We start from the raw sequence: 72089 nt of genomic DNA on the forward strand, positions 1-72089 counted from the left end.
CACCTTATGCATTTATTTTCACGACGTTGTGCCTTCCGATCAACGAAGATATAGGAAAACAGAATTGTAATGCATTGACCAAAAGAAAAAAAAATATAACTAAAAATTAATTTAAAAAAAAATACAAAAACAAGACAATTTTTACTACAATATTCTCGCAGAAAGCATCCGACGACTTGCCTTCCGATCAGTGATGATTAACGATGGAAAAATATTATGAATTTACAAACAAAATATAAAAACAAAGTTGACAATTTGTTTTTTTATTCAGGACTAGAGGTGGGGTACGAACTTTTAATAAATAAAAAAAACAGGTAAAAAAGGTAAAGTATTTTTTTGAAAAAAAAATAGAAATAGAAACAATCCTTATTTTGTACACACATAGAACATAATTTATTGTCACATTAACAGAAATACTTTTCATACATAAAAAAAACTTACAACACGTCAAACTAAACATGAAATGTGCGATCGCTGAAAAAAAAAATCTACGATGAGGGCTCTTCTGCGTTTAAAAACACTTCCTGTCTCAGACAGTAGTCGGAATAGTTAGTTGATGGTGGTTTTGATTTCCGGTAACTTAACTACACTAAAAATACTCTTCCGTCAGCTTAGTTGACACGCAGAGCATCGACCGCACGCTCCTTAACCCAGAAAACGCCACCGTTCAGGGCGATGGTGCAGGTCATGACGACGTTTTCGCTCAGTCCCTTCGGGGCAACCCAGTTGAAGGAGATGCTGTTGGGGGCGGTGGTGATCTTCTTGTGGGTGACGGCCGACTGTGGAGGAAAGATTAGATTCCGGTTAGCCTTGAACGCAAATGATTGCGCGCAGAAAAGAACAACTTTTCATTAATAAGGACAAACGTTCGTGACATAAAATGACCGTTTAAATCACTTGGTTAGATCTAAGTGGCGATTTTTGCCACTCATTAGCTCGTTAACAGTCACTGAGTGATTTGAATAAAACTAGTTTTTCGTTCTCGCGCCAAGTCACGACACATGATTTAAAGCTCTTCCTCTCACTTACCGACTTGGAGTTGCCACAGGCCAGCGTCTGGACGTAGTTGTTGTTCGGTGGAACGTCGAACGATCCGACCGGGGTCTCGCCGACGCGGGCCTGGCACAGCAGTCCCTTGATCGTGTCCTTGGGGCTGTTTCCCTTCACGGTCACCGTGACGCCCTCGCCCGAGCGAATCTGCTTCTTGGACAGGCCGATCGAGTACGGGGCGGCGGATTTTTGCGGGTCGGTGTGATGCTGGGGGATCATGTCTCCGCAGGCGCCATCCGGAGCACCGGCCGAGAAGGACAACGCCGGGGCAACGCACAGGGCCACGGTCAGCAGGACGCACGCGAATCGGTAGGCCATCTTGTCTTGTGTTGTTGTCTGTCTGCGGAACGAATGAAAGTGGGTATTAATGCAACTGCGGGTCTTATACGACCAAGAATCGCAAAGATCCGGTGGGTCGGCGTTTTGTGGTTAACCTTGATGAAATGGAGACAAATTTTTATCTTGAGCTGGGGCTGGTAGAACAGAGAGGCTTGTGCCACACCAGATAGCCTTGGCCGTTGGTTGGTTGGTTGGCATAGATCTTAATACCGGTGAGCCCACACGAGCCTCATAATCTCTCTAAACCACGCGCGGTTGGCAAAAAGTTAGATCTTGTAAGAACACCTGTCCTTACGTGATCTTTAACACCTTCGTGATGATTATGCAAATAATTAAACGCCATTTTAAGCTAGGTTGAACTCACACCAACATCATTCACCTGAACCAATAGATTTTAAAAGGTGAATAGATAATATGTGTTATGCACTGTTCCCAATACTTGATAATTCAATTTCTCAATTTTATGATCAATATTTTTTCAGCAACCAGACGTCCAAGTTCAGTGTCTCTTAGACAATTTCATAGCAAATTTTCTGAATTTAAAAAAAAACTATTTTTAAAAATCGAAAAACTGCAAATATTTCGTTAAAATCAAACTTTCGGTGGCTCTGTCTTAAAAACGGAGCCCTTTATCAAAAAATCTGTGAAGAGCAATTCCATGTCAAATAGGGAATCGGTTGTACCCGACCTTCTCCGATTTGAATGAAACTTTGTAGACATGTTATCCTACGCTTATATAAGCCATTTTTGTGTATATGAAGCCAGTTACACTCGATGATGACAATTGAGAAGGGCGTAAGTGTTTCAAATATTTTTGTATTTCGTAATTTAAATATTGATGTATCTTGAAGCCGTTGTATCGTATCAAAAAGTGGTCCAAGACAAACTTGTAGGAAATTTGACGGGCTTTCCGAAAAAAAACACTGAAAGAAAAAAAAACGTCACTTTCATGAGATTTTTAGATTTTCATTTTTAATAGTAACCACGATTATTTTTTCATTCAAAATTTTTGTGCAAATAGCCTAAGATGTTACAAAAAGACTCACGAAAAATGCAGGATGGAGCAACTCTCCTAAAATAATACAAAAATCATTTACTTAAACTATTTTTTCCAAAGTGCTCTAAACATCGAAATTTTTAAAAACCGAACACGACAATTTTTCATAAAAGTCTCCATATTGACCATTGTCCTAAGTCCAATTCATGTGAAATTACAGCGGCTTTAAAATAAAAATGTTGATCAAATCGGATTTTTTAATGGTTTGTGGCAATTTTTATATGACAGACATGATTTTTCATTCTCGAAAATATTTTTACCGGAAAGCTCGTCCAATTTCCCATAAGTTTGTCTTTGACCACATTTCAATTGGATGTATGGGCTTACAGATAAAAGCTAATTTACTATCCAGGTTACTATACTACACTGAAAAAAGAAAATATATATAAGCAATGAGCAATGTAATCAGCTTTTCAGAAATATTATTTTCAAAAGTGGGCAAACATGGGCAATAATTTTAAAGAATGAATAACTGAGACTATTTTCAAAAACTTACCTAAAAATTGCTATAACTTGAAAACGGTGCACTTTATGAAAATTTCACTAAAATACTTTTTGATTGCAAATTAGATTGTACATCGAAAAATGAAGTTGAACAATTTTTGCGACCAGTACTTGATATTAAACCAGTATTGATTTTAAAATTCATAACTCGGTCGAAGATTTTTTGCAGATTCTATAGGTTTCTGAAAAGTTGACATTTTATGTCCCCTAAAACATATCAGAAAACGAAAAAAATTAAAACTAGTGTTTTTTTGCAAATCAAGTTTTAGTGACAAAAAGTTAAATAAAAAATCAACAATTTTTTTACCGTGTATCATTATTTTTCAGTATAGTCCAGATCCATACACTCAAAAAATCTTTCACCACATAGTTGCATGAAATTTCCGGTAGCAGCCAATTTTTGGTCCCAAACATCATTTCACATGAGTCATGCAACTATCACAATACATTCACGTTAATCCTACTTGCTTCCAACGCAGCATACACTAACACAACAAAATTTTACGTGAAATTCTTGCCTGAAAAATTTGAGGCGTGGCTTGCATGTCAGCTGATTTTGATTTGCATGAAATTCATGCCACATTCGCAAGGAAAGTGGTATGTAAAATATCCACTTACTATTTCATGCAACATTGTGGTGAAAAATGACGACGATGACCAGAGATGGAAGGTTGCATGATTTTCCTGCCTGAAAATTTTGAGCCAGCCTGCAAGTCTGAGGCAATCAGTCTGCTGGTGATTCTCAACAGCTGAACATGATTTCGGCCGGGCACGAAATCAAGGTTTTAGTTTTTTTTTTCTGTCTCGGTTGATTCAAGAACCGGAGCAATTCAAGATTCATTTGTAAGTATATTCTGCACCATTTTTGCTAATTTTTGCATTAATTTTCTGTGTTGTTATTTTCCAGGCATCGAAACCAGAAAATTTAGCGCGATCGTCGGTGTCCCTCCGTGACCAATTGTAGTTTGAGGCCGGATGTGCGAATGTTTCAGCGGGACCGGAATGCACGGTAGTCAAGGCAATCAAAGCAGGCCGTGGAGATGGTGACGAAGGCGCTGGCCGCGAATGGTGAAGTGAATGAAACTGTTCACTAGACTTCTCTGCAGGCCGCAAGCGTGCCGGATTCGTGGACTATTCGCCTGTGCTTCAGAACGGGTTGATGTCGGAGAAATTAATATAAGAAATATTGTGAAAAGTGATTGTGTTGTGATGTGAAGTGATTCTGTGTTGTGATGTGTGTTCATGAAAATTGGCATATTTAAAAAATAAAAAAATAAAACCTCGGTTAAAACACAACTCCATGTTTTCTTTGTTCAGAAATCACCAAAAACTGAAAAAAATGAATAAAAATCCCCCACCCCCAAACAACCATAATCACCTCCAAAATCATGTGATGGCCACATCCTGAGAAGGTAGGTGCTGCGTGAAATGGCTGCAACTTTTACGTGAATTCTTGTGATGTTACATATGAATGTATTGGTTCGTTTGAAAATGGATAACGCCAAGACTCCTGAGATTCACGTAGATTACGCATGAACATCCATATGGAAAAAAATCACCTGTATTTTCATGTAACATTGTGGTGAATACTATTTTGAGTGTACCTACAACTTTGCCGAAGACACCAAATCGATCAAAAAATCCTTCACAAGATACAGATTTTTTTACGTCGTTTTTGTATGGACAGCTGCCAAATTTGTATGGAAAATTTTATGGACAAACTAATGATGCAAAATGGCTTCTTTGGGCATACCGAAGGCACCAAAAAAGTTTCGGTCGGATAAAAAAAATACAAAAATTAAAATTCTAAAAAAAGACCGATTTCGTAGAGAATTGCTCAGTTTCAACCAATAAGGCTCATATTTAGGGGAAAGGTGTGTCTATAGGATACACGTCTGCCATAATAGTGGCTATGGTTATGGACGCTACCAAGCAAAGTTATTCATAAATGTTTGGTTCTGGGGTGTAAAAGTAAATTATGGACAAAAATTACTTTTTTCGCTCGTAGGTTGCAAACAACACCAAAACTTATATTTCTTTAGATTTCTTTTATAGGGAATGAGTTGGGCGACAGTTCTTTCATTTGGTTTGACCAAAATTACTACCAAAAATCCAGGGCTGTCTCAATGTTCCCCACTCTTTTCAGTTCATGGGTAACAATGAGACACTTTGATTTTTCTTCATTAAACTTTTCAAAATCTATGGAAATCTTTCGAAGCATGAATGTGATTTTTGGCATATTAATTGATTTTTAACTTCATTTGATCATAAATAAAAACGTTATTTGGTATACATAAATTTTTAATTCTTTTAAGTATAACTTTTGTTAATTAAAGTTTCAAGTTGGCAAAATTGCTTTTGAATGTTCAAGGCAAGTCACCTGCAATGGAACAATACAAAAACATGATGTTTTACAAGAAAAGTATTGATTTTTGTAGAGTTTCTCATTTTTCCCCACCTGTCTCACGTTCTTGCCAAGTGCTTCTACAATGAGACAGTTGAATGACTCTGGCTGTAAACGTCAAATCGATCTCATATTTTGGTCAATGTTAGGTCACATTAAAAGAAAGAAAATGCAACAAAAAGCTCATTAAAACATGCTGATGAAAAAAAAAAAAAACAAAAATCATTGAAAGTAAAAAACCAAAAGTGTCTCATTGATTACATCAAGTAACTATCTTTGCTTTGAGTCTGTTATCAATAATTTTGTTATGCAACAAACTGTAATCCAATTTAATCACCCCTTGAGTCAATAGCAGCAAACCAAATCGAAGCAGCCCTGATAGACTGAAGTCCCGCGGTCGTGCGATTTGAAGCGTTATCTGCTCGAAGTCGATTGAGTCCTGCCATTTTCGAGCGTTTGTCGTGCGTTTTGATCGAATGTCAGAAAGGCGACATTTAGTGCGTGAAAAAATCTTGGCAGGCGTTGATAAAATAATAATGACGTTTTCCTTAGTTTCCAAGTTTTTCTTCCTCCATTCAGTAAGAAAATGTGTTAATTGTACTTTTTCACAATTAAAAAACTATTCAGTGTATATTATGTACCAGATTCAGGAGCATGACGGGACCAGTAGACGGATAAAAGAAAGAGGTAGGGGAGAGTGGGGAGACTTGATCCCCGGGGACACTTGATCCCAAGCCTGTATCTCGTCAGCATGTGGGTAAAACAATTAGCTTTGTTCTAGAAAGTTGAGCGAAATTGACTAAAACTCATTGTAGAAAACAAAGAAAAAAATTAAAAAATGTTTGGATTGAGTTACACACATTTTTCTAAGAAGTGCTGCTAAAAACTTCCAACAGATCTTTTTTCTTTGTTTTGATATGTATAGAAAACACTCAAAAAATATTCAAAAAAATATTTTTTATACATGAATTGTTTGATAAACATATCAACTCCAAAACTCTTACGCATTTGACGTTAAATTTATCGTCATACTATTTTTACAATCAATTGTTTAAAAAAGTGCGTTAAGGGAGACTTGATCCCTGCATTTTTACAGTCACTGGAATCAGCCTCAAGATTAAATAATTTGGCTGGGTTTTCGTACATAGTTTCCTTTAGTATAGTTGTACATAACTAACTGCAGTTTGAACCATTTTTCAAAAGTTTTGTAAACAAAAATTACCAGCTTTTGTAAACATGCTCAATTTTGGTCTAAAAAAGAAAATTTTAAGTTTTTAAATATTTTACATGCTAAACTTGTTATATTTTGAACACAAACGTACAGGTTTAATGTGAAATTGCTGTATCTTATAGAAAATTAAAAGTTTGGATGAATTAGAAACATTTTGCTTAAGATTTTTTCAAAATGTTGAAAGGGGGATCAAATTACCCCCAACATTTTGAAAATGCCGGTTTAAAATATTTTTTTAAAAGGCTTGGCATTATTCGAAGAGTTTATCTGATGAAATACCCTTATCAGCTAAACATAGTTGAATGTTTAAGCTTTCAATTCATGCAAAAAGATCATAGTTTTGTGAGAAATTGACAGAGTTATGTGTGATACAAAAAAAGGGGATCAAGTCTCCCCACTCTCCCCTACATTTAGATTATGCTTCCCATGACACTTAAGTAAAATAATCCTTTATTTCAGATAAAAATGCTGGCTCTGCCACATGAAACTAACAACGGGCACAAATAACAAACTAAGGACGTGGAACCTGAGATCCAAGAAACATAAATGACACTACTGCAGAATTTTTTTGGGATTGTCCAAAACTAAGTGTGAACATCATTTTGACAATTATTTGACAAAATTAATAAAAGTACATGTTTTCTAACGAAATCTCTTTTATTTGCATCAAATTTACCCAAAAATCCGAAACGAGAGCACCCGACAATGGCAGGACAATCTAAATAACAAAGTCGCCCGAAAACGGCCCGACGACGGCCCGTCAACGTCGACTTCCTCAAACGTCGATTTCGACGATCGTCGGACAAAGTGTTGCATATACGCACGAAAAGGGCCCGAATTCCGTCGGACAAACCGACGGAATTCGGGCCGTTTTGTCGAGCCGTCCGGCGGTTTTCGGGCCGTTGTCGGCCCGGTCCGTCAGTCAGGGAGGCGCTACCGGTCCTAGAACAAAGTGTTAGAAATACCTACAGAGCAATTAAATTGGCACGTCGGTTTTATTTCGCACCAACCCTTTTAAAGCGCGTGATTCAACAACAAACCAGTCCAGAGAGTGATCTGCTAAATAGCTCGCGATTTCCAGCCTCACTCAGCATCAGACGAAGAAAAAAAACGACGACTGATCTCTTTGTACCGGGTGAGGAGATACCACCTCCAGGGGCTTTAAGCACAGGTTGTTCGGCTACATAAGCCAAACATGCTGCTTGTCACTGTGACTTTTTATACATGCTCGTTACACGCGCCGGTGCTGCCGAGTTAACGATCTTCCGCGTTTGTTTAACGATTCCGAACACTCTAGGAAGGCAATCAACCACATGATTTATCAATGGGAATAATGAGTTGGGTATTATTGTTCTTATACGGAATCGAAGTATGTGGTACTGGTAAAGATCATGAAAGTCAGCTTGTGGTAAATGGAGTTATTAAATTCAATTAGTGACACCAAGTTTTTAAACCATTAATGCCACCAAATGAACCTTTGAAGAAAACTGGACTGTTTCCTTAGACAACAATTCCCCACGAAAACAGCATGAAAAAAAAACCAAAGTGCTCGGATCGGACTCAAAATTTTCTGGGGGTTCCCCGGCCGAAATAATTAGACTCATATTTTTTCGTTTGGCCATTAGTGTGACCTACGCCGTGTTAAGGTGGTCTGAAAAATGGCCATTTTCGTCGATTTTCGCAAAACCACTTTTTTCGAAAAATCATAACTTCTCGCCATTTTAACCGTTTCAAAAGTCTAGCCTAACATAGGAAAAGGGTGTATGAAACTTTAAAACGCCGTTTTGACGGTGTCTGGACCAAAGAGCCTATGTATGGAAATATTTTTATCGGATTTCCCGGACATTTTTACATTACATACCAAAAAATGGGAGGAGTTCATTAACAGGATTCCGAGATATGATTTTTTGAAAATATTATCCGTGTTTTTCGACGCGCCGCGCGCTAAAACCGGAGAATGACAAAATTGGCAAAAAATCAACTTATTTCACTAAAACTGCGATAACTTCAAAATTTCAGCGATGACCTATACATGTCTGGGTACTAAAAGTTGCGTCTTTTAATTACGAAAATTTTGGTTCCCAGACATGTATAGATCATCGCTGAAATTTGGAAGTTATCGCAGTTTTAGTGAAAAAAGTTGATTTTTTCCAATTTTGTCATTCTCCATCACCATCATATCTCGGAATCCTGTTAATGAACTCCTCCCAATGCTTTTTACAACGATTCCAAGTCAAATCAGCAGGATCCAGCTCAAAAGTGTTCTGGTTTGACTAAAGTTTGACATGGGAGTTCCTTGAAAAAAAAAAAAAAAAAAATAGACTCGTATTTTTATGTTCGGCGATAAGGGTGGTCCTATCCGAAATAGGGTGGGCGCATATACGAGATTCTTAGATATGATTTTTTAATAAATTAAAAACTATCGAAATTCGGCACATTCGAACATAAAGTTCCGTAATCTGGGGTGAATCGGGACTACAGTTTGAATAGGGACAGCAGTTTCTAGAGCACTTAAAGCTTTTAAATTTGGAAATGGATGTACACATTTTGTTAGCCTGAGTCTGTTCTAACCGAAATCAACCAGAAAAATCAAATTATTGTGCTCCAACATGGTTAAAACTGCTGTCCCAATTCGCCCCATATGTCCCGATTGACCCCAGTTTACGGTACCATGCGTCCTCAGTAAAATATATTGGGAATGGATCGATGGAGAAGCATGGTACTTTGAGTACGATTGATTTACCAAAATCCGATATTTTTTTCAAAAGGTCATGTCTCAGAATCCTGGTCATGTTTATCCACCATTTTTATAGATGTTACGTAATTAATCCTGCAAAATTTTAGGCCTTCAAATCAGCAAACATAGTTTTCATTTGATCTGTAAGTGTCAGCTATGCTTTTAAAATGGTTTTAGTATATCATCCGTGGCGGAGATATGACTTTTTTCAAGACTGTTTTTTTTTTTTGAAAATCCTCAAAAACGCTTAAAAAAATGCGCTGTAATAAAGAGTGTTTTAACCACATTTTTGCTATGTCAAAAACACCCTTTCTATATAATTTTAGTTTCACAACATTACTATTTCATGCATTCAATTGACGTCCATGACTTACGTCAGTTCAACAAATTTTTCGGTCAGAAGTCTGTGGTAATTGGAATGTATGCTTGTTCATTTGAAAAATTCAAAATAAAAACATAAAAACAAAATGTATCCAGAATTTTAAGTGAAGATGGTGCATGCCCGAAATGTCAAAAATCACGCAGTGGTACCAACATTATAAAAAAAGTGTGACCTAAAATCTGGATACAGAAGCTTGCAAAAATATTGTATGGTGAAATGGATTAGACCGATTCTTCGGCTCCTTTTCAAAAAAATCCCAAGATTTTTTTAGCGTTTTGGCTGTAGTGGCACAATTAAACAAGAAACCCCCCAATGTTATTACATATTTGAAAAGATAATTGATTTTCCAACATAGAAATGACATGCATAATGAACAATATCATACCTGTGCTTCTCCTGAAATGAAAATGTAGCGTGACGGGACAACATCGTAAAACTGGAATATTAAAAGGCACACCAAAAAAAAATCGACACAGTTTTGCCAGATTGATTTTTTAAAACTTTTGCTCTTCTACACATTATCACAAATTGAAAAACGAATCTTTTGCTCCTTGAACTGAAAGATTTGGTTGAGATTTGAGTTTTTGCCAGCCATTTCTTTTCGTGACGGGACAACGAAAGGAGCAGATTTATGAAAAAACTCCTCTCCCATTCAATGACTTACAGACCTTATTTGGTCAATATTTTTGGCATTTCAGATAAGAAAACGCATTTAAAGCACATTGAAATTATTAGATCATAATTAAAATGATATTTTTCATATAAAAAATCACACTGAAAATTGAAAAAAGTGACATGTGTAGCTTCGTTTAAGAATCGGTCATAATATGGAGAAATCTACTGTACATATAAATCCGAGGTTAGGTAAATAAAAAGTTCAAAATTTGATCAAAATTCATTAAAAATTGATTATCAATAACGAGCAATATTTGTTGCCACCAATCCATATTTTGTGGCATGCATATTTTTTCCCCATAATTAATAAGAAACTTATTCTACTGGAAATGTCTACAAATGTGAACATATCGAGCCAAACATTTCATTAGGGCACAAAACCAAAAACCGCGATTCGAGAAAATCGCTGGCAAAAAGTGGACAACTTGTTTCAATTCCTATTTAGAAAGAAAGCAAGACTGGTGGTATTTTTACTGATGATACGATAAAACACATCATTATCCTTAAACTCTACTTTAATGCTTCTTAATTTATGTTGATTTTCGCAATAAAACTCATAATTTAAAAAAATCTCGTTATTGGGCCCTTTTAACTTTCCAACTGTTGTTCATAATGGGCCCTTTCTAAATGCAATTTCGAAGAGAACTGAAAGGGCACTAAAGCGCTGTCACCTGTTTGTTGTTTTTAATGATGTTTATGGGCCTTTTTGTTTAGTTAGAAATAATGAGGAATTCAGCGGAAATTGTGATAATTGGTGAAGTTTTCTGATCGTGGTGTAGATAAGGTACGTGAAACATAAAAATTCTTCCAAAGTGTACTGAACAGCAGCCGCGGGCCGTATTAAATATTGTATTTCGACTAAGTTCTTTTCTGCAGAAATCCTTGGTGAAACGTAAACTAAACTTTGTTTTGAAGTGAATTAGTGTTAAGAATGTATGAAAAGTTCACTTTATAACATAGAAAGTTCCTTAACCACGAAAAACTAACAAAAAAGAAAAGGGCACAATTGAACTTTTTTTCTGGTTTGGAGTGAACATTGTTATGTGCCCTTTTGTTTTTTTGATTTTTTTAATAGGAAATTGTTTGCTATCAACCTGATTCTTGGAGGGCATGTGGGGAGTGTACTAATGAATGGAATAGTGGAATAAGCCCAAATGTTTACGTTTTGGTTTTGTGCCCTAATGAAATGTTTGGCTCGATATTTTCTTAACTCTGCTTCAATAACATTTAAAACTTGTAGCGAAAAAACTACTGAACTGTTTTAGGATAAAATTGTCCAAAGAATCCGACAGTAGAGTCCGTTTTCCGATTTGAGCTAATTTTCCATGAGAGAATCAACCAGTTTGAGAGTATTCAAATAATACAATTTATCAATGTTTCCATAATTGGATGAAGCTTAGATTGCTGATATTATTGTTTACAGCGATAAAGCTTATGTTTCTGAGTACAATGACCCTTTGTACGACCACAAAGAGTTTAAAATGTATTTTTTAATCAATTTTGAAAATCAACCTCGCGGTCCTTATTGACAGGAAGCTCCTACTTGACAGCTTGTTTCAAGGGGACCATAGTTTTTTGCATTAAAATGAAAAAAAAAGTTATCAGAAATGGTTTTAATCGTGTGTTTCTTACCGTTGTAAATAAAAATTGACATAGGGCTTTAGTACCCAATTAAAGTTAACTAACTTTTAAAACTTTTCAAAATTTGTTGAAAACTACTCCGTGAGGTACTTTGAACACTTCTCTACCAAGCCACTTTTTGAAACAGTTTTAAAATCTATGTTTTCATTATATTTGTTATTTTTTTAATGCTTACAATAATAGAATTCGCTTAATAATATTATTTGGTGATAATCTACATTTCAATCTAAACTAGAACGACAGTTTTTAAATAGCTTAAAATAATTTAAAAATTGATCTTTTTGTTATGAACTACAATTTTGTATCCAATGAGATTAAAATTTAATAAGTATTTTATAAATATATTTATTAAATATATTTTTAAATGACTAGAAAAGCTTGAACATTTTCTTTAAAAATGTAAAATAAATTTTAAATAATTTTTGAATTTGATTTATCATATAAAACATATTTTAAAAATTATCTATAACATAATATTGTCAACTGGGAAAATCGGGACTACAGTCTGAATAGGTACAGGAGATTTTAAAGCAATAAATTTGGAAATTGGTGTACTAATTGTTTTGTTCTGTTCCTGTTTTAACCGAAGTCGTTCAAAACATTGTGCTAAAAATGGCTTAAATAGCTGGCTTAATTCATTATATTTGTCTTGATTTGTCCAAGGTTCTAGTGATTGATGAAAAATAATTTTATATGACATATTTTTTTACAATTTAAAAATCACAAAAATACGTAAATATAAGGCTACCAACACTTGCTGAGCAAAAATCGGTACACTTTGCCGACATGACACCATGGTGTAACAGTTTTTGTCAATGAATTCTTAGATAAATTAAATTTAATAAATTTGAGAATTAAAAATATAAAACTGTGTCGTTTTACAGCTAACAAATTTCACAAAATGCTATCAGAGTGCTTATGACTTGCACGTTTAAAAGTATTCATAAAATAAACCGTGATTTGAATCAAAGCATAATGTTCTTCATTTTTTTTTGCTAAACGTTTAAAAGTTTACGAAATGTTTTGCTTTTACGAATAATATCGTTCTTAGTGTTTTCACGAACACTTTTCCAGAGTGTTTTATTATTGAAAATGTCCTTTAACATGTGAAACACAACAGTTTATAGGACCTTTAAAAAACTCTAAATTTGTTTATTCAAATGTTCAAATGTTTTCACAAGTTTTAAAAGCCTTTGGAAATGGATAAATATATTTAGTAAGGAATGCCTAAAAGAACAATTCTAGAGTTTTTTTTAAAGGTCCTATCAACATATGATCGACAAAAGTTCAAAAACTCTAGAATTATTGATAATCAAGTTTGAATTGAGGAAATCTAAAAATTTCTAGTTTACAAAAGCTTCGACCAAATCAAAAAAGCAATTCAATGATTAAAAAGTTGTTGAAATTCCGTACAAATCCGTATTATGTTTAAAATTCCCTACAAAAATTCCGGCCTGTTAAAAATGCGCGAAGAGGATCGAAAATCCGTATGGTAAGGAAAAAATCCGTACAGTTGGTAGCCTTACGGTAAATATAATACGCAGTCTTTAAAAATATAAAATAAATTCATAAAATTTAAAGCAATACGCATTTTGTGAATCTGTAAAATAAAATTTTAACTATATTTCCTGGTAAGCCAAATTAATTGATTAGCCTAATTTATTAATTGATATCTAGAGTTTTTTTTAACCCCTTCCCGCCCAGAGCAAAATCTAGATTTTTTACGTTTTTCCACATTACTCGTAACTGGATCGACCAAATTGGACGAAATTTTAATGGTTATTGGTTAACAATCTATAATAACTAATGCAGGTTGAAAAAATGAATGGTTGCAGAGAAATTTAATTTTGAATCCAAAAATTAGTGGTGCTCTGGAGTAACCATGGGCGCTAGAGGGTTAAGGTCCTATTAACAAAGTTTTTTTTGTTTGCTTTTTGGGTGTTTTTAAAACCGCCTTGAGTCAAAGATATATTGTGTTGGAGGACCACCCTGACGATGCCACGAATCGTCTGCGATGGCTCACTGCGTGACAGCTGTCATGCTCGTCGATGCTTTTATATCACAACATATTGAAAAAAAAACACCCAAAAACAAAAGTTTTAAATTTTGTTCTAGGACCTTTTAAAAAAACAAGATAAATACCGAATACAAATTTTAACAATTTAAAATTGTTCTTTACTAAATATTCAACTTGTCGTTTATTTTTACAACCAAATCTAAATTTACAAAATAAAAATTGTTTTTTTTTTCAATTTCGGGAATTCGGGACAAATTATTAAAAATCTTGGGATTCGGTAATTCCCGGTTTTGGATAATATGATATTATCTCGATATGATCATTTCTAAAAATCACAACTGATTATTCAACTTTAAACTTAGGTATCAGCAATCTCACTTCGAATCGCTTCATTGATCCTTCCTTTTAAGGTCATACGCAGGCTTGAAACAAGCCATCTTGAATTAATCCTCGTCTGCGTTAAAAATTAGCAATGCAAAGTGTCGTCCTTCCCCTTAACAAAAAAATAAATAAAATAAAATACAAACTGGTTCCCCCACAAAACCAGAACCGGCAAATCTCCGAAAAAGTCAAGTCCATGGTCAACTTCGAGTCTCCAATATCATGTTCAAGTTTGATGGCTGTTTACCCCGTATGAATTCAAATCCGCAGACCCCAATCAGCCGTAAAATCGTGTAGACTCACCTATGATCGATCACCGAGTTTTGGCACACAACAGAACATAGGTAATGCGATTAAGTCTGGTTAATGACCCTATCTCGAGAACTAGGGTGTTATATAAAACCGTTTTTTTGTTCTTCGTTTCGCGCGCAAATCGCCTGTTATTAAGCTTCCAAGGCTTTGCGAAGTTTCGGGCTTTTCCTCGCTGCTGCTAAGCCGCTTGCTTGAACCTGTTTATGAGGGAGGTCTGACTCATTCTAAGTTTCCGCCGCCGCCGCCGCCGCCACCGGTTTTAACGATGTTGACGAGGAAACGAATAAAGTTATAAGCTAAATTCAATTGTTGCTGACTGCCGGCGGAGATTTTAATTCAGCGATTAGCGGAGCAACAAAATGGTGTTCACCCCCTGCAAATTAACCCTTTGAGGCTTCATCAGGTGTGAGGTGGCACCGCACATTTAGCAACAACCACTTGGTGGGCACCTTAAAAAGGTATCACACTGTGCGCTCTATCTGCACTTAATCACTCTCGGCGAGGTGCGATGGCGTCGCGACGCTCCATTGATTATGCATGCGATCACCTGCCTACTACAAGTCAAGTCAACTGGTCAGTCAGCCTGGCAGCATTGACCCAAAACTGATTTTCATATAAATGGTGGCGCGGCATCGAAACGAGACTCTGCAGCTGGTGATCAGCCAGTTTTTTTTTTTTTGCAATCAGTCGAACCGAGATGCAACTGCAACCTTTGCGCCGGACGACGCATAATCATATGCACGGCGTTCTTTGCAACCGGTATTTTTGTCACGAAAGGTTGACATGATATGGTGGCGGTTGATGGATAAAAACAATCATGGTGACCCACGACTGAACAGTCGCAACTGACATCGATGATTGTACTACGTAAACATGACAGGTTTTTTCCGTACATGTGGGAACACAACTTTTAAGCATCAAAAAGTTTTTGAAAATGTTTAAAAATTTTGACCGATTTTTCCGTAAGAACTATGTGGATGTCACCCAAAATTTGTCATACTGTTCATTATAGATCAATACTTATTTTAAAAGGTTTTTAAGGTGCTGCGACCAGGATAGGACCATGATTCTCGGCCCCGGTAAGTTAATTATACAAATAGATCTTAAGATTATATGTAGTTTTATTTGCAATCAATTCTATTGATCAGAAATCATTTACCGTAAACCGAGGTAACATTGATAGCCAAATAATACGTAAGGAATGTTATAGAAACATACTGACCTTGGTTGAGAAGTGTTCATAGTGTCTCAAGAAGTAGTTTTCAACATATTCAGAAAAGTTTAAAAAGTTAGTTAACTATTAGTTAGTTAAAAAATATCATTATTTCAATACTCTAATAGTGTTATGTTTTTCTCAATGAAAATTTGTTCAAACTGGGAAACGGACTGCATTATCGGATTTTTAGGACCATTTCACACTGAGAACAGTTTTATTAGATCTTAAATTACAAGTTTTAAGTCTTTTTGAAACAGAAGCACAGCAAAAAATCCAATGGTAAAATCGCATGCAAAAGCATGCACATTACCTTCGAGCAAAAGCATGTAATATTGTATGAGAGAAAAAATCAATCTGGAGAGAGTCATATTCAGATTACCAAGTCCGCGCCCTAACCATCACCGTATTGTAAAAAAAACACCGATGTAGCTATATGTGCTATCTTGTGACATACACCATTTTGGTCGAAAATGAGTTAATGATGACGTTTTGCTATACTTAACAAACACTACAAGATGCTTTAACCCGATTTTGGAAACTCGCTTCCGTTTCCCGGATATCGCAATACACACTTGTGACATAGACCAATTTATCATCAAAATGATCGTGCACACTTGTGACACGTCATACGTGGTGTTGGAAAATGTAGAAATTTTTTCTTGTTTTTCAAAAATTTATGTACACATATACTTTCTAAAGGCAATGCAACCTTTTGTTTTTGAAAATATACTGAAAAAATTTACGGTTAAACTATTGATTTAAGCCTATTTTAGTTTGTATGGGAATTCTGTGCACACTAGGGTTGGAGAAAAAAATGTTTTTCATACATCTGTTGGTCTGTTCTACAAAGTTGTAGAGCATTAAATTTTCAATAAGAATCTCACTTTTGGGAATATTTGGATGAAAGTAGCGCACCGTGCAGATCAAACCGTAAGAATGTTGAGTTTTCTATACATTTTTTAAATTTTTCCCATACAAACTTCACCTTCGAGTATCAATGGGTAACATGTTGACCAATTTTGCTCAAATTTGGCCCAGAGTCCTAAAATAGCTCAAGGAACAATAATCAGCTTGTGGAGCGAGGTTTTGAGAAAAAGTCATATATTCTGGGCACCCTAGTGCACACTTGTGACACGTAGTACAATTTTACTTTCGAAACACACTTGTGACACGTGCTTTTCAGATTTTTGTTTACATTATTCACTGTATCTTTTAACTGGTGTAACCAAATTAGTATAAACTTGGAGCGTTTGTTAAGTGATAGTAGTAGATAGTACCGATTACTTCAAAAATGTTGGCACTATCATTCATAGTTTTGAAAATATTTATCATCAAACTTTAAAAATCGTTTTTCTCGAAAAGTACTAAATGGTCGTTGTCACAAGATAGCGTTGAACCATGCTTTGAGATAGCCGAGATGGTTGCGGCTCGGACCTGGTAATCTGAATATGACTCTCACCAGATTGATGTTATTTTTGGGATGTGCAATTTTTTTTATTCCGTACATGCTTTTTGTGTATACGTTTTCTCATACAATATTACATGCTTTTGCTCACAAAGGTGATGTGCATGCTTTTGCATGCGATTTTACACTGATTTTTTTAATGTGAGTCATAAATATCTTCTTATTTTTCCTGGGGTAATTTCATTGGATCAACTTATGCAGTAAACTAGTAAAATGATTGATTCATGCATCAAAATTGGTTTTGTTGGCAACAAATCATTATATTTTAATACAAAAATCAATTTCCAATGAATTTGGTAAAATGTTGATCTTTTTACTTACTTAGCTTGAAGTTTCCATGCATTTTAATAAAAGATGATAAACTTTGTTAAACATACATTTAATTACGATTTTTTCAAATGAAACATTGAAAGTAACCTTACTAATGGTCAATTTGAACTTATCATTAATTCAATTTGCACATTTTATAAGAAATACATTGACTATCAAAGTCGCCCGGGTTCTTAAAACAATGCTTTTTAACGAAACTATGTTAAAGGCATCATTAAAAAACTTTTTTGAAATAAAAAATACATGCACACTGTGGAGCCTGCCCCAGTACATGTTTTAAAAATATAAATGTTGCGAAAAGTCTTAAAATAGGTTGAATAATACAGTCCAGACTCGATTATCCAAAGGTTTGTATGGTATTGTTTTTTGTTTTCTTATTTTAACATCAAATTCATGTTCTGCGACCAATAGGTTCAGTCAAATTTGAATGTTAATTTTAGTAAGTGAATTAAATTTAAAAAATCTACTTTGTTTTTTTATAATATTAAAAAAATGGTTTAATAGTAGTTTATGCAACAAGTTGCGAAAACAAGATTTTTTCAGCACGAGTCATGCATTACAACGAGGTTTACCGAGTTGGATAAATACGACGAGTGCTGAAAAAATCAAGTTTTGCAACGAGTTGCTTACAATTTTTTTTTGCAATTTCGAAAAACGTTTTTTGAATGAAAGTTTATGTCAAACATTCATGTGTTTAGTAAATTCACCGTTCAAAACAAAACAATATTGAAAAATGTTACTTAACGATACACGTGTTGAAAAGTTCAACTTTTTAGCATCCATTTCAGTGTTGAAAAGTAGGACTTTTTTGCACTGGTATTAAAAGGTAAACCGTTTCGTTTCTCCAGAAGAACAGGAAAAGTTGATAATTTCACAGCGGAATAGCAAAAAGGAGATTTCAGCACGAGTCGTACATTTTAGTACATTTTTTTCTGGAATTCCGAAAAACACCGTTTGAATGATTTTTTTGGTCAAATTACCATGTGTTTAGTCAATTCACCCTTAAAATCAAAATAATATCAACACTTTTCGGTACAAGTGCCGAAAATTTCAACTTTTTAGCACGCAATTCAGTGCTGAAAAAAAAACTTTTCAGCCCTTTTATTGCAAAGTATTGCTTTTCGATTCTTAAAAAAAAATATATATATTTTTGTAACTCAGTTACTACTTCTCCTGTCAATTTTGAATGACGAAACAGCCTGCTGTTCTTCATAAAAAAAAAAACAGATTCGAAAAGTATCAATCACATGTGTCTTGTAAAGTTGAACTTTTCAGCACTTGTTTGACATTTGAATGGGGAATGGTAATTTAAATAAACACATTGCGTTTCCTTTAATTTAAAATTTAAAAAAATGTTTTTCAGAATTGCAAAAAAGGCCCGATACAAAATTCGTTATAGGTATCACTTAAATGAGTGTTGTAAAGTTCAAACAAGAATGAAGTAATGTCCAAGATTATGTTTTGATACACTTTGTTGGGATTTCAAAACTAAATGACTTAAGGGTGTTCATATAAAAATTATCCTTGGCTTCATCCATAAAGTACGTCACGCTAAAATCGGCCAAAATTTACCCCCCCCCCCACCTCCCCCCCCCCTTTTGTCACGCTTTTCCTATACTTATAACATGCAATGTCACACTTGCTCAGACCCCCCCCTCCCCCCCTAGAGTGTGACATACTTTATGGATGACGCCCTTTTTCTTTGGAAGATGTAGAACAGCAAAAAAAAACTAGATAGGATAAATGCATATAAAAATATGTAGTTAAAATGAATGAAGAAACACATAAAACTAGTGAAGTAATGTTTTTCGAGGCAAAAGATGCTCAAAATGACCTCCTGAACACAACAAATACAAAAATCATGAAAAAAACATTGGAAAGTAGAGGGATTAATAGAAAAACAGCAAAAAAGTTAGCTTTTCAAGGTTGAATTGAAATTGTGAAAACTTTTTACCTTCATTTGCAAATGGTTACTTCGCTTGATAAAATTCGCTATCTTTCAGCAATAGGAATACTTTGGCTATAATACTAGATTCCATTTAAAAATGTTTTAAAATTAAACGGAATTAGTTGTTATTCATTCAAGAAATAGTTGAATTTAATAAAATTAAATCAATATATAAGTGATTTAATAAAAATCGCGGAAAAAGAATGTGTCAGACATTGAACAACAAGTTCTTTTTATAAATTCTAAATTAAACTGTCTAAATTGGTAGCTAGTTTATAACAATCGAAAACTTTTTACTGACGATCGAGAGCCACTTAGCAGAACAAACTTGTTAACACCTTCTATTCAATAGCCCCCTTTCGGAAGCTCCAAACAATAGCTATTGTCATGCCCAAATTTCCATCCGATTGTGCCACCATTTTTCACCCTTGCACCCATCGTCATCCGCGTTCTAACTGGTCGCAAATTTTTGCGTCACACTTTCGCTCCATTTCATCCGGCCAACCCAGCAGCACCAGATCACAACCAGATCTCATTAGCAGTCACACTTCCCACCCCGAAAAATTAGCATGCGTTTCGCACGGCACTTCAATCAAGAACAAACAACTAAAACTAAAAACTCACCTGATTAAAATCGGCAAAAATATCACAATTCGTACACACACTGGCTTTGCTGCCTCTGAATTGATCCTCTCGAACCGAACTCGCAACGAACTCTGAGCTGACGGAGGCCGCGTGCGGCGACTTTTTGTTCCAGCGCGCGCCGCACGATCTTTGCGCGCTCTCTCACCGACAAGGGCGCAAGAGAGAGTGTGCTTTTCGCGCGGAGTGTTCGAAAGAGTTTGAGCTGGAAAATTCTGAGCGCGCGCTCGCCTAACGGTAGGCAACTTTCGGATGATCGAGAGCAACAAGTTTGTGAAGGTATTTTTATCAGTTTTTTTTTATATTTTTCGTTACACACTAGGCAGGTTTTATTACTTTTACATAGTTATTAAATTATCATATCGGTGTCAATCGAACCACGCACAATTTGTATCGGTGAATTGTTTAGCGGATTGTTCCGCTTATGTTTTTGTTTGCCGATTAATGTTCCAATTTAGCACACGCAACTGGGAATCGATCAATCGTGATCAATGGTGAGAACTCAGGGGAGGGGCAAATTCGGGACTTGAACGCGGGTAACGTATCGCGACATTCGGTACGTTGTGTTTGTGTTTGTGTCAGCAGCAGGGTGAATCAATTCTGGGTGTGCACACACAGGTAAAGTTTCCTCCTTTCCCGCATTGTGTTATTGTGTGAGTTGAGTTTGGTGTGGCCGTGCACTTTCGTTGGTAATGTTTAGGAATTTTTCAAGGGTTTTTGTGATTTGTTTTTCTGTCTTCTGGGCATTTAAAACCGCACTTAGCAGAACTTCCAGCGATTGCCGCACTCGTTGCACAGCACAAACGTCGTCATCGGTTCATCGGAGCTTCTCGTCTGCAGCTGGTTGTACGTACAGTTGCGCTTCTTGCACTTGCCGCACTTGAGCAGGTCCGTCTTCGTGCCCTGGTTCGTCGCCAGCTGGGCGTCGTTGATCGCCTCCTTCACAAACCGATCGCGCAGGTTTTTCATCTCGTCGCTGGCCATCTCCTCCGGCGTCATTTTCGCCAACCGTTGCGCCGTAATCGCTCCGTTGATGTAGTTAGACCTCAAGCTGGGATTTTTGAGATCCTTCAAATTAGCCACGCGCGAACGAACGCGATTCTTGTACTTCATGTCCGTGTTTCTAAACTCGCTGAAAATCGCCTCCTCCAGCTCATCCCCCAACTCCTCCGGCGTCTGGCAACCCTCGGGCGGTTCACCGTCCACCCGAATCGCACTGGCCAGCATCTCGCGGCACTTGAGACGCACCGCGTCGGTCGTGTTGCTCGACGGCGGAAAGCTGGTCTGCGTTGGCTTCTTCTCCTTCTCCTTTTCCTTCTCCAAATCCTTCTTGCGATCGTCCCCCTTTCCCCCGCTGCTGCTCTTGCTCGACGACTTGCTCGATGATTTCGACGATTCCTTCGAGGACTCCTTGGAGGGCGGGGTCGCGGCCAGGAAACGCTTCCAGCTTTTGATCAGCGACTTGGCTAAACTGATCACCTCGTCGTCCTTGCTGCACTTGCGCAGCTCGTTCACCGTCATGCCGATGCGCGTCTTCGTCAGGATGTCCAGATCGATGTTAAGGCGTTGCAGCTCGCGCAGCAAGTCGAGCGCCTGCTCCTGGCCCTGTGGAGTGGAAACGAAATGGCATTGGTTAGAATTTTGGCCTCACTTTTCAAACTAACGATTCATTTATATTTATTTACACGTTATTTTTTTATGATATTTTCAAGCCTTTTCCGACAAATTCGAAACATTATGTTTGCATTTCTCAAACCACGTAGACACTTTTTTGGAAATCTTAAACCCGCTCCCCTTCTGGAAATTTTATTGAGATTTTATAAAATATGCACGTTCATCAAACAGGAAATCATTAAAAGAAATGCTTTCTTTAATTTCAGCAACAGGGAAATTTTAGTATTTTATTAAAATTCAGGCAAAACTTCATTAAAAGCAGTTTTTACATTTATTGATAATTCAAGAAAAAATATAATGCATTGCAAAATGGTTAACAAACATGATATCAATATGTATTATTTTACTAATCAATTGGATTAAAACACATAATTTATATTTAAATTATATATAAATGGAATTTTGTCCATCGTCGTTTAAAATCGTTGATTAACTAAAATAAATTTATGTTCTTTTAAAATCTTTTTGGAATTTTGTGAAATAAAGAAACTATCTGCATTTTGTTGAATATTCTAATTTACAATATTTTCAACAAATAACTATGAATAACAAATCTTCAGAATATAATTGTAGATCTGATATGAAATACTTATTTATTTGCAAACTGCTTTTAAAATGCTTCAAATCTTTTAAAATGTTTCAATTAAAATATTTCAATTATTTCAAATTTCGTGGCATTTCACGGTATTTCCCAAATTTGACGGCTAGGGGCGGTTTTCACGGATTACCCGGCTTCCGTGAAATCGCGAAAAATCACTAGCCCTAGTGAAAAGGATTCCATTTTTTTAAATTTAGATAAGGCTTTAAAGTGCCACTCGAATTATTTGTAAACTATTCAAAATAAATTTTGAAATTTTGAATTTTGGGATTTTTTAAATAAATGCAATGGTATTTTGCTCCTGAGCAGTTCTCTAGGATTTCGGTCATTCGATTTTTTTTGTATTTTTTAATCCGACTGAAACTTTTTTGGTGCCTTCGGTATGCCCAAAGAAGCCATTTTTAATTTTCCATACAAATTTGGCAGCTGTCCATACAAAAATGATGTATGAAAATTCAAAAATCTGTATCTTTTGAAGGAATTTTTTTATCGATTTGGTGTCTTGGGCAAAGTTGTAAATATGGATACAGAGTAGTAGACTGTAGAGTAGTAGACTGAAAAAAATGATACACAGTAAAAAAAAAATTTTTTATCACTAAAACTTGATTTGCAAAAAAACACTATTTTTATTTTTTGGTATGTTTTAGAGGACATAAAATGCCAACTTTTCAGAAATTTCCAGGTTGTGCAAAAAATCTTGGACCGAGTTATGAACTTCAACTTCATTTTTCGATGTAAAATCAAATTTGCAATCAAAAAGTACTTAAGTGAAATTTTGATGAAGTGCACCGTTTTCAAGTTATAGCCATTTTTAGGTAACTTTTTTGAAAATAGTCGCAGTTTTTCATTTTTTTTAAATAGTGCACATGTTTGCACACTTTTGGAAAAAATATTTTTGAAAAGCTGAGAAAATTCTCTTTATTTTGCTTTTACGGACTTTGTTGATACGACCTTTAGTTGCTGAGATATTGCAATGCAAAGGTTTAAAAACAGGAAAATTGATGTTTTCTAAGTCTCACCTAAACAACCCACCATTTTTTATTGTTGATATCTCAGCAAGTAATGGTCCGATTTTCAATGTTAATATATGAAACATTTGTGAAATTTTCCGATCTTTTCGAAAACATTTTTTTTAAGGGGCGTAATATTGAATGTTTGGCCTTTTTGAAATGTTAGTCTTGATTTGAAAATTTTGAAAATAATGTTTCCGAAAAGATCGGAAAATTTCACAAATGTTTCATATATTAACATAGAAAATCGGACCATTACTTGCTGAGGTATCGACAATAAAAAATGGTGGGTTGTTTAGGTGAGATGAGACTTAGAAATCAGTATTGATTAAAAAATTCATAACTCGGTCAAAGATTTTTTGCACAACCTGGAAATCTCTGAAAAGTTGGCATTTTATGTCCTCTAAAACATATCAAAAAATAAAAAAAATTAAACATAGTGTTTTTTTGCAAATCAAGTTTTAGTGATAAAATGTTAAATAAAAAAATCACCAAATTTTTTTACAGTGTATCATTTTTTTTCAGTGTAGTCTGTATCCATACCTACAACTTTGCCGAAGACACCAAATCGATAAAAAAATTCCTTCAAAATATACAGATTTTTGAATTTTCATACATCATTTTTGTATGGACAGCTGCCAAATTTGTATGGAAAATTTTATGGACAAACTAATGATGCAAAATGGCTTCTTTAGGCATACCGAAGGCACCAAAAAAGTTTCAGTCGGATTAAAAAATACAAAAACTAAAATTGAAGAAAAAAGACCGATTTCGTAGAGAACTGCTCTCCTTTGGTTCATCGACCTCGACCAGGGCCAGCATTATTGAATTTTAAACCTCTACTGCCCAAATTTTTTTTTCGAATATTTTTTTTCCCGTGTTCAGGAGGTCATTTTGAACAAGTTTTGTTCTACGAAAACTTTACTTCTCTTGTTTTATGCTTTTGTTGTTTCATTTTTAGTATTTCAATCTGCATTTATCTTGTTTAGTTTATGTTTGTTTTTGGTAGTATTTGGTCTACTCTACCACCTCCTATCATTACATTTTGCCTAGCTAATTTTTTCATGTTTTTACAGTAACCTTTTCAAATTTTTTGCATGTTTTTCACATTTTCTGCTATAAAATGGCACCATTATCATTTAACATGTAAATAAATGCGTAGAGGCATGGTCTGGGGCACTAGAAAAATTACTGCATACTTCTTTTTACTTAAAATATAAGAAATGTTAGTAAAAAAACACTGCTAAAGTTGACCTCTAAAAAATTACATTTTTAAAAACATTGGCAAAGTTACATAAAACAGGTAAAACTTCCAACCCATAAATTTTCCAAAATTTCTTCTATCTAATGCTTTTTAAAGATCAAAAATTGGTTGAAAAATGGATTTTGGCTATTTTTTAAATCGAAGCCCGTCTAAAGGCGGAGTTGGGTTGTAGAGGGTTGAAATTTAATTTTAGTTTTGATCTTAATTGTTGTTACATTTTATTTTTTCATAATATTTTGGGTTTGTAAATTTATGAAATTCACTATCTTGAGCAGGGATTTTCTGATCGATTTGTCTTGTCTTGGGCAAAGTCTTTTCGGAGAAAAAAGCAATGTCCAAAATGCGTAATTTTTTATTGTATTGTTTAAAAATGCTTTAGGGCTCTGAAAAAACATCTTTTGAACAATAGTGCGCGATGTTGCAAAGTCTGGTTTAGGAGAAATTCTTTTTTGACAAAATCTTTTTTTTAATATTAAAAAACTTAAGAAAATAGGTGAATGTACCGTTTTCAACCTATACAGAAAAAATGTATCAAAATCTGTCAAAATTGTGGTAATTGTGGATTTGCTATAAAAAATGTAATCTCTTACAACAGATTTTGCAGCAAGCTCTTATATCATTTAAGCTCGTCGGTAAATATGTCAACATATTTGAAAGAAAACCTTCTATAAAAAAAATATTTTTGATAATCTTTAGATTTTTTTTTTCAATTTTCTCATTGGAACTTTGAAAATCGGGCAATTCGTTTTCGAGACACAGCCTTACAAAGAATTCGAATCGATAAAAAATAATTTCTCTAAATATCGTCTAAGTAGTCTGTAATTTTCATCTGAAGATATCTCGAAAACTATTGGTCTTTTTTTCAATGTTAAAAAATTTAAACTTTTGTGAAATTTTCTGATTATTTCTATTAAAACTTCAATTTTCGTGTTTCTTTTTCTTTAAGCCGCTGTATCTCAGCAACCAAAGGTCCAATCTTCAATGTCTCTTAGACAATTTTATAGCAAATTTTCTGAACTTTTCAAAAAATATATTTTTAGAAATGGTCACTCATGGTCACTATTTTTAAAAATTGAAAAACTGCAAATATTTCGCTAAAATCAAACTTTCGGTGGCTATATCTTGAAAACGGAGCTTTTTATCAAAAAATATGTAAAGTACTTTTCGATTGTAAATTCAATTTTGCATTAAAAAATAATGTCAAACTTGTTTTTGCATGAAACTTCGATTTTTTCCAAAAATCACTATTTTTTCAAAAATTCTTAACTCGGTGGCAGATTTTTTGACCATGTTTCTCTATGGCTCAAAAGTTGCGGATTTTTGTCCCCTAAAACAAAAAATCTCGAAAATCAAAAAATACGTATTTTGGGAAATTGAGTTTTAGTAAAAAAAAAAGTTGATAAAAAAATCTGCAAATTTTTTTTTCCGTGTACCTATTTTTTTCTCAAAAGTCCTCAACAATACCTACAACTTTGCCGAAGACACCAAATTGATCAAAAAATTCACTCAAAAGTTACAGCTGTTTGAATATTTACATACCATTTTTGTATGGACAGCTGCCAAAATTGTATGGAGACTTGTATGGGTGAACCAATGACACAAAATAGCATATTTGGTCATAGGGAAGGCCCCCACAAAGTTTGAGCCAAATCAAAAAATACAAATAAAATCTATTTCCGGTTTTGGTAGAGAATTGCTCATTTTCTTAAAATTAAAATTTAAAGTTCGCAATAGTTTCATTTTCTAACAGTGAAAATCGGACCAATAGTTTCCGAGAAATTGTCAATTGAAAATTATAGGCTAATTAGGTGAAACTTCGAGAAATTAATTTTCATTGATTCGAATTATTTGTTAGACTGTATATTTGAAAACAAATTGCCCGATTTTCAAAATTCCAGAGAAAAAACTATAAGAAATTTTCTTAGTAACAAATATTATTTTCAGAGGGTCTTTTCTTTCAAGAATCGGATTCGATAACTCGAATTCAGGAATTAGCACTCTGAAGAAAAGTGGTAATAAAAAAAATAATGGTACTTTACAATTGCAAATTCAATTTTGCTTCAAAATTTATTTTTAATAATTATTTTTTGTCCAGATTTTTGACATTTTCAAAAAAATTGTATTTTATCATTCCGGTACAAGACTCGAACTCACGACCTCTGGATTGGAAATCCAGCACGCCGCAAGAAGAAACCCATCGACTACTGGTCGGTGTTCCCAGTGAGTAGATTTACTACACCCAACCCCCGGTGGTTGGTCACTTTTTCGTTTGACACTTTTTTAGTTTGTACCCCGTTGGTTGGTCAGAGGCAAACTAAAAAATGACGAACTGTCACTTTTTACACGGCGCTCACGCACACTACCAAAACAAGCGTTTGATAGTGTGTGTGAACTCCGTGTAAAAGGGGTGTCAAACTAAAAAGTGACCCCGTTCGTTTGGCAACAGTTGGTGTCAAACCATCGGGGTTTGAGTGTATTTGAAGGGATCTGACTTTGCCGAGCCAGACAGGAATCGAACTCATCACCTTCCGCTTACAAGACGAAACCCGCAACCTCACGGCCACGGTAACTTTGCAATTTCATATTTTCTAAACCAGATTTTGGATTATCATGCACTATGGTTCAAAAAAAGTTTTTTTAGTCCTTTTAAACATATAAAACAAATTCGAAAAAAATACGTGTTTGGGGATTTCAACATTTGATGATAAAAAGTAAAATCGTATAACATTTTTTTTCATTGTACTTATTTTTTCGAAAAGTTATGTACAGAGTAGGGTGCCCAGAATATGGGACTTTTCCTCAAAACCTCGCTCCACAAGCTGAATATTGTTCCTTGGGCTATTTTAGGACTCTGGGCCAAATATGAGCAAAATCGGTCAACATTTACCCATTGATACTCGAAGGTGAAGTTTGTATGGGAAAAATCGAAAAAATGTATGGAAAACCCAATTTTCTTACGGTTTGGTCTGCACGGTGCGCTACTTCCATCAAAATATTCCCAAAAGTGAGATTCTTATTGAAAATTTAATACTTTACAACTTTGTACAACAAACAAAAGCTGTAAAACTCAATCCTGAAAAGTTATTAGCGATTTAAAAAAGTCATTTTTGTATGAAAAACATTTTTTTCACCAACTTTAGGCTCGGGTATCAATGGGTTAATCTCAACCAATTTCGCTCAAAATTTGCACAGATGCCTAAAATAACCCAAAAAACCAATTTTTGCTAGTGGAGCAGGGGGTCATTTTTTCTGGGCACCCTAGTACAGAGGTATTTTGAAATGTTATCAAAGGATATGTAAGATTTTTATGATTCGCTCAGTAAACTTTAAAACAAGTAAAAAAATCAATGTAGGGGAACAATATCTAAATCCATCGTGATCGTGCCTCTAAAGTTGACATATTAGCACTTTGACGTTCAATTGAAGCTCATTTCCAGCTGAAATCGTGCTTTCCATTTCATTAGGACACAAAACTTTTGTAAACAAGAGTGTATCCCTCTCACTCCTTATGCTAACTGTCATTCGAGTGAAAGGGATACACTATTGTTTACAAAAGTTTTGTGCCCTTTTGAAATGTTACGCTCCAAATCAAGTGATAAATAGCTCAATAGAAGGTGAACAAGCAAGTTTCACAAAATAGGTATGTTGTTTCAACAGTAAAAATCTGCAAATTGGATGAAGTAAGGAGCGAGAGCTTAACCTGCCAAACATATACCGGCACCAGTTTTCCTCGTAAAAATAAATAAAGACTAACAACAACTATAAAATATTTATTTCAACAAACAATTCAACAGCAGGCAACTCTTTGTTATCTGTTTTCTTTAATGGCACAATTCAATTCCAAACCGCTACGATCCGAGAATTTTTAACTCGTTGAAGATCTCCTGAAATGTACATAATCGTCAAAATGGAATTGATCAGAACCATCATGCTTTTCCAAAACTTGCTCTCGCCCTTAGCAGAACTTCCAGCGATTGCCGCACTCGTTGCACAGCACAAACGTCGTCATCGGTTCATCAGCGCTTCGCGTCTGCAGCTGGTTGTACGTGCAGTTGCGCTTCTTACACTTGCCGCACTTGAGCAGGTCCGTCTTGGTGCCCTGGTTCGTCGCCAGCTGGGCGTCGTTGATCGCCTCCTTCACAAACCGATCGCGCAGGTTCTTCATCTCGTCGCTGGCCATCTCCTCCGGCGTCATTTTGGCCAACCGCTCGGCAGTGATGGCACCGCTGACAAAGTTCGCTCTCAGGCTAGGATTTTTCGGATCCTTCAAGTTGGCCACCCGCGACCGAACGCGATTCTTGTACCGAAAGTCGGTATTTTTAATCTCCGCGAAGATGGCCTCCTCCAGCTCCTCGCCGAGTTCCTCCGGCGGTTGGCACCCTTCCGGTTGCTCACCCTCGACTTGTAGCGCGTGGGCCAACATCTCGCGACACTTGAGCCGAACCGTGTCGGTCGTGTTGCTCGCACGTTGCGGACTACGGGACCGCCCACGTTTCTTATCATCCCTTTCCTTGCGGTGATGATCTCTCTTGCTGTGATCATGCCTGCCACTGTGGCTGGTGCTGCTGCCGCCAGAGGCGCTGCTCTTGCTCGACGACGACGACGTCTTGCTCGAAGACTTGGACGAGTCCTTCGAGGAGGTCGTCGCGGCCAGGAAGCGCTTCCAGCTTTTGATCAGCGTCTTGGCTAGGTTGATCACTTCGTCGTCCTTGCTGCACTTGCGCAGCTCGTTCACCGTCATGCCGATGCGGGTTTTGGTCAGGATGTCCAAATCGATGCTCAGTCGCTGCAGTTGACGCAGCAAATCCAGCGCCTGTTCTTGACCCTGAAGGAGGGGAGACAGAACGAAAGAACGGAACCGAGGTTAGGTCGAGTGGGCTGCGAGCGGGTTTTGGGTGCGATGATGCGTGTGTGTTTTAAACGTACCGTTTGAATTTGTGAGTTGGTGGGGACGAGTCCTAGTTTGTGTACTGAGCAAACCCGTCCGTATGTGGTCGTGTGGCTGGCGGCGAGCAATGTCTAAGTATGTTCACTGATTTTCACTACAAAATCACGTTTAGCTTGGTTTATGTTATGCACTCAAAAAACACTCACTTATGTTAGAAAGCATGATGGATAGAACTGAGATCCGATGTATTTTGGTGGATTTCAATAACTAGCTTTGATTGATGAGATGCTCAACAACTATGATGACAGTGAGAAGTTGTACGCAATTTGAACAGCACAATCTGTAACAACGAACTGGTTTTTATAATCTATTCACAGGATCATTCATGGACCTTCGATTAAACAATAATAATGGCAAAAAGCTCATTATAGCCGGTTTTAAAATGTAAACAAGGTTTTAATTAATACACTTTTGACCATTACGGTTTTAAAAACGGTTATAACCGCCCGTGCGAATGGGGTATTAGAAAGACTAGCAACGCTAGAGTTATACCCAATTCACTTTTTAAAATCGGTAATAACCGTGTTTAATAACTCAACTGTCGAAGTTGAGTGAGTTAAACCCTTGTTTACTAGCCTGTCCAAAAAAAATCAATGGGCCCAGTTCTCAAAAGATAATCATGTAAGAAACAACTCAACAATATATTGAAGATACTGATGACCTGTATCTAAGTAAATCTACATGTCACCGACGAAGGAAGGAAGTGTTAATATTCTCAATATTCAAGATTTTTTTTTACTAATAATTAGAAATGCGAGGAAAACGATAGTGTCAGCTGTTAAGCAAACGTTCGATAAAACCAAGGCGCTTACGGTCCATTTTGATGGAATGTAGGTTCTTGACGATCACGTAAAAAGAGAGAAAATAGCTGTCGTAGTGCTCAACTCGGGAATACGGAATGGAGCAGCTGTTGAACAAGCCAGCAACAGTTTCCATGCGTTTATCTCCTTCAAACATCAATGGCATAGTCTTGACTCATCATTATTTGATCAAATCGAAGAACTTCAACGCAGATGACAAAAGGAAGTTGCTGGCCACATACGAAGAACTGCTGTTCAAGAACGCGAAGATTACAAGGAGTTTATCCAGCTCGGAATCATAAGCTTGACATCTGCTTGCCGGGACAGGACCCGAGGAGACGACCTGGCCTGGGCTAACGATCTAAATTTTAGGTTATAGACCGGGGCAACATCTACTTTACTTCTCGGTCCGACGGATCAGACAACCCGGTCCAACTGGGGTGAGAGGCAACCATGCATACCACCACATAGCATTTCTGAACAAGGTTGAAAGTCGTGAAGATCAAGAAATTGACCAATTCGATAAGGCTGACCAAGATCAAGCGAAAGTACGAGATTGAAGTTTACGTGACCCACAACACTACAGTTCTTCAGTATTTTGGGAATTCAAACCGGCTTTCAATTTGTGGTTCCCAAGGATTGGAATGAAAGGGAAGATTTCTAAGAAGGGAAACGGTTTGCAATTCACATATCGTAGTTAATAATCTATGAGAGGATGCGCGATACAACTTCACCTCGAAGCTGGATTTTTTTTTCATAGCTTATTTTTATTAGGTCCTTTTAGGGACTGTGCGACCAGGTTAGGACCGGGGGTTATATCAAACTTAGATATTTGGGTGTTTTGGAATAGATTCCAAATTTAAGCTCGATCTGACCACGGGAACTCCTCCTTGTAACCCCTTGAATGTTGGTTTGGGAAAATATGTGAAAATGTAGTTGTACAATCCCTATGAAATCTCGGATGCTGGAAACAACTTTTCCGAAGAGACCATATTTTATAAATTCTTGAACTCTCAAATTCCTTTATTCAGAATTGTTACGGAGAAATAGAAAAACAATCCGCGCCATCCCAAAACCCAATACGCGCAAAATCCGCGTCATTTTAAGAAAAATAATTTTGCGACAAAAGAGTTTCATAAATAATTAAATTTTGTAATCTCAGAACGCAGAATCTTGAAACGCTGAAAATGTATTTTTGCTAGGATTAGGTAAACTAGAGGAAAAAGCCAAAACAAACATTTTGGCAAAAAAAAAAAAAAAATTCAACATTTAGAAATTTAGATCTAAAAACTGAATGAAATCTTAATAAGGCTTTCCAGGCCCAGTGAAAAAAGTATAATTTAACACAAAAATGACGAACTCCTCGTCATAGTGTCCTGATGCAAACAATGATCGAGCTGTAGCTGTCACAACCCTGCGAAGCATGTTGGCTGACATATCGGGCAGTCAATCAAAAAGACCAGCTAGAAGTCGCCTGACAAAAAACTTTTGTTAGAAAGAGATAGGAAACCTGATGCAAACAAACGTCCAGCTGTCATGTAAACATACTTTGAATGTGTTGGTAAATTTCTGACTAGAAAGCCTTATAAAAAATAAAACTTAAAAATTGTAATAAATTCAGGATCTTGAGGTTTTAAATTTAAGATACAGTTCATACTCGATGATCTTACTAAAGGTAACAAAAATGGCAGCATTCAAAAATTTAAGAATTTAATAATTTAAGAATTTAAGGATTTAAGGATTTAAGAAATTAAGAATTTAGGAATTTGAATTTAAGAATTTAACAATTTAAGAATTTAAAAATAATATTTTTTTTGTTCTCTTGATTGTTTTTTTTTTTTTGAATATTGATAAGAATTTAAGAATTTTAGAATTTAAGTATTTTAGAATTTACAGGGTTGTTACGGAAAAGTCGAGAAAAAATCCGCGCCAGATCCGCGCCGACCCCAAAACCCAATCCGCGCGAAATCCGCGCCATATAAAAAAAAATCGCGACAAACAAAGAAGAGAGTAACATAATGAATGAAATTTTAAACGAAAAAAGAATAATACAGAAGGCATTTGGATCAGTACCGTTGATCAGTTGTGGATTCATACCCCACCTGTATCAAATGAAACCATTTTTGCCATTTTTGAAACAATATTAGCATTTTTTTGCAACACATCTGATATCGTTTCTTTAAAAACAAATTCAGGAAAAAAAATTAAATTCGAAAATTTAAAAAAATTTAAACCATAAAATAAATCACCAATTTATTAAATCTAGGGATTTACTACTTTCTCGCCAAAACTTTACTCTGGAAAATCGAAACACGAAATTTCTATTATTTTCTTCTCTAAATTTTTCTAAACAAAAATATGACTCCAAAAATGATCCGAACTAAAAAAACGGCAAAATTTTTTTATTAACTTAAAAATTTAATAATTGAATAATTTAATAATTTAATCATTAAATAATTAAATAATTAAATAATTAAATAATTAAACAATTAAATTATTAAATAATTCAATAATTTAATAATTTAATAATTTAATAATTTAATAATTTAATAATTTAACAATTTAATAATTTAATAATTTAATAATTTAATAATTTAATAATTTAACAATTTAATAATTTAATAATTTAATAATTTAATAATTTAATAATTTAATAATTTAATAATTTAATAATTTAATAATTTAATAATTTAATAATTTAATAATTTAATAATTTAATAATTTAATAACTTAATAATTTAATAACTTAATAATTTAATAATTTAATAATTTAATAATTTAATAATTTAATAATTTAATAATTTAATAATTTAATAATTTAATAATTTAATAATCTAATAATTTAATAATTTAATAATTGAATAATTGAATAATTGAATAATTGAATAATTGAATAATTGAATAATTTAATAATTTAATAATTTAATAATTTAATAATTTAATAATTTAATAATTTAATAATTTAATAATTTAATAATTTAATAATTTAACAATTTAATAATTTAATAATTTAATAATTTAATAATTTAATAATTTAATAATTTAATAATTTAATAATTTAATAATTTAATAATTTAATAATTTAATAATTTAATAATTTAATAATTTAATAATTTAATAATTTAATAATTTAATAATTTAATAATTTAATAATTTAATAATTTAATAATTTAATAATTTAATAATTTAATAATTTAATAATTTAATAATTTAATAATTTAATGATTTAATAATTTAATGATTTAATAATTTAATAATTTGATAATTTAATAATTTAATAATTTAATAATTTAATAATTTAATAATTTAATAATTTAATAATTTATTAATTAAATAATTTAATAATTTAATTATTTAATAATTTAATAATTTAATAATTTAATAATTTAATGATTTAATAATTTAATGATTTAATAATTTAATTATTTAATTATTTAATTATTTAATTATTTAAAAATTTAATGATTTAATAATTTCATAATTTCATAATTTCATTATTTATTTATTTAAAAATTTAATAATTTAAAAATTTATTTTTTAAATAATTAATTAATTTAATAAAATTAATTAATTAAATAATTTAAAAATTTGATAACTTAAGAACTTTCTTAAAAAAATAAAAATTAACAAAAAAATCAATTGCAATATTTTCGTAATTTTTCAATTTAATAATTCGTACTTTTTCACGTTTTTTGAGTCTGTAAGTTTTGATAATTTCAAATTGTGAATTAGTTATGTTTCGTTTTTTATTTCAAATTGTTGAATTCCAAATTTCTTATTTTTTAATTTTAACATTACATTTCGCTTTTAGACGGAGATTTTATCAGATTTCTAAGTGGATTTCGTCATGTTGTGATAATTGGGAGTAGAATCAATTCTACCTGAATCAGAGTGGCAACAGAATTTTTATTTTTTTCAATAAACCAAAAATTTAAAATTTTAATTTTTATATTGAAAAAACATAACAAATCTTAAAAATTTTATAGCTTAAATTTTTAAAATTCTGTAATTTTTTTTAATTTTGTTAATTTGATTTTAATAAAATTGGTATTTATTAGTAGATGTTTTAAAAATAATGAGTTGAAATGTTATGTTAAATTAATATAACAAATCTCAATACATAAAAAAATCGCTCCTTGAAGATTATTTCAAAGTTTTGTATAAAAAAAAAACAATCAATAATTTTTAGAAGAAAATTTTCTTCATTAACAATTTCTTAGAAATTGATGTTTTCGCACTCAACGAAAAAGATTGAATTTATGTAATTCCTAATAATATTTTCCTTTGTAATTTGAAAGAAATTCTATTGTTCTCAATTATTTTGTTTATCAAAATTGCTATCCGCGCGAAATCCGCGCCTGAGCAAAATAAGCCAGCAAATCCGCGCCAGATCCGCGCGATCCGCGCCGTCCGTAACAACCCTGAATTTAAGAATTTAGGAATTTAAGAATTTAAAAAATAATATTTTTTTTTGTTCTCTTAATTGTTTTTTTTTTGAATATTGAAAGCTTTAATTTTTGCTTTCAGATTTTTTTTTATTTATGATTTAAAAATTTCGGATCTTTTAATTTCTTTTTTAATATGAATTTAATATTTTTTCGGGTTTTTTAATACTATTTTTCGGACATTTTATTTTCTAATTTCTGAATAATTCAATTTTGAATGTTGGAGCTGTAATTTTTGAATGTTTTGATTTTTTAATTTTTCTTCAAGAATGTTCAAATTAAAAAAAATATTTCTACTGGTTGAATCCCATCTAAAATTCAAAGGCGGAGAAGCTTCTGGTACGTCCAATAAAGCTCATATTTGGGTTAGAAGCACAGTACACCCACTGGAACATGCCCAATAATAATTTTTGTTACATCCAAATGTCTGTATCTTCAGGAAAAGTTTGAAATATGATTAAGATTCACAAGATTAAAATTGAATGTATCGAGTATAAAAGAACAATAAATAAGGATAAAAAACGTTACAGTCATCCCACATATTCGGAACACCCACAAATTCGGAACACTTTTATGATAATATGTCAAAAGCATGCCAAAAGTAGCTTTTATGTCGACCCTACTATTTTAAGAACCTTCATTTGGACATTATCTTGCTATTTCACTAGTAAAAGTAATACTTTTTGAAAAAAACTTCATTCCAAGACTATTTTGTCCAGAGCAGCAAAACACTGCCTCCAAATGGCCTGTTTCATAATTGTGGGATGTTATTGTGCCTCCCACAATTGTGGAACACCTGAATTTAACTGATATTTTCACAAAAAAAAGTTACCAAACCATGTATAAAACATCACTAAGCTTGAGTTTAATTGGTTTCAGAGTGTGAAGTCATTTTTTTGTAAAAAATATGTACTCCTGGAGATATCCAAAGTTTGTTTACATTCGTAAGAAAAAAGTGTTCCGAATTTGTGGATTTCAAGGGTCAAAGTAATTCTTCAAAAACTTCATATAAAAATTGAAATTTGCAGATGTTCGATACAGCATTCGAAAGATCGCAAGAAAAGCTTTCAAATGAAGGTAAAAGCGAATCATTAAGTTTAATTATCGATTTGCTATGATTTTTTGAACATTGGCCGATCTGGAAACCGTTCCGAATATGTGGGATGACTGTACTCAAAACTTTAAAGAAATTAAATCTTCAGAGTCAGTATGTTTAAAAATGAGTTGAGTGTAGTCCGTAACAACCCTGTTTATTCCATGAATTTTTGTTTTATTTCTTTAATTCTTGAATTTTTAATTCCATTTCACCATCACTATTTTGCTTACATTTTAGATTACACAAAATTAGACTACTTTGGATCATATTCAAATCATAGTTCAGTTTAATTTTAAGGCAAATAAAAATTTAGATAACGAATACTAATGAGAAATTTTGGAAAAATTTCTAACCTTACAATTTATTAGAATTTTAGAAAAAGAATTTAAAAAAAATAGAAATCAACAATTCTAAAATATCAGAATTTCAAAATTTTAAAATCTTTATGCTTAAGAATTTTTATTTTTTTTATTTTCAAATTTTCGATTTTTTTAACTTTTGATTTTTTAAATTATTGAATTTTTCTGACAAAATGGCCCTATATGCTAAGCAAACAACCAATTTTAGAACAAATCTCTGAGGATGGTGGGGCAACTGCCTCATATTGTCCCACCCTGTGTACGCTAGTAATTTATAATTTTCAGTTGAACGGAAATCCAAATCAAATCCAAATTATTTGATTTTTAAACCTAAACATATTGCAGACAAGCTACGCACTTTCCTTCCGGACTGACCAGGCCTGGAAGACATTTAAATACATCATTAAGCGCGAATTTTCAAAAAGAAATGAAATTTTGTAGTAATATTTTTAAGATCATCGAAATTCCCTGACCCAGCTCAAAATTCCCTGACTTTCCCTGACTTTTCCAGGTCCAATAAAATTCCCTGACAATTCCAGGTTTTCCCTGACTTTTCCAGAAATCGACACCATGCGTAGAGCTCCTCCTCACTTCTTTCCTTCGTGCCGCCAGCACAAGGGTCAGCATCTTCTGTGGGTCGAGGGTGTCGATCATTCTTGCAGGGCCGCACCCGGCAGCGGAGGGAACTCCGCCAGCGTGAACACCGGAGCTGCCGCCGTTGAATGAAGGCCGCACGGCCGCAGTTATGGTCTGTGGCTTCGTGGGCTCCTGGGCGGCTCGGTTTTTGAACTTTGCACTCGTCCGTCTTTTGGGGACCCCCACAGCTGTTACTCCTTCTCTTGAAGTGACAGTTCTTGGTTCCATGACCCTGCTGCAAGCAGTTCCTGCTCTGGGTCACGTTCGGTCACTTGTTCCGGTAGGCTTCCCACCGGATTTGAAATCTTTTCAAGCTTTTCAATTTCCCTCAGCTGCTCAGACGCCTCTTTTCCCGGCTGGGTTACCATTGTTGTTGTTGTTCTCATCCAGCGGGCTGAACTCTGGAGCAACATTTGAAAGGGGCGGTACGACATTGCTCTTATGGCCTTTCATTCCACGCGTATAAATTGGACGAAAGGTCGTAAGAGCAATGTCGTACCGCCCCTTTCAAATGTTGCTCCAGAACTTGTTGTTGTTAAGATTACTCCCCCTCCCGTTTACTCTTTTGAAGTACCTATTCGTTATCCAATATATGTGAAAACTTGTTATGAATTAATTAAAAAAGTATAAGGAAAGAAAATAATAGGAACTTTTACATCAATCATGTTTCAGTAATTCTTAATTATTTAGAAATTAATGTTTTGCAAAGGTTGAACAAAGCTAATAGACGATGTGGAATGATTTCACTAAACATTACACAAATGTTTTACACGCATCTAGCAAAATTACTCTGGAAGTCTGCCTCGCAGTGCATTATCGTTTCCAGAACATTAGCATTACTTCGGCATGCCTCCAAAACAACAACAAACGATCAACAATCCAAGCTCCAAAAATCCGCCGCCGCCACCGCCAGAGAGAACGAGAAACTACACCGTTTGTTTTTCTTGGTTTTCTTTGCTCTTTCCTCTTGCGCGGCACCGTTCCTTCCCCTTCCGCGGGGATCTTACCTCCTCCAACCCCCGGCAGTCCACGAGCACCGGCATCTTCCGCGAGAAAAAAAAGAAAGACTGTTCGCGGAATCGCACTCCTTTGGCCAGGAAGGGAGTTGTCCCTCCCGTACGACGAAGACTACTTCCTGTCCTCACGGGAACCACCTACCTCATTCGTCCGGAGGGTTTTCCCCGGTGGCGGCGACGGCGGAGTGCCGAGCGAAAAGGCGATGCGCGCCGAAACAAAAATGGAAGCACCGATTTTTTTCTCGCCCTTACGGCAGCAGCTGCCGCGGCGGGCGTTCGCATTACTCACCGACCCATCCGACGAGGTCATCTTGCCGAGCCGCTTCTGGATCTTGAACACTTCCTCCTCGACGTTCATCCTGCTGGGACGTGGGTTTTGCTTCCTGCGCAACCAAAAGACTTCCGAAAAAACTGACAGGCGAAAAATCGCAACTTTTTCTTTCCCGATCGGAGCGCTCTGACGCCTTTTTTCCTCCTCGCGCGACTGACGGATTGGGGATGTTTTTGTGTGCGATGAAGAAGGAGTCGATAAAGTCAGCGGGAAAGAGAGAGATGGCAATTGTAATGTTCATGTAGTTGTCTCGCTTTGTTTGGTCGACTTTGGCAGGGCTGCCAGGTTTGACGTTTGTCTTTTCTGATTACGCCATGTCTTTAGAGATTTTAAAATTCGTATTTTTTCATGTATTTTTTGGTTATTGATGGTCATACAAAATGCGTAAGTCAGTATTTATTATGAGAAGGGATTTTCTTGTCGTCTTGATGTATTTAGGCTGGTTCAAATCGACTAGGCTCTGGTCGAGGCCGAGGAAGGGCAAACAAATGCAATGTTTGTTTTTAAAGGTCCTATAAACATTTCTTGACTTTTTTTTATATGGTCCTATAAACAAATGTAAACATAGAGTGTATCCCTTTCAAACCTAATGTCAATATCCATCGTAGTACGCGGGATACACTCAATGTTTACATTTTTGGAGTTTTTTTTGAAAAGGTCCAATAAACCAATTTTTTAGTTTTTGCTTTTTGGGTGTTTTTTAATACCCCTGACTCAAGGCGGTTTCAAAAACACCCAAAAAGCAAAAACTGAAAATTTGGTTTATTGGACCTTTTCAAAAAAAAAAAAAAAACTCCAGATTTGTTTGTGGGACCCTGGGACGGGACGGCTGGATAGAGTCTTCTTATTGAGTGTTTACGTTTGTATTCTTCTTCTGTTTTTTTGCAAGAAAATTCGTGTTCGAAAACAAATATCAAGCAATCTGTGACTCAGATAGCTTGACAATTCAAATTTTCTTGATGATGTTTTTCAATTCAGTGCTCAAGCATGTGGATGACTTGTTGTTTAGTTTCTCCTCGCAGATTTTTTTTTTTTAATTTGGCTGTTAAAATTTGCGGTTGGACGTGGGTGGAGAATCCTGAGTTTATATTCCATCGTTTTACGGTGGATCCGTTCATAAGGAGCTGCCGGATACAAATTACTTGAAATGGTTGGCAAATCAAAGATGAGTCAAAAAATGTTCATTTCTTCAATTTTTAATGTGTTTTTTATATGAAAGATTTTTCATTTTCATTTGGATGTGAAAAATGCAATACGATTTCAATGCGTTTTCTTACATCAATCTAAAAAAATCCTAAAAAGCCTGCAAGCGAGCCTGCAAGTCATTAAATGGGAGGGGAGATTTTTTTTGATCTGCTCCTGTCGTTATCCCATTACGCAAAGAAAGTAAATAAATCTTTCCCAGTTCCCCAAAGAGGAGCACGTCGAATTCAACGGCAATTTTTACTCAACTTTAAAGAAAGTTAACATTCCTTAGGTCGCACGCCCTAAGGTGTCAGAATCGAAAGAAATGGCTGGCAAAAATTCAAATTTGTACCAATTCATTCACTTCAAAGAGCATAAAAGTTTGTTTTTCAATTTGTGGCAATGTGTTGAAATAAAAAAGTGCGAAAAAAATCAAATAGGCTAAACTGTGGCCATTATTTTTGTTTGCTTTTTAAATCCAGTTCTACAATGTTGTTTCTTCACGCCACATTTTAATTTCATGGGAAACACAGGTTTAATATTGTTCAATTTAGATGACATTTCTATGTAACGCGCAAAAAAAATAACAAGAGTTTTAAATGGGCAAAAGAATAGTCGGTTCATGAAATGTATTGTTTTTAAAATTCGGTGTACGATAGAAATAAATGCCTTTCAATTGAAAATATTTTAATCAATCTATTAATGCAATTTACAATTATTTGTGAAATTGATTTAAATTCGTTTTATTTTTTTTTCAACTCAAATTACAATACTTCTCATTTTCTCCTCATAAGAAAGGACTGGTTTAGGTTGACAGAAGCGGCCATGTTGAAAGTGGTTTAGTTTGACAATAGGTTTTTTTCTCTTTGTTTATCCCATCCCAGGTGGGACCTAATAAAAAAAGTGAAGATTTTTTTAAAAGTATCATTAAGGTGAAGCCGTTGATCATTTTCGAAGAAAATTGATCATCACTATTAAATATTCTGTATTAAATTCGATTTAACGAATTTCTGCACCATAATGAATCAGCATGTGCTGGTTGTTACCTTCTTGAAGTCACTGAAGGAATTTTTGATCTAAAGAAATTGTGTTTCAAAATTTATATAATTTTGTGGTACAATCATTGACGTCCTAGTTGGCAATCATTGATTAATGACGATTTCCATAACTTAACAAGGAATGGGATAATCGTTACTAAAAGGAATCAGCATGTGTAGGGCACTATTCTAAACAACTTGTTGAAGGAATTTTGTCAAAATATTGAAAGCGACGCAAAACTTATATCTTTAAACGAATAATCATGATAATGATGGAAGTCTTCACGTTAACTTCAACAATAGAGTTATCTACGTGCGCATGTATTGCGTATACGTACACGAAAAAGATTGAGGTTAAATTTTGTACCGACCAGCAAAACAAATGGTGTGCAAGTGTGCGTGAGCGCGGGCTTAGATAACTCTATAGAATTACATAAGCCCAAGCTCACGCACACTAGCACCCCATTTGTTTTGCTGGCGGGTACAAAATTTAACCTCAATCTTTTTCGTGTACGTACACGCAATACATGCGCACGTAGATAACTCTATGCCAAAATTGAATTAATTATTTTCTTCTGTTCTGGCAACACATCTCTATGTTGACAAACTAACGGTTTTGTCCCGCTCGCGCACTCATACGACGTAGCGGTATTCTGTCTCTTTTGTTCTCGATGACAGATAACGGTGTTGAATGTCCCTGACTGAAAAGTCCGTCTGACGTCCGTCGTTTGTCGTCCGTGCAATCGTACGACTTCGCACGACAATGTCGCGCGACTATCGCACGAATGTCAAACGTTTTTGCACCAAAATGTCGTATTTGTCGTGCGATCGATAATCGAAATTGTACGACATTGTCGTACGACATTCGACCGACGTCGCACGGTTTTGTTATTTAGAATGTCGTGCTATTGTCGTGTGCTGTCATTTCGGATTTTTGGGTTATGTTGCAGTTGAAAAAACAGTTGTTTTGTTTTTATTGATTTTTTTTTATTCCAGTTGTCAAAATTTCACAAAAATATTTATTGTACACTTAATTTCACTTGCGGATCGGCGATTCTTCCCCAACTTGGCTTCCTTCTGGATTTGCCTTGACCGCAGCTTCCGGCTTGGGTGTTTGTTCCTTTTGTTCCTCGACGAGCTGATCAAAACCCGGATGCGACGCCCTGGCGACGATCTTGGATCTCCGACGGATTGATGTTTACCGGAGTAAGAGGAAACGTGGGTTTTGTGGAGTACGAGTACGAAAAAAACGGGGCTGCTTCCGTGGATTCTACGGAAGCCACGAGTGACCACACGGGAACGCATTCCGGTTTCCGGTAGAATCAGATTGGAATATGTTTGTTGCCTGAAAAAAATATAGCATCAATCAACAATTGGCAAGAATTTATAAATTAAATTCAGATTTCAATAATAATAATAATTATAAAATTTCAATTCAATAAAATTTCAAATATGTTTTTTTTAACTATGAAAGAAAAACTAAATTTATGAACTTCCAAAATTTAAACATTTAAAAAAGAATTATAAAAAATAGATGTCTAGATAGATGATAGATTTAAATTTAAAATTATTGCAATTAGTTTTAAAACCCGAGAATATTATTATTTGAAAATTATACCTGATTTAAGAATGCTAAAAAAATCTCAAATTCTAAAATTTTAAAATTCTAAAATTCTAAAATTCAGAAATTCTAAAATTTTAAAATTTTAAAATTTTAAAATTCTAAAATTCTAAAATTCTAAAATTCTAAAATTCTAAAATTCTAAAATTCTAAAATTCTAAAATTCTAAAAATTCTAAAATTCTAAAATTCTAAAATTCTAAAATTCTAAAATTCTAAAATTCTAAAATTCTAAAATTCTAAAATTCTAAAATTCTAAAATTCTAAAATTCTAAAATTCTAAAATTCTAAAATTCTGAAATTCTGAAATTCTAAAATTCTAAAATTCTAAAATTTTAAAAATTCTAAAATTCTAAAATTCTAAAATTCTAAAATTCTAAAATTCTAAAATTCTAAAATTCTAAAATTCTAAAATTCTAAAATTCTAAAATTCTAAAATTCTAAAATTCTAAAATTCTAAAATTCTAAATTCTAAAATTCTAAAATTCTAAAATTCTAAAATTCTAAAATTCTAAAATTCTAAAATTCTAAAATTCTAAAATTCTAAAATTCTAAAATTCTAAAATTCTAAAATTCTAAAATTCTAAAATTCTAAAATTCTAAAATTCTAAAATTCTAAAATTCTAAAATTCTAAAATTCTAAAATTCTAAAATTCTAAAATTCTAAAATTCTAAAATTCTAAAATTCTAAAATTCTAAAATTCTAAAATTCTAAAATTCTAAAATTCTAAAATTCTAAAATTCTAAAATTCTAAAATTCTAAAATTCTAAAATTCTAAAATTCTAAAATTCTAAAATTCTAAAATTCTAAAATTCTAAAATTCTAAAATTCTAAAATTCTAAAATTCTAAAATTCTAAAATTCTAAAATTCTAAAATTCTAAAAATTCTAAAATTCTAAAATTCTAAAATTCTAAAATTCTAAAATTCTAAAATTCTAAAATTCTAAAATTCTAAAATTCTAAAATTCTAAAATTCTAAAATTCTAAAATTCTAAAATTCTAAAATTCTAAAATTCTAAAATTCTAAAATTCTAAAATTCTAAAATTCTAAAATTCTAAAATAATAAAATTCTAAAATTCTAAAATTCTAAAATTCTAAAATTCTAAAATTCTAAAATTCTAAAATTCTAAAATTCTAAAATTCTAAAATTCTAAAATTCTAAAATTCTAAAATTCTAAAAATTCTAAAATTCTAAAATTCTAAAATTCTAAAATTCTAAAATTCTAAAATTCTAAAATTCTAAAATTCTAAAATTCTAAAATTCTAAAATTCTAAAATTCTAAAATTCTAAAATTCTAAAATTCTAAAATTCTAAAATTCTAAAATTCTAAAATTCTAAAATTCTAAAATTCTAAATTCTAAAATTCTAAAATTCTAAAATTCTAAAATTCTAAAATTCTAAAATTCTAAAATTCTAAAATTCTAAAATTCTAAAATTCTAAAATTCTAAAATTCTAAAATTCTAAAATTCTAAAATTCTAAAATTCTAAAATTCTAAAATTCTAAAATTCTAAAATTCTAAAATTCTAAAATTCTAAAATTCTAAAATTCTAAAATTCTAAAATTCTAAAATTCTAAAATTCTAAAATTCTAAAATTCTAAAATTCTAAAATTCTAAAATTCTAAAATTCTAAAATTCTAAAATTCTAAAATTCTAAAATTCTAACATTCTAAAATTCTAAAATTCTAAAATTCTAAAATTCTAAAATTCTAAAATTCTAAAATTCTAAAATTCTAAAATTCTAAAATTCTAAATTCAAAATTCTAAAATTCTAAAATTCTAAAATTATTAAATTCTAAAATTCTAAAATTATAAAATTCTAAAATTCTAAAATTCTAAAATTCTAAAATTCTAAAATTCTAAAATTCTAAAATTCTAAAATTCTAAAATTCTAAAATTCTAAAATTCTAAAATTCTAAAATTCTAAAATTCTAAAATTCTAAAATTCTAAAATTCTAAAATTCTAAAATTCTAAAATTCTAAAAATTCTAAAATTCTAAAATTCTAAAATTCTAAAATTCTAAAATTCTAAATTCTAAAATTCTAAAATTCTAAAATTCTAAAATTCTAAAATTCTAAAATTCTAAAATTCTAAAATTCTAAAATTCTAAAATTCTAAAATTCTAAAATTCTAAAATTCTAAAATTCTAAAATTCTAAATAAGTAATATTCTAAAATTCTAAAATTCTAAAATTCTAAAATTCTAAAATTCTAAAATTCTAAAATTCTAAAATTCTAAAATTCTAAAATTCTAAAATTCTAAAATTCTAAAATTCTAAAATTCTAAAATTCTAAAATTCTAAAATTCTAAAATTCTAAAATTCTAAAATTCTAAAATTCTAAAATTCTAAAATTCTAAAATTCTAAAATTCTAAAATTCTAAAATTCTAAAATTCTAAAATTCTAAAATTCTAAAATTCTAAAATTCTAAAATTCTAAAATTCTAAAATTCTAAAATTCTAAAATTCTAAAATTCTAAAATTCTAAAATTCTAAAATTCTAAAATTCTAAAATTCTAAAATTCTAAAATTCTAAAATTCTAAAATTCTAAAATTCTAAAATTCTAAAATTCTAAAATTCTAAAATTCTAAAATTCTAAAATTCTAAAATTCTAAAATTCTAAAATTCTAAAATTCTAAAATTCTAAAATTCTAAAATTCTAAAATTCTAAAATTCTAAAATTCTAAAATTCTAAAATTCTAAAATTCTAAAATTCTAAAATTCTAAAATTCTAAAATTCTAAAATTCTAAAATTCTAAAATTCTAAAATTCTAAAATTCTAAAATTCTAAAATTCTAAAATTCTAAAATTCTAAAATTCTAAAATTCTAAAATTCTAAAATTCTAAAATTCTAAAATTCTAAAATTCTAAAATTCTAAAATTCTAAAATTCTAAAATTCTAAAATTCTAAAATTCTAAAATTCTAAATTCTAAAATTCTAAAATTCTAAAATTCTAAAATTCTAAAATTCTAAAATTCTAAATTCTAAAATTCTAAAATTCTAAAATTCTAAAATTCTAAAATTCTAAAATTCTAAAATTCTAAAATTCTAAAATTCTAAAATTCTAAAATTCTAAAATTCTAAAATTCTAAAATTCTAAATTCTAAAATTCTAAAATTCTAAAATTCTAAAATTCTAAAATTCTAAAATTCTAAAATTCTAAAATTCTAAAATTCTAAAATTCTAAAATTCTAAAATTCTAAAATTCTAAAATTCTAAAATTCTAAAATTCTAAAATTCTAAAATTCTAAAATTCTAAAATTCTAAAATTCTAAAATTCTAAAATTCTAAAATTCTAAAAATTCTAAAATTCTAAAATTCTAAAATTCTAAAATTCTAAAATTCTAAAATTCTAAAATTCTAAAATTCTAAAATTCTAAAATTCTAAAATTCTAAAATTCTAAAATTCTAAAATTCTAAAATTCTAAAATTCTAAAATTCTAAAATTCTAAAATTCTAAAATTCTAAAATTCTAAAATTCTAAAATTCTAAAATTCTAAAATTCTAAAATTCTAAAATTCTAAAATTCTAAAATTCTAAAATTCTAAAATTCTAAAATTCTAAAATTCTAAAATTCTAAAATTCTAAAATTCTAAAATTCTAAAATTCTAAAATTCTAAAATTCTAAAATTCTAAAATTCTAAAATTCTAAAATTCTAAAATTCTAAAATTCTAAAATTCTAAAATTCTAAAATTCTAAAATTCTAAAATTCTAAAATTCTAAAATTCTAAAATTCTAAAATTCTAAAATTCTAAAATTCTAAAATTCTAAAATTCTAAAATTCTAAAATTCTAAAATTCTAAAATTCTAAAATTCTAAAATTCTAAAATTCTAAAATTCTAAAATTCTAAAATTCTAAAATTCTAAAATTCTAAAATTCTAAAATTCTAAAATTCTAAAATTCTAAAATTCTAAAATTCTAAAATTCTAAAATTCTAAAATTCTAAAATTCTAAAATTCTAAAATTCTAAAATTCTAAAATTCTAAAATTCTAAAATTCTAAAATTCTAAAATTCTAAAATTCTAAAATTCTAAATTCTAAAATTCTAAAATTCTAAAATTCTAAAATTCTAAAATTCTAAAATTCTAAAATTCTAAAATTCTAAAATTCTAAAATTCTAAAATTCTAAAATTCTAAAATTCTAAAATTCTAAAATTCTAAAATTCTAAAATTCTAAAATTCTAAAATTCTAAAATTCTAAAATTCTAAAATTCTAAAATTCTAAAATTCTAAAATTCTAAAATTCTAAAATTCTAAAATTCTAAAATTCTAAAATTCTAAAATTCTAAAATTCTAAAATTCTAAAATTCTAAAATTCTAAAATTCTAAAATTCTAAAATTCTAAAATTCTAAAATTCTAAAATTCTAAAATTCTAAAATTCTAAAATTCTAAAATTCTAAAATTCTAAAATTCTAAAATTCTAAAATTCTAAAATTCTAAAATTCTAAAATTCTAAAATTCTAAAATTCTAAAATTCTAAAATTCTAAAATTCTAAAATTCTAAAATTCTAAAATTCTAAAATTCTAAAATTCTAAAATTCTAAAATTCTAAAATTCTAAAATTCTAAAATTCTAAAATTCTAAAATTCTAAAATTCTAAAATTCTAAATTCTAAAATTCTAAAATTCTAAAATTCTAAAATTCTAAAATTCTAAAATTCTAAAATTCTAAAATTCTAAAATTCTAAAATTCTAAAATTCTAAAATTCTAAAATTCTAAAATTCTAAAATTCTAAAATTATAAAATTCTAAAATTCTAAAATTCTAAAATTCTAAAATTCTAAAATTCTAAAATTCTAAATTCTAAAATTCTAAAATTCTAAAATTCTAAAATTCTAAAATTCTAAAATTCTAAAATTCTAAAATTCTAAAATTCTAAAATTCTAAAATTCTAAAATTCTAAAATTCTAAAATTCTAAAATTCTAAAATTCTAAAATTCTAAAATTCTAAAATTCTAAAATTCTAAAATTCTGAAATTCTAAAATTCTAAAATTCTAAAATTCTAAAATTCTAAAATTCTAAAATTCTAAAATTCTAAAATTCTAAAATTCTAAAATTCTAAAATTCTAAAATTCTAAAATTCTAAAATTCTAAATTCTAAAATTCTAAAATTCTAAAATTCTAAAATTCTAAAATTCTAAAATTCTAAATTCTAAAATTCTAAAATTCTAAAATTCTAAAATTCTAAAATTCTAAAATTCTAAAATTCTAAAATTCTAAAATTCTAAAATTCTAAAATTCTAAAATTCTAAAATTCTAAAATTCTAAAATTCTAAAATTCTAAAATTCTAAATTCTAAAATTCTAAAATTCTAAAATTCTAAAATTCTAAAATTCTAAAATTCTAAAATTCTAAAATTCTAAAATTCTAAAATTCTAAAATTCTAAAATTCTAAAATTCTAAAATTCTAAAATTCTAAAATTCTAAAATTCTAAAATTCTAAAATTCTAAAATTCTAAAATTCTAAAATTCTAAAATTCTAAAATTCTAAAATTCTAAAATTCTAAAATTCTAAAATTCTAAAATTCTAAAATTCTAAAATTCTAAATTTTAAAAATTCTAAAATTCTAAAATTCTAAAATTCTAAAATTCTAAAATTCTAAAATTCTAAAATTCTAAAATTCTAAAATTCTAAAATTCTAAAATTCTAAAATTCTAAAATTCTAAAATTCTAAAATTCTAAAATTCTAAAATTCTAAAATTCTAAATTCTAAAATTCTAAAATTCTAAAATTCTAAAATTCTAAAATTCTAAAATTCTAAAATTCTAAAATTCTAAAATTCTAAAATTCTAAAATTCTAAAATTCTAAAATTCTAAAATTCTAAAATTCTAAAATTCTAAAATTCTAAAATTCTAAAATTCTAAAATTCTAAAATTCTAAAATTCTAAAATTCTAAAAATTCTAAAATTCTAAAATTCTAAAATTCTAAAATTCTAAAATTCTAAAATTCTAAAATTCTAAAATTCTAAAATTCTAAAATTCTAAAATTCTAAAATTCTAAAATTCTAAAATTCTAAAATTCTAAAATTCTAAAATTCTAAAATTTTAAAATTCTGAAATTCTAAAATTCTAAAATTCTAAAATTCTATAATTCTGAAATTCTTAAAAATTTTAAGTTCCGAAATTCTAAATTAAAAAAAAAACAATTTTTAAAACTTAAAATAAAACTTGAATTTGTATTTTTTTTATTTTGTAATATTTTTTTTTAAATTTAGTTTGTTAAAGCTTTTTTAATTTGTATTTTATTGAAAATTTAAAAAAAAGATCTGAAAAATCAGTTTTTTTTTTATTTTTAAAATTTTAAGAAACTTATTAAGTTTTCAAATGCGTAGAATTAAAAAATAATGATCTTTGAAATTTTAGAATTTAAAAATATAAATTATTTCAATTTTAGAATTTACAGAATTTACAATTTTTGAATTTTAGAGCTCATAATTTTTAGAATATTAGAATTCAAAATTCCAACTCGTGCGTCCAACGTTTTGGGAATTTAAGAACTTTATAATGTTAGATTTTTTGTATTTATAAATTGATGAATTTTAGTACTTAAGAATTAAGGAATTTTAGTGTTTAAGTTTTTGTCAATTAAAAAAATTTCTTATTTTTGAATTTCATTTTTTTCAAAAATATTTGAAGACTTTGAGAATTTGAAGAATTAATAAATTCTAGAATTTAAGAAAAGAATACTAACAATTTGCACAATATCAAGAAATTCAATAAATTTAGAATTTTCGAATTCTTACATTTTTAAGTTCTGAAATGCTAGAATTTTACAACTTTACAATTTCAGCGTTTAAGTTTTTTAAAAAATTTAGTATTTTTGATTTTTTTATTTTTCAGTTTGGAATTATTGGATTGAAAAGTTAAGAATTTGTTATGTTCCATTCATCCTATTTTTAATTTCGATTGTCCAATCGCACTTCCAGCACACCTCCATCGTTTCTAAAACATGACTCACCAGTTCCATTAGGTATGCGTCGCAACCTCCCGCGGACGGTAAAACACCAAACACCAAACACCAACCGCTTCCACGATCGCAAACTGGTTCCTTCCCGTCCCGTCTTCCGGAATGGCCTGCCGAGTAAACCATATTTCCCGAGCTCCTCCTCCTCCGCCACGAAGACCGAAATCTGGAATATAAGACACTTTGATTCGGTCGCTCGCCCACTCCGGCCGGAACTTTTCGGCAGAAAAAGTAATTGAACCTAGTAAACAACTTACCTATTAACTGTCCAAAATCCTCCAAAAGCCTAAAAGCAACAACAACTGGTTCGACTCGGTTGCAATCAACAGAAGAGAACTGTCAAACTGTTTGCGTCGACGATGATCGACGTCGAATTGAAGGAAAATCGATCGAAAAAACTATGTCGAGCATGTCGAGTGTTTGTCGTCCGTTTGTCGTCCTTTCGACCAATCGATATCGAAACGGTAAAATCAAAACCGTGCGACAACTCGTACGACGTGCGACATTTTTCAAACAGGGGTTAGTTGATTCGTTTATGTCGGTTATGTCGACTAGCGTGTTTTGGAAGAGGAATGAGGAAACTGGGGCAAATGGGGCTTATTTCTGAATATAGTCTATAGGCAATCAAACGTCAAAATTAACCCCCACTAGAGGGCGCTCAAACTTGGGGTGATGTTTTCATTATAACCTACAGCGAGTAAATTGGTTTGAAATTTGAAATTGTTTTATTTCATCATAAAATCGACATTAAAAGCAAATTATACCATTTTCAGGTAAGAAATAAATAGCTTAATTGATATAAACGAAAATATTTTTGTGATGGTCGATTTAACCTGTTCATTATCTGATTCAAAATAAGGGAATGTTTTAATCAACCAAAACATAACTAATCAATTGAGAATGTAGATTATTCAAGTGGACAAATATTTTTTAAAGTCACTTCTACCATAAAAGCAAAGATCTGCTTGAAAAATGATAATTGGATTGATTTTCAAAATTAGCAATCTAACCTCATTCTCGCGTTTTCAATCCGGATCTCAGAATTTTCAATGAAAATGGCAACTTAGCGAAAAAATCAAAAAGTCAGTCGATAGAACTTTTTATTTCTTACCTCCTGTTAATTTTATTTTATTCCAAAAGATCAATTTTCTTTTAAAAAATCATAAAATAGTTTTCACTCCCCTTTGCACTTATCGCGCAAAACCGTAAACGTAACCTTGCACCAAAGTTCTCCTACTCGAATGTAGGTGGCGAATAGAGTTTTCAGCTTTGGTTTTGGGGGCCTATAGACATGGTTAGTTTCGAACCAGACCCATTCGGAAATTAAAATGTTTTGCTAGTGTGAATGCTAGAAACGGCATAAAGTATTCGCGATTAAAAGCTCAAAAATTCCGACAGATGGCGCAAAGCATCGAAGAATGACGATTCAAATTTTCGCTGTTCGGTTACATAGGAATGCAAACTTAAATTTGAATTTACAGAGAAAAAAATCAAGTAGTACGAGTGTAAACTTTTTGCCCTCTATAAATTAACGCAATAAAAAAACTTTGGAAAAAAAATAATTTTGAAAAAATAATATTGTTTAAAAAGATAGAGCATCAAAAGTTAACTAAGTATCAGCTCGAATTTTTGCTCAAAAGTTGTTTTGAACGCTGGAATTTAACAAAACAGAATTCGCATACATAACCTCAAAGGGCGGAAATTTAAATCGACATTCTTCGCTCTGTTCTGCTACTCAACACTAGGTGTCGCATGTCGTTTGGCTCTTGAACGGCAATTACTTAAAATATTTATTTGTTAATGAAAAAGTCATTCAATCAAACAAATTTGACTAATTTTGAGTCGCTGAACTCGAAATTGACTTTAAAAATAAGAAAATCTCTGGAGTTTTTTTTAAAAGGTCCAATAAACCAAATTTCCAGTTTTTGTTTTTTGGGTGTTTTTAGAACCGCCAGGGGTATTGAAAAACACCCAAAAAGCAAAAACTGAAAATTTGGTTTATTGATCCTTTTCATAAAAAACTCCAGATACATTCAAACTCCGATGGTTTGACACCAACTTTTGTCAAACGAACGGGTTCACTTTTTAGTTTGACACCCCTTTTACACGGAGTTCACACACACTACCAAACGTCGTCGACCAAACGTTTGTTTTGATAGTGTGCGTGAGCGCCGTGTCAAAAGGGACAGTTCGTCACTAAAAATGTGTCAAACGAAAAAGTTGAAAAATTAAAAAAAAATTGAATTGATTGTTCTAAATCTCATTCAAGCTTTTTGGGCTGTTCTGCAACAAAAAATAATGATTTTTATGTAGTTATGGCGTTTATTTAAATAAGTATCTCCATATATTCCTGCCACGTGGGCAGCTCGATACCACAATTAACATTGTATTGCAAATTTGTTTTCTCACATCTTATCGCAGCAAATGCAGGTTAGACCTTTCTCCTCTCTTCTTAAGCTTCGCTCCATCTATCCATCCAGATTGTTTCACAGCATGACTACAGACAGCGTTGCGTTAGGCGCTTCCGAAACCCTTTTTTTTGTTAGTGCCCTTTATATACTTTCTTGTTGTAGAACCATCAAAGTTATTTTTGTTTTATATAATTTGGAAGGCTTAAAAATATATAGCTTGCATCACTCTGTAACATGAAGATCACGACAAAAAACGTTGTACCTTTACTTTGCCTTTGTCATTTTAGGTTTAAATTTGATTTTGTTTTGTTGTTGCAGCATTTGAGCTTGGAAATTTGATTTCTTTTTTAGATTGTTAGATTTGTGTGATTGATTAGCCTAAATTGTGCTTTCCAAGCATGCCTGAAATGATAAACTTTTGTTTTCTGTGGGAAAATATTGTAGCACGTATTGGAGAAGCGACGCTTCTCACCTATTTTATAAATATCTTGTTAAATATTTGTTCACATAATTTGTAACGTCTATCACAACTATGTTGTGTTCCTCCATTCATATTTCAGTTATAAGCACCGCGTTTATATTTAAACAATCAGAATTGACAGCATTTGGCAAAGATAAGTTGCGCTTATATAACTCATTCTGCGCGTAGAAGCTCGTTTCAACTTTCGTGAATCGCTCAAGAGTGGTTTTGTTTTTTTTTACGTTAAGATTGTAAAATGGTGCAAAGTTTTGATTTGATTTGCAATCAGTTAAGGTCCGAGAACTTTCATTTTTCGAGAGTGGCTCAGAAAAACTCTCTACAGCAGACTCGTACAATCGTACTTTTCTACGAAGGTTCTCAAGGAGCTATTACACTACGGCAAACAAACAAACTCGCACTTTTTGACAGTTTGCCAGTTTGCCTGCATTGTTTGTTTGCCTGGATTTGTTTGTGCAAACGTCAGCCTGCATACATTTTGCCTTGTTTGTGAGTTTGGCAAACTGTCAAACATGAAAAAGTGCGAGTTTGTTTGTTTGTTTGCCGTAGTGTAAAAGCTCCTTCATTCTCTCACAAAGTTGGTTTAAGTGAGAGAGTGTGTTTGCAGAAAAAGTTTGAGTTTTTGTGATTTTCCACTTTTTTGTGAGCAAACATTTTTAGCCTGAAATACAGCATTGAACAATAAACATTTACTAGAATTTATCAAGTTGCTAAAATATTGACTTCCCTTAATTATCAGAACATAAAATGGCTTTAGCTAGCTCCTTTCGCTTGAATTCCAACACTATTGCACAAAAAGATGTAAACATTCACACGCACGACATCACAAACACAAATACTTAGTCCCTATTTTGTTTCTTTTGTTCCCAAGCGGTCTGCATTGACCAAATACTGAGCGGTCTCATGTAGCCGATGGCTCGGTAGTGCCGTTCCGCGTACAGCGCTTCCGGCGTTTCAAAGCTCATGCCAATCTTCTCCGAAAGCGTTTGATACAGGCCTCCGGCCGTCTGGAACGCTTCCGTAAACATGCCCTCGTGAATCATGGTCGAGGCCAGGGCGTACGTTACCCCGGTCCACACCTCTTCGGCTTGCAGGGTAGAGCTGTCCGCCCGACCGTCCTTGTTGGGCTGGCTGCTCGGGATGTACCCGTTGACGGCGCCCATGTTGCCTCCGCAGAACCGCATCACATTGTTGTCGTAGATGGTCTTCAGAGCCGTTCGGACGTTTTCTTTCGGGACGATGTCGTAATCGAACCCGCAGCAGCGTAGATACCAGTGGCCACACAGCTGGTCGGACATGATCGAGTTCTTGGAAGTGCTCTGGCTGTCAAACTTGTAGTACGACCCGTTCCATAGCTTCTCCTCGAACGAGGCTTTGCCCTTTTCCAAAATCTCCCGATATTTAATGCAATCCTCGGATTGATCCAGCAAGTTCGCCATAACCGACATGCAGTGCAGACTGGCCAACCACAACCCACCACAGTACGAACTCGGACCGTCCATGACCCACGTGTCGTACGTTTGGTCCGGCGACTTGCTGTTCTCGATCAGCCCATCGTTATCCTTATCCCACTCGAGGGTCTTCTCCAGCACCTGCTTGCAGGCCGGATACATGCTCTTCAAGTAGGTCATCGCGTCCATCAGATAGACCTTCCCATTCGTCTCGTTAATGTACATCGACGCCGACTTCCGGTTCTGGGCCTTATCCTCCGGCGAAACTTTGTTGCGGTTGTCCTGCACGTACATCTCGAACATGCTCTCCTTGTCGATGAACTCAATCGAGCTGAACTTGCTCGCGTTGTCCGCGTTCAGCTGGGCGTAGTGGTTGAGCGTGTAGTAGTCGCGGTACACCTGCAGGATGAACTTGGTGTTCAGATCCTTCCACTCGGACACGTCGTGGATCGGGTACGCGTTGATCAGCTCGAACGGTTCCTCGTCTGGAAGAGTCGACAAATTTGAGAAGGTGCGCACATTTCCAGAATTGATCGTAACTTACCGGGATCGCCCAGGTCGTGCGGTACGGAACTTTTTATCTTCCGCGGAATGACCTTCCCGTCGTAGAGATGCTTTCGTCCCTCGGTTATCTCTCGCTGTACAGCATCCTTGTAGTCGTACTGTAAGCTGACCTAAGGGAAGGATAAATCATTGCTACAAGCAGTCATCAGACAGAGAAAGCCACGTTCTTACTTGTAGATTCGGCCACAGGCTGGCCAGCGCGTGCGACGCATAGAAATGAACGTCGTACGTGTTGTACATCCGATACTCGTGCCCTTCGAGGTACGCGTAGCGACCGTAGGCCAATCTGTGAAAAATGAAAAACCATGAAGCTTGAGATTCTGCCGCGACCTTGACTCATTGGGTCGATGAAACTGACCTGGGATCATCGTACGGAAGGGTGGTGTCGTCCACGGCCAGCCAGATGCTGCCACCGTCCGCGATAAAGTACAGCTCGTTGAAGATGGCACTCTTGTACCAGTCGGGAAGGTCACTGTTGAAGAATCGCATGATATTATTTAGCTCCAAATCGAACATCAAGGGATGAACTCACCTATCGTCCAGAATGGGCCGCTGCCACTCGTCTATCAGGGACTCCCACTTGCCGTAGTTGCGCAGCGCATAGTCCGAGATCACAGGACCGGCATCGCCGTTCTTGCCGAAATATTTGGTGTAGTACTTGTAGTACTCTTTCATCTTTTTGGTAAAGTGAATCTTTGGCATGTCCCACACCAGCGAGAACTCCAGCTCCGAGCTGGACTCGGATGGAACCAGAATTTGTGCGCTGACCGCTACGGCGACGTCCTTAGCTGAAATGTGTGAAAATGAGTAAAACTTCATCAGCTAAATCCGGGGTTCCCCGCACTCACTCTTCAAACTCTCGTCGCCGGACTTCTCCGTCAGGTGGCCATTCTCCTTCAAATCATTCCACAGCTTCTCCCCGTTTCCGCTCGGATCAAACTTCTCGCACCGCGTCAGGTTGATCTCCGACGAAGTCTTGCAGCTAACGCAGTAAGTGCACGGCAAGTCCGCGATCGTCTGCTTAATGCTGACTCCCTTGGCCGTCCCGTGGGCAAACGCCGCCGTTTCCGCGTTTCCCTCGGCGTCCTGCTTCTTGTTGCCGGTTCCGTTCTTGAACGTGAACGTAATCGTCACGTGCCGGTCCTTGCCGCACACGTTCTCGACGGTCCACGCGAAGACGGCCACCGGCAGCGAGCTTTCCTTGTAATCGTGGGGTATGATCGGCGAGATCTGCCGCTGAACCAGCTTGATGCCGTGCTCGCTGAGGTCGTACTCGGACCAGGCCCGCGGGTACAGCGCCGTGTAGCTGCACTTGGACGAGTTGATGGTGCTCTCCCAACTGGCCAGCGGCGTTTTGGGGCGACTGGAATTACAAAAAAGAGGGGGATACAATGAAACCCACTCTTCAGTTGTAGCAAATGTGTTGCAAAATCATAATTAACAACATGCTCCCCGTTGCACCATTTGCGGTTTCGTTAATGATATCATCTTCATCAACTCAGCGCTCTGTACTCGTCGGCCGTGCTGCTGCTGTAATGGCTGGGTGTCTGGACCCGGGCTTAATTGGGTGTGAACTTTGGTAGATTGGATTTCAAGCCGCATGAGACAGTGTCGTCGCTCGGCGTGCGTACTAAATTGCTACCCGAAGGGGTAAAACAACCCATAAGTGCAGTCAAGAATCGATTACAGTGCATGATACGTTGTAATCGTCGGTAAATCTCTTGACTTCCAAGGGGCTGGAAACTCTAATATTACTTAAGAATACTGAGTATACTAACGATATTCCAGTATACTTGTTAGTGTACTAACTGAAAAGCAATAAACTGTTAGTATATTAAGATACTCTCAGTATATTGGTAAGTATACTGGCGATATTTAAAGGAAATAATAAGTATACTAACATATATTTTGATATACTGGTTGACATAATAATTAAAGCTCTAAGAGTTTCCAACCCCTTGTTGACTTCCGGCTTGGGTTATTTGAATCAAGATTTGAATTTAAGTTTGTTCGATATTGGTTAATTGATTGGAACCATAAAGTTAAATGACTAGACCACAAATCATCAGGGTAAAACAACACTAAACACGGAAAGGTAGAGTTTCAAATCACATCTAACACCTTCCTTTACCACAAATGTTCATGAAAGGCATCATACCTTTGGGCAAATTGGCTAACATTTGATTGAAAACTCGTTAAACGAGTCCCTTGTGCATATCAAATGTAGATTAAGCAGTAAAAAATTCGTAAATTTGGAAGGTGTTAAATTTTATGCAGGACTATTACATCTTATTTTATTTCAAATATTATTTCAATTAAGTCAGAAAAGGTATTACTACGATGAATAGGTCAATTTACACATTTTAAATGTAACATTACAGTTTTTCTGACACAAAAGATGTAATATTATACATTTTTTATTGTGTGGGAAAATCTTGAGAATCTTTATCCTGTATATTGATGCCAATTCGGTTCATCCAGTTTTAAAATATCGTGGCACTCACTTCGCTTTGAGACGGTGATTTTAGCAGATTGAATTCTGGATTTTGTCATGTCTATGCGAAGATTATTCAAGTTCAAGTTGCCTAGGAATTGATAATTAGGAATAGAACCAACTCCACCTTATCCATATTCTCAACCCCATGACAGCCGTCCATTGTCGGCTGGTTTAATTTCCACCGCACACCAGGGTCCAGCAAAGGGATTTCAAAAACGGGAACTGTTCATGCTCGACTTTTTCAACAGGATAAGGGAAAATCTCCACGGTATCCTCAAGTATGTTTCGCTTGGAGTTTTACGGTTTTTGGGAATGTGAGTGGTGAGTGGTAACCATCGTTTGCATCTTTTATATTTATAATCAGAATTTTACATTATTGTCGTTGGGAGTGATACAATTTTCCACCAGTGAAAGTAAGCGAGGTATTAAAATAATAGTAATACAGTCCAGATTTGATTATCCGGAGGGCTACGAAAAATTTAACTTTGGATAATCGAGTTTTGTTTGTTGTGGTTCGTTACCAGATATAATGCTAAAGTGATCTAAATTTTGAATCCAAGATGGAAGCATTTTGTGATTTAATAGGCAAACAATTATTGAAATTTGACTAAAATAGGGTCAAATAATTCGAATTTTGTTAAGAGCAAGAAAATAAAAAAAATGTTTTTTTTTGTTCGTGATTAGATTATCCGAAGTCCCATTCAATTGAAACCTTCGGATAGTCGAACTTCGGATAATCGAAACTTCGGAACATCGATTCTGGCTGGACTGTAACAGTTTCATTGTTTCATACAACGTAATTAGAGAGCAGTTCTCTGAGATTTCGGTCATTCGATTTTTTTTTGTATTTACCTGTCCATACAAAAATTATATCTGAAAATTCAAAATTCTGTATCTTTTGAAGGACTTTATTTATCGATTTGGTGTCTTCGGCAAAGTTGTAGGACTACACTGAAAAAAAATAATACACGGTACATTTTTTTGTGATTTTTATTTTCACTTTTTGTCATTAAAACTTAAATTGCAAAAAACACTAATATTTTTTCATTTTCTGATATGTTTTAGAGGACATCCAATGCCAACTTGTTATAAATTTCCAGAATGGACAAAAAATCTTGGACCGAGTATGATTTTTTTTTGAATCAATATTGATTTTTTCAAAAAAAAAATAGAAATATTGATCACACAAATTTTTCAACTTCATTTTTCGAATTTGCATTCAAAAGTACTCTAGTACCGTTTTCAAGTTCCAGCCATTTTTATCTAACTTTTAGAATAGTAAATAGTCGCATTTATTCATTTTTTTAAGCAAGTGTCCATGTTTGCCCACTTTTGAAAAAAATATTTGTGAAAAGCTGAGAAAATTCTCTATATTTTGCTTTTTTGAACTTTGTTGATACGACCCTTAGTTGCTGAGATATTGCCATGCAAAGTTTTAAAAACAGATTTTTTTTTTTTAAGTCTCACCCAAACAACCCACCATTTTCTAATGTCTATATCTCAGCAACTAATGGTCCGATTTTCAATGTTAAAACATGAAACATTCGTGAAATTTTTCAATATTTTCGAAAAAATACTTTCAGATCAGTAGTGCGGTGCCTGTGTGGACGCGCAGTCCTGTTTTTTCGTGTTATTTTCCGTCTCTTTTGTGTCGATGTTCGAGTGCATGGGGTGATTGGCTCTTATAATTAAATAATGGCATCAGTAGTGTGGTGCTTTTCGGGACGCGCAGTTCTGTTTTTTTACCTCCTTTTTTTTCTTTTTTTTCATTGTTTTTTTTTTCCAATCGCGTTCGTTGGCCGATGAGTTTTTTTGTGTTGTTCTCTATTTATAGTTTTCTATAAAAACGTACCTATTTTTTTGAGACTAGCAATTCGTATTGCTGGATTAAACCCTTTCTATATCATTCCAATAATCATTTCAATAAATGAAGCCCTTCCTACATCACCGTTGATCGGAAGGCACGCCGACGGAGAATTTCTGGAGAATCGCGGTCGAATTAATACTATATTTAAATCCCTAGATAGGTATCTTTCCGCAGCCGGCTGCCTAAGATTTTTAAAATTTCAACCGATAAACAAATTGCTCATGGTCGCATCACCTACCACAGTGAATCCTGACCTCATACCCATCTTACTAACCCCTCAAAACTCATGTGATACTTTGTCGGAGACGCAGTCGATTTGGCGGTCCCATCACTCAAGTATCGGCTAACATTCCCATCCACTTCCCCGTGTCTTACCACTGGTCGTGGCCGGCGTCGGTATTGATCAGCACGATAGGGACCTTTGAAATTTGCGAAAGGGTGATGATTGGTTCCTACTTTTCATCTGTGGTCCACGGAGCAATGTTTGGGGGTCCTGGTCAATAACGAAGTAGCAGCTACGGGTAGACACCAATGCTATGCTATGCTAAATTATGTTTTAGTGGCATAAAGTGAAATTTAAAATCACAACAAAATTTATCGTGTTTTTTTCAGTATATTCCTTATCCATACCTACAACTTTGCCGAAGACACCAAATCAATCAAAAAAATCCTTCAAAAGATAAATTTGTATGGAAAATTATACGGACAAACTAATGATGGGCACGAAAAAACGAAGGCACAAAAAAAGTTTCAGCCGGATTAAAAAATACAAAAATAAAAATAACCGTAGAGAATTAAAAAAAAACAAATTATTCGCTTTACAGCATTGCCTTGGTGTTCTCGATTGCGAGATTCCTACTCGAAACTAAGTGTCCGTAGGCTTGATTGTTGAGGCAATTGCAAACTTCTTTTGACAACTTAGCTTCCATCCATAACGGGATTCGAACTGACGACCTTTGGATTGTGAGTCCAACTGCCTACCAGCGACTCCACCGAGACAGGACCCAGGGAGACGACTCCTACACCTGGACTTCTAGGTTAGACCGGGGCCAACATTTACTTCCCTGTCCGACGGAAGGCGTAATCAGACAAATCTCGTCTCAAAATTTGCCACCGGGACCTTCTGGGATCGAACCCAGGCCGACTGGGTGAGAGGCAACCACGCTTACCCCTACACCACGGTCCCGGCTTCGTAGAGAATTGCTCTGTAGTATTAAATGTTGTTTATATTTGCCATAAAAGTTTTATTTTTATATTAAAAGTAAAACACTTTTACTCATACAACGATTTTGTTCCATATATGCATGGTAGTATCAAAAACTTTCAACTTTTAAATCAAAAATTTTCAACTTTCCACGAATATTTACTAACGCAAACTTTTAACCCAAGAACGACATTTTTAACCTAACAGTTTTGTTTCTTTGTGTGAAGGTTTTCTAAAAAATATCACTTCAGATAATTGAATAACATTTCGTCGCCATCGTGCTAACTTGTCGTACGTGCATTTTGGGCCAAATTGAGTTAAGAACGCCATTTTGTACAGCTCACAATGCCTCACCTTTTGACCTTCACAGATCCCCAAAATTCGATTTCAATCCTGAGATATTCAACAAAAACCGAAAAAAACTCCGTGCATTTTTGTCGCTTTACATATGAAAATAGTTTCTTTCTTGTCGTGCTATCTTGTCACTCCATGAAAATTGATGTAAGTGCGACAAAAGGCCAAAGGGATTTCAGGCCAGGAAAGTCAGGATGCGTTTGTCGCACGTACAAGCTAGACTACCGTAAACATTTGTAATTATAACTCGGGACTCCAGCAACCAACTTCAACCAAACTTTGGGACAATGCACAGAATGGTGAGCCAAACAAAACGTGTTTGTTATTGTTTACATTGCTTGCTCTCGTTTTTTAATATTCAAGGTCAAACATTAAAACGCGTTTTTCTCGGAACGTCAAAATGGCGGGTGCGACAAGATAGCACGACGACGTCGATTTGTTTGTTATTGCTTGTGATCATATCAAGTGATCTACAGTTTTTAAATCTAAAATTGAAGCCAAACTGGCTATGATGGAATTAAAAAATGTATTTTGTTATTTAATAGGTAATCAACTAAGAAAATTTTGAATAAAGTCAAAGAACTCGAATTTTGGTCAAAGCAAGAAAATAAAAATTAAATTAATTGGAGATACGTAATGTTAATTGCATTCGCCAAAGATTCTCCGGCACAAGCTAACCCAGAAGATTATCCCTTTAAAATCCCACCCGGAGCTTATTTTCTTTAGCCTTATTTAAATTCCATAACCTCAAACCATCCAAAACCTTCCACCGGCACCATTGTGACCCATCATTGATTTATTCGCAATCCTTTGAACAACAAATTGGATTTAACGTCTCACACGGCATCAAGCCATGCAAAAGGGTGGTTTGGTTTGGCGCGCAGACATCGTGTACTTCGTCATCCGTAGCCCTATTTAATAGCCCTGTGATGCGAATGAAAAAAAATCCAAATCCTTGCCAACACAAATCATACGCCACACCACCAGAGGGGTTCGTTCAAGAATTACGTAACATTACATGTCATGTTTTGTTTTTCGTAGAAAAAAAAAGAAACGGTTGTCTTATACCCGTGGTGTAGAGGTAAGCTTGGTTGCATCTCACCCAGTCGGCCTGGGTTCGATTCCAGAAGGTCCCGGTGGCATTTTTCGAGACGAGATTTATCTGATCACGCCTACCGTCGGACAGGGAAGTAAATGTTGGCCCCGGTCTAACCTAGAGGGTTACGTCCAGGTGTAGGAGTCGTCTCCCTGGGTCCTGCCTTGGTGAAGTCGCTGGTAGGCAGTTGGACTAACAATCCAAAGGTCGTCGGTTCGAATCCAGGGGTGGGTGGAAGCTTAGGTGTAAAAAGAGGTTTGCAATTGCCTCAACAATCAAGTCTTCGGACATCTTGTTTCGAGTAAGAATCTCGCAATCGGGAACGCCAAGGTAATGCTGTAGAGCGAATAATTTGATTTTGTTTTTTTTAGTCTCATTTTATTCGAAAATTCTGTATTGAGTTAAAGTTGTGTCTCCAAAATTTAATTCAAATTATTATTTTGACTTATTTTTAAATCATATATTCGGGGGTGTTTTTAAACAAAACTCTGCGAATGTCTTAAACAATTTTCAATTTCAGTACAAGAATTGCAGCACAGCCACTTAACGCATTCTCTCACCAACCGTGCTACGTAATATTTAAATGATCCCTTAGTTTTTACAATGACTGGCGCGTCAGACGCCACCACCACCGTCGTCGTCGTCGATGTGAACGACGCGTGTGCAACAGCAGTAATAAACGGAGTGTTTGTGTATGAGCTATGTGATGTAAATGGGGGTCCCGTTCTTTTTTGCACAAATTGTTCTTAAAGTGTTTGAACAGAGCAGGGTGACTGATTTTGAAGTTTTTGTCAGCTCTCCTTTTTAAATTTTATTTAAAAATTCAGAAAGTAAGCAACATTTTTTCCGTATGTGCTCTCAGAAATTATTATTTTCTATACTGGCTTTAATTTTGACCATAGGTGCATTTTGCAGAATACGTTATTATATATAAGTCGTTATGCAAAGTTCACTGTTGTCGATAAAAAAGTGGTGTGTAAATGATCGAGAAATTTTTAAAAATCGAATGTCTGATCGGTTTGATGTCTTTTGGAAAGTTTTGGAGATTGTATCATATTAAATTTAGCATACAATTTTATTTTTCGAATCTGCAATCCATTTATTTAAAAAAATCATGTATCACTCATTAAAATTTGCAAATTACTATGGAAGTCCTCAAATTTTCATTTTTAATTCCAGTCACCCTGACGACAACCTGTCTGGGCCCAATTTGGTTCAAGTAGATGCACGAGACCACCCCTCCTGTATGTACTCCGCCAACAACAACCGATTACGTCGTCTAACGAGAATCCGTAACCGGAGGGGAAACCGCGTCATGGAGTTCCCCCTCCCACCTCTCCTTACCTGTACGAAGAAAGCAGACTCTGGAAAATGGTCACATTGTTCTCGTCTTTGATGGTGACGATGAACTGGTTCGCGTGCACCGTGTTGTACTCGTACAGGCCCGGCCGCATCTGGAAGCGGCAAAACTCGCCGGCGAATCCCCGCCCGATGGTGCCGGCGCCGATGCCGCCGATCGGGGCCCCGTAAATCTGCTTCCCGTTTTCCGTGTACCAGTAGTCCATCAGCACCTGGCGGCCCTCGCGTGACACCTTCCAGTAGTACGGGATGTACCTGTCAATAGAGCGTGAAAGAGAGGAGAGTGGGTTTAATGTGATTAGTGTGCTGATTGCATTTCATAGATTAGTTAGAAGAAAAACAAACTTCAGGATTTAAATTTTAGTAATTTTATAATTTTCACTAATAAATAATCAAAGAAATATCAATGTTTCCAGAAATTCAGAATGGCATTCAAATCTATATATTCAAATATGCGAAGTTAAGAAATCTCCTGACAGGGTTGCCATAATTTCAGAACGATGGATTTTTAAAGTAACTATTTTTTTAATTTTTGTTGACTTTTAATTTTTTAAACCAGAGTTGATAATTTTCGCAAGGGACTTTTGAATCATTCTGGACAACTCAACTCAAAAACTAATTGTCTTAGTCAGAGTATTCCCGAGAGTTTTAATAGCAAAATGTAATAAAAATCCAATCGCCAGATTCCACCTCCTCATGTCCATATGGTCAACATCCCGTACACGATACGTCAAATTTGTTTTAGATTTTTATAGTCCCAGCCAGACATTAATAAATCAAATCCGTTCCCGATACATCATAAGTGCCCCGGAATAGAGAAGCAGATGTCGATTATTTCTTTTTTTCCATTTTTTTTTCTAAAACATTCAACAATAAATACATGAAAGTATAGCGAATCCGACCTTGTGCTCGATGACCACGCCGCGGCCGGCCCCAATGACTTGAGCTCTGGAATTGATGTGATGACTTTGAACTATTGAACAGAGGCTGCGTGCAGCGGTGTGTGGGGTAGCTTGTTTATATTTTGCTAAATGAATCTTTGACGTTCTTGTGTCTGTTTATTGATGGAGAGGCGCGCCTTAGGCGTGGCAAGGAGATCTTAGCTCGAGTGGGTTTGAGAGATGTGTTTAATGTGGAATATTGGGTTTTGTTTAGCTCATATTTGTTTAAAATGAGGTTAACAAAAAACAGATAAGTCAATAGACATCAATGGCTCTAATAAATTTTTATTTGCTTGATCGAGATCTGGAGTTTTTTAAAAGGTCCAATAAATCAAATTTCCAGTTTTTGCTTTTTGAGTGTTTTTGAAACTTCCTTGATTCAGGGGTATTTAAAAACACCCAAAAAACAAAAACTGAAAATTTGGATTATTGGACCTTTAAAAAAAACTCCAGAGATTTTCTTTCAAACCTTATGTAAACCGAAATTTTATTGAAAGGGACATACTCGTTGTTTTAAAAGCTTATGGAGCAATTCCAGCTCAAATCAGGAATTTTTCTGGTACTTTTGTACTCGACCCTCTCTGATTTCAATGAAACTTTGTAGACATGTTATCCTGGGCCTATATAAGCCATTTTTGTGTATATGGAGCCATAGTACTCGAAAATAACATTTGAGGAGGGCGTAAGGTAATTAAATATTTTTGTATTTTGTAATTTAAAAATTACTGTATCTCGAAGCCGTTGCGTCGTATCAAAAAATTGACAAAGACAAACTTGTAGGAAATTGGACGGGCTTTCTGAAAAAATACACTGAAACAAAAATACACGCCACATTAATGATATTTTCTGATTTTAAAAATCAGATCTAAAAATTAAATTTAAAGGTGATGTCACGATTTATTTTTCGTTCAAAATTTTTACGGAAATAGCCTAAAATGTTACCAAAAGACTGACGAAAAATGCAGGATGGTATGTCTCTTCTTAAAATATACAAAAATCATTTACTAAAACTGTTTTTTTGAAAAGTGGTCTAAACGTCAAAATTTTTAAAACCCTTAGTGGAGTTCGATTCTCCAGACAATTTTACATAAAAGTCTCCATATTGACCATCGTAATGAAAATATATGACCTCGTAAATATTTTTACCGGAAAGCTCGTCCAATTTTCCATAAGTTTGCCTTTGACAGCTTTTTGATTTATGTCGTTTTTATATTTACGTATCTAATCTAATCTAATCTAATCTAACACAAACGCAGCCAGTCCGATGAAAGCATGCTGGAAAGTCTTGTGATTAGATTACGCCCCAAGCACTTTTCTTGTCATTATTAATAATTGTAGTACATCCGAGAACACCCGAAAATGTATTACAAAAATTAAAGCGGCCAGCCCTACTGCGTTGTGTTTACCGCAGAGAGGATTCTGAGAACGGATCACATTTCACAGAATCTACAGGGGAGGAAGGATGCGTGGACATACCGTACCAAACGCTCCAATGTCATGTTTCATGTGTGTTATATAGTAGTTATTTATGTTCAGATAAATAAAATATATAGATAATATATCAATTGCAGTTTTACAAATTACCTTGATTTTTCCTGAAAAAGAATGTTAATTAAAAGAGAAAGTAGAAGGGAAACGAAGGAAGAGTCATTAAATACTTGATCGAAATCGTTAAATTAAAAGACCAGTTAAATATTTTTTTTGAAATTAGCTAAACCTTATCTTAAAATAAATCGCATGAAATAAAAAAAATAACTTGTTCTGAACTTTAATCGATTATGAACGAAATATTTACGAAGATATCGCAATACAAAGAAAAAAAGCAAATATTAATTATTGTAACGAAAAATAAAACATTAATCCGGCAGCACTGTCGACTCCCGCGTCACCCCCAACAGTATAAACCGTCAGCAGTCTCCCCGTTGGGTTCTCTCTCCAGGCAATCCTCATCGCCGCTCGCAATGATTCCAATGATGACACAGCCGCTCTCGCTCTTGGAAGCGGGAGCGTGTCTGCCAACACCACACACGCGATCACGAACACTATCAGGCCAGCAAGAGCGCACGAACACAACCACAGTTTTTCTCTCGGTTTTTCTCATCTCTTTCGTTTCCAAATCGAAGCAAACGACGCCGCTAAAATTGGCAAATCTGGTACAAAATCGTCGCAAAAACCGCATTTTCACGGTTCCCCGACCGATAACCGACCAAAACACGATCACCGTGACAATACTCGGAACATGGTCAATCGAAAGAACCCGGACGATCCACAAAAATGAGAAAAAAACGCGAAAAATTTAACAAAAAAACACGGACGCCAAGCAGAACGAACTGCTCCCGATGACGGCCACGAACGAACTCCTCTTATGTCGTTTTTATATTTACGTATGCATATTTACTGTCCTGGTTTCTACCACACTGAAAACAATTTTCTATTTTCAGTTATTAGCAGTGCAATTAAGCTTATATCTGTAAGCCCTTACATCCAATTGAAATGCTGTTAAAGGCAAACTTATGGGAAATTGGACGAGCTTTCCGGTAAAAATATTTACGAGACTGAAAAACCAAGTCTGTCATATAGAAATTGCCAAAAACCACCAAAAAACCCGTTTATTCAACATTTTTATTTTTAAAAACGCTGTATCTTCCCAAAGATTGGACATAGGACAATAGTCAATATGGAGACTTTTATGTAAAATTATCTGGAGAATCGATCCCCACTACTGGTTTTTAAAAATTTGGACGTTTAGACCACTTTTCAAAAAAACAGTTTTAGTAAATGATTTTTGTATTTTCTTAGGAGAGACATACCATCCTGCATTTTTCGTCAGTCTTTTGGTAACATTTTAGGCTATTTCCTCAAAAATTTTGAACGAAAAAAAATTGTAACTTCACCTTAAAATTTAATTTTTAAACATAAAAATTGAAAAATCCCATAGAAGTGGCGTGTATTTTTCTTTCAGTGTATTTTTTTCAGAAAGCCCGTCCAATTTCCTACAAGTTTGTCTTTGACCACTTTTTGGTACGATGCAACGGCTTCGAGATACAGTCATTTTTAAATTACAGAATACAAAAATATCTAAAAAATTTACGCCCTTCTCAAATGTAATTTTCGAGTGCAATTGGCTCCATATACACACAAATGGCTTATATAGGCCCAGGATAACATGTCTACAAAGTTTCATTGAAATCGGAGAGGGTCGGGTACAAAAGTACCAGAAAAATTCCTGATTTAAGCTGGAATTGCTCTATGCGCCATTTTGAAATTTTAGGCTTCAAAAATCTAAATAAACTAAAAACTGTAACAAAATTAGAATAAATCAATTTTTTTTTTCATTCGTGGGTAATTCTCTACCAACTCACACGAAATCGGGAAAAGTTGCCCCGACTCCTCTTCGATTTACGTGAAACTTTGTCCTAAGGGGTAACTTTTGTCCCTGATCACGAATACGAGGTCCGTTTTTTGATATCTCATGACGGAGGGGCGGTACGACCCCTTCATTTTTGAACATGCGAAAAAAGAGGTGTTTTTCAATAATTTGCAGCCTGAAACGGTGATGAGATAGAAATTTGGTGTCAAAGGGACTTTTATGTAAAATTAGATGCCCGATTTGATGGTGTACTCAGAATTCCGAAAAACGTATTTTTCATCGAAAAAAACACATTTTTTTTTAAACTCTTCCATTTTCCGTTACTTGACTGTAAAAAATTTTGGAACATGTCATTTTATGGGATTTTTTTTTTCGAATCTACATTGACCCAGAAGGGTCATTTTTTCATTTAGAAAAAAAATTTTCATTTTAAAATTTCGTGTTTTTTCTAACTTTGCAGGGTTATTTTCTAGAGTGTAACAATATTCTACAAAGTTGTAGAGGAGACAATTACAAAAAAATGATATATAGACATAAGGGGTTTGCTAGTAAACATCACGAGTTATCGCGATTTTACGAAAAAAAGTTTTGAAAAAGTTGGTCGTTATCGATCATGGCCGTTCATGGTCACCCGCGACAGACACGGACGACGAAACAAAGAGAAACGCAAAAAGAAACTTTGGGAAAATGTTGTGTATCAATAGGAGACCATATTTGCTTAGCTTTGTGCCATAATTTCATTTTATTTCTTGATTTTTGTTGTGGACGAAAACTGGTTCCAAGGGTGGGCGAAAATTGGATTTAGGGGGGCGAAAAAAGGCACTTCAGAGCACTTTATAAAAACGCAAAATTTTAACAAAAATGAACTTGTGCATGATAAAAACCTTGTGGAAACTTAAAATCAAATAGTTTAGCAACGCTCTACAACAAATAGAACCAAAAAACATAAATTGTCACTAATTTCTCGACAAATTTCCTGGCCTCCTACTATAAAGTGGACGATTTCTGGGTCCTCTACCCTATATTGTTTGACAAAACCATAAATTGGGGCAAGCTAATGCAACATTTTGGGCGCCCGAAATACGAACGGAGCGCTGCGCTCTCAGAATCAAAATAAGATTAAAAAAGATAGGAGGAACAAACACCTTAGATTTATTGGTCCTTTGTGTGAAATCTGTTTCCAAATATCAATATTTGCACATTTCTTAAATTTAATATTAAGATTGTTTGCAATACTCATACATCTCAAATGTCAATAACCATAAATATTACAACAAATCCCATCTCGATTTTTTTGCACCCTGCCGAAAAATCCAACGAGCTCGCCGATTTTTTTTTTGCTTTCGCCAAAAACTGCCCAAATCCGGGCACTTTTTATAGTTAGTCCTCCCGCACAAGCGATAACTCTCCTGCCCGCCTCCAAAAGCGCCATCGTCATCGCGCGAACAACAAAGCGCAAAGCTCGGACGACGCGTCGAATGTTGCGTACGAGCAAAACCGCCGCGAGACATGACGCCCTCGCCCTCGGAGAAGTGTCTAGCCAAGTCAGCAGCAACAAACGAGAAAAAGCAAAAGTGAAAATCGATAGATGTTTTTGGGCTACTGAATCACGTCGCGGGGTCTGGAGGACCCTCGGGAGGTTGACATCATCCCATGCTAAGACGATTCCTGGAGAAATGATATTTTTAGACGTTTTTGTACCGACGTTTCGACCCTTTTAGTGAGATTTTACTGTGAGCCTAAAAGTTTCACGAAGAACTACATGTTTCATGCTTCCCAACTGCTCTCCCACATTCAGTGCTCCCCCCCAGCCTGGCAGACATCGAGTCTCCACCAGGTATAAATAGTTAATCGATTAAGGTCCCAACTCCAGTCAGTAGCGGAGGGTTACGAGCTACAACCCTTTGTACACCACTAGCCTGGAGAGTCTCGAAAGTGAAAGTCGAGCTCACCTTAGTGCCATCGGGATGATGGGCCAGATCTGCCGGAACGACGGCTTCAGGTTCTGGTTCCTCGTTTCCGGGTAGACATGGTTGAACTTGAGCTTCAGGCCGTACTGGGGCACCGCGGACACTTGTTGTTTGAACTCGCAGAACGATTGAGCACTATCGCCATCCATTTTTCGGCACGGCACGATAAACACACTTTCGCGGAGGGCCTTTGAGTATTCCGGTCGTGTGAGCCACTAAACAGCTATAAATATATGTACACTAACTCTCTTGCTGGCTCTCTTCACCAAGCAGATTGCTCACTTGAACCGCTTTCCCTTGCTGACACACACAAAGTGGCTAATCACACCCCAAAAATCACTAGCACCAGCTATACACTAAGCACGACTCTTGGACTAGGTCGGCAGGTGTTTCCTTATCACTGACACCGCGGCATCGATTCAGTAATCACTCATCCAGCGTTGTTCCAGCAGTTGAACGCCTCAGCTGTGCTCTCCACCGGGAGGGAACCGTTTTGGGGATGATGAGGTGTGTACAATATGCCGCATAGACGCAGCACCCAGCAGCAGCAAACACAGTAATTGTACCAGTAGAACGATGGACGACCGACCACGAAAACACTCAACCGGAGACTGAGTCGACGAGAAGAGCACGAGAAAGCAAGAGTCAACCCATCCACCGTGTTTGTACGGGTGGTGTTGTAAGTTGACAGAGCTTCAGCTGTATGTGCGCATCGGTGGGAGTAAGAAAATGGTGGGACTTACGAGAAGTTGGAATATTTTTTTGTTGAAGAAAAATAAATAAATAAAAAAAATCTCGATTAATAATTGTTAGGAATTTAACGAAAAAACAAAATGTTCAAAACACAAATGTAAATTTATAAAAGAATAAATAAATAAAACATATATATTGGAAAATAAAAGGTTGTGCGTTACTTATTGACTGATTTAATTAAATTTAATCACTTACTTTTTAAAAGGTCAAATAAACCAATTTTTTTTAGAACTTGGGGCGTAATCTATCCACAAGTTCTTCCAGGATGCTTTCTTTGGACTGGTTAAGCTTGTGTTCGATTAGATTAGATTAGATTAGATTAGATTAGATTTGATAAACCAAATTTCCAATTTTTGCTTTTTGGGTGTTTTTGAAACCGAGTCAGGGGTATTAAATAACACCCAAAAAGCAAAAACTGAAAATTTGGGTTATTGGACCTTTAAAAAAAACTCCAGAAATATATCCCGTGGCTCGATTCTTTAGGTAAAAATAAGTCAATCTTGAGTCAAATCGGTTAAGGGTCGCTTTTTATCGTTGAAGGAAAAGAAAAAAAAATCATGAATTTCGTCAAAAGGTAGCGTTAAATGTGTCGGATCATTGCCAAGGGGAAAATTCTAATGTAAAATTGTATGACAAACAACTTTGTCAAAGATCACAAAGATCACAAAATGATCCGATTTAAGCCAGTTAACCCTGACGAGTTATTATCGATTTGAAGAAGACATTTTTGTATGAAAACCACCAGCTTTAACTATCTATAGCGATCCTCAAACTTTCACCGATTTAGAGTTACTTATTTTGGGCTAAGAATCAAGTCAGGGGGCATCCTTGAGGTCGTTTTTTATTGTCACCCTAATATTCACACTAAGTTATACGCGTCACAATAGAGGAGAGAATTGTGACGTCTGAAATGAAATCAAATCACTCAACGTTCATTTTGTGAGTGACTTTAACAGTTTGGCCTCGTTTGACAGCTACACTGTCCAAAATTTTCTGTGGGAGAGAAAAAGAGGCGAATACTTTATGAAAATCATACCTGTCAAAAATCCTAGTTTCAAAATTTTGTCGTGAGTTGCTTTTCTCCTCTATAGTTTCATTTACTAACATTAAAATTCGAACCGATAGTGTCAGCTGCTTTTTTCAAGAAGTATTTTGACATGCAAAAAAACAAAAATAAATCAAAAATAATACATAAAAATAGGTGTAACTTAAAAACGGAACATTTTATTTGATTTTGCTTGAAAAAAAAGATTTAAAATTATATGTTGGCCAGGTTTTCTATATTTTTCAAAAACTTTTCATAAATTCATATCTCCTAGACCAGTTTTTACACCCTCACGCACTCTGGATCAGAAGTTAAGTTATCAAGTTAAGTTATTTTAGTCCCCTAAAACATATAAAAAAATTAAAAAATAAAATATAGGTACTTATTTTAGGAATTAAAAGCTTTTTCTGAAAAGTCCTAATCGAAGACACCAAATCGAGCAAAAAATCCCTTCTTCGTATACAGCATATCATACATTTACAAACCCATTTTGTATGGCCAGCCCCTATGAACATAAGGAATGCATAGAAAAATTTCATTCAAACCAAAAATGAAAAATAAAAAAAATCGTGAAAATGATAGATAAGTAAGTACTTTGTTTCATCTACAATTCATTATTCAGTTTGTGCAAATATTTGTGCAAATTTCTCTATAGATCAAAAGATGACTTTTTTAGTCCCTTGAAACATTTAAAAAATATCGAAAACCTTGTGAATGTGGATTTATAAAATAAAACTTTTAGTAATAAAAGCTTAATCAAAACTATTTTTTCTTCTCAACCAATACCAATGACTAAGATTGTACGGAGACTTGTATGAGCAAACAATGATGCAAAACGGCTTTTCTTGCCGCTCCGGTCAAGTTTTAGTCAAATATATAATTTCAAATGAAATCCATTTTTGGTTTTCGCGTAGAATTAAAAAAAAAAACATTGACAAAGTCTGATAAAATTAGTCAAATATCCATTCCAAAATGTTTAAGGAAATAGTATGCAATAGTATTAGGTATGTTTTTTGATCAAATATTATTTGCTTTGCATGCATTATCTGAAACTTTTGTTTCAGAAATAAAATAACCTCAAAAACACAGAATGTTCTCTGCATAGTTTTCTCAATCAATTTTATGTTTTAAGAATGACAAATTAATTAGATCTGGCGACATTATTTTCTTTTATGCTCGGTGAGAACATAACATTTATGCTGAAGCTTTTCATGTGTGCGAAACTTTTCCCTCAAAGCTTCCCCACAGCGTATGCTTGAAACATTTCACCACCGTGATGCTCCATTAGCTCAAACGTCTCGTGGCATGCACTCATTGGCGACTGGTGATTAAGGCAGCAACATTTAATTTGCCTGCATAAAAGTTCCGACGATACAATCGAAAGATATCCTGCGCTAAAAAAGGTA

General features: G+C 33.9%; 3 protein-coding genes across 5 annotated transcripts; all 3 read right to left on the reverse strand.

Annotated features, from left to right (window-relative positions):
* Positions 1-366: 366 nt before the first annotated feature.
* LOC120413540 (putative defense protein Hdd11) lies at positions 367-20471 on the reverse strand. The gene is made up of 3 exons (XM_039574419.2): positions 20314-20471; positions 1030-1390; positions 367-779 (listed from the first exon to the last, which is right to left on the reverse strand). The coding sequence occupies exons 2-3, from the start codon at positions 1366-1368 to the stop codon at positions 612-614; spliced, it is 507 nt and encodes a 168-aa protein (XP_039430353.1). The 5' UTR covers positions 1369-1390; positions 20314-20471; the 3' UTR covers positions 367-611.
* A 390-nt stretch (positions 20472-20861) lies between these two features.
* On the reverse strand, positions 20862-38687 carry LOC120413539 (transcription elongation factor S-II). Of its 3 annotated transcripts, XM_052707706.1 has the most exons (3): positions 38467-38687; positions 28825-29702; positions 28633-28761 (listed from the first exon to the last, which is right to left on the reverse strand). In XM_052707706.1, exons 1-2 carry the CDS (start codon positions 38533-38535, stop codon positions 28833-28835), a joined length of 939 nt encoding a protein of 312 aa, XP_052563666.1. In that variant the 5' UTR covers positions 38536-38687; the 3' UTR covers positions 28633-28761; positions 28825-28832. The 3 variants fall into 3 exon arrangements, with proteins under 3 accessions (XP_039430352.1, XP_052563666.1, XP_052563667.1); XM_039574418.2 differs by lacking the exons at positions 28633-28761; positions 28825-29702 and adding an exon at positions 20862-21936 and having other exon boundaries at positions 38467-38677; XM_052707707.1 differs by lacking the exon at positions 38467-38687 and adding an exon at positions 29804-30084 and having other exon boundaries at positions 28633-29702.
* Positions 38688-52008: 13321 nt separating this feature from the next.
* LOC120413545 (non-lysosomal glucosylceramidase) lies at positions 52009-69516 on the reverse strand. The gene is made up of 8 exons (XM_052707840.1): positions 68868-69516; positions 62590-62859; positions 55076-55590; positions 54760-55015; positions 54586-54699; positions 54399-54513; positions 54208-54337; positions 52009-54148 (listed from the first exon to the last, which is right to left on the reverse strand). Exons 1-8 carry the CDS (start codon positions 69032-69034, stop codon positions 53052-53054), a joined length of 2664 nt encoding a protein of 887 aa, XP_052563800.1. The 5' UTR covers positions 69035-69516; the 3' UTR covers positions 52009-53051.
* Positions 69517-72089: the final 2573 nt, after the last annotated feature.

This window comes from Culex pipiens, chromosome 2, assembly GCF_016801865.2.
Source record: "Culex pipiens pallens isolate TS chromosome 2, TS_CPP_V2, whole genome shotgun sequence".
NCBI classification, from domain to species: Eukaryota; Metazoa; Arthropoda; class Insecta; order Diptera; family Culicidae; genus Culex; species Culex pipiens.

What these genes read in the sequence shown, in the direction of transcription:
- LOC120413540 (XM_039574419.2), bottom strand. Translation starts at nt 1,368, where the DNA reads ATGGCCTACCGATTCGCGTGCGTCCTGCTGACCGTGGCCCTGTGCGTT. An exon ending in CCTGTGGCAACTCCAAGTCG is followed by an intron (nt 780 to 1,029) that starts GTAAGTGAGAGG and finishes TTTCCTCCACAG; the next exon opens with TCGGCCGTCACCCACAAGAA.
- LOC120413539 (XM_052707706.1), bottom strand. Translation starts at nt 38,535, where the DNA reads ATGAACGTCGAGGAGGAAGTGTTCAAGATCCAGAAGCGGCTCGGCAAG. An exon ending in TGACCTCGTCGGATGGGTCG is followed by an intron (nt 29,703 to 38,466) that starts GTGAGTAATGCG and finishes CCCCTCCTTCAG; the next exon opens with GGTCAAGAACAGGCGCTGGA.
- LOC120413545 (XM_052707840.1), bottom strand. Translation starts at nt 69,034, where the DNA reads ATGGATGGCGATAGTGCTCAATCGTTCTGCGAGTTCAAACAACAAGTG. An exon ending in GCCTGTGGCCGAATCTACAA is followed by an intron (nt 54,338 to 54,398) that starts GTAAGAACGTGG and finishes TCCTTCCCTTAG; the next exon opens with GTCAGCTTACAGTACGACTA. An exon ending in GCACGACCTGGGCGATCCCG is followed by an intron (nt 54,149 to 54,207) that starts GTAAGTTACGAT and finishes CGACTCTTCCAG; the next exon opens with ACGAGGAACCGTTCGAGCTG.